General features: G+C 41.6%; 1 protein-coding gene, 4 non-coding genes and 1 pseudogene across 5 annotated transcripts; 2 read left to right on the plus strand and 4 right to left on the minus strand.

Annotated features, from left to right (window-relative positions):
• Positions 1–3663: 3663 nt before the first annotated feature.
• On the plus strand, positions 3664–12200 carry PRSS16 (serine protease 16). Its single transcript, XM_045551970.1, has 12 exons — positions 3664–3782; positions 3857–4023; positions 4836–4935; positions 5085–5214; positions 6590–6713; positions 6944–7021; positions 7116–7163; positions 7604–7894; positions 8650–8791; positions 10725–10904; positions 10986–11131; positions 11214–12200. Exons 1-12 carry the CDS (start codon positions 3713–3715, stop codon positions 11280–11282), a joined length of 1545 nt encoding a protein of 514 aa, XP_045407926.1. The 5' UTR covers positions 3664–3712; the 3' UTR covers positions 11283–12200.
• Positions 12201–18783: 6583 nt separating this feature from the next.
• LOC123638406 lies at positions 18784–19126 on the minus strand (annotated as a pseudogene).
• Positions 19127–20941: 1815 nt separating this feature from the next.
• Positions 20942–21015, minus strand: TRNAI-AAU. The gene has a single exon. It is a non-coding gene; the product is annotated as a tRNA-Ile (tRNA).
• Positions 21016–26105: 5090 nt separating this feature from the next.
• Positions 26106–26178, minus strand: TRNAV-CAC. The gene has a single exon. It is a non-coding gene; the product is annotated as a tRNA-Val (tRNA).
• A 9749-nt stretch (positions 26179–35927) lies between these two features.
• On the plus strand, positions 35928–36000 carry TRNAV-UAC. The gene has a single exon. It is a non-coding gene; the product is annotated as a tRNA-Val (tRNA).
• Positions 36001–48481: 12481 nt separating this feature from the next.
• On the minus strand, positions 48482–48553 carry TRNAM-CAU. The gene has a single exon. It is a non-coding gene; the product is annotated as a tRNA-Met (tRNA).
• Positions 48554–52289: the final 3736 nt, after the last annotated feature.

The raw sequence follows: 52289 nt of genomic DNA on the forward strand, positions 1-52289 counted from the left end.
AGTATGTCTGGCCCACTGAACCACTAGCCACAGGCAGGGCCCACAGTAGAAAGATCCAATTTCATGCCTGAAGGACAATCTGGGCCCCCTCTGATTCTCCATTTGATAATTTTTTCTGGTGTCTCTCAGTTCTCATTTTTCCAGCATGTCCAAGTTTGGAGTTGGAGCCTTTCTATCTGTTCTCTTCAGGTTTCCGGAGTCTGAGAAATTACATGAACAAATGGTACAGCTACTTTGGAAAACAGCAATTTCTTTAAAAAATTAATTTTAATATGTGATCTAGCAATTCCACATTTAGATATCTACCCAAGAGAAATGAAGACATATCTCTACTCAAAGACTTGTACAGAAATGTTCATAATGACATTAGTCATAATAGCAAAAAGTGGAAATAATCCAAAGGCCCATAACATGATTAACAGAGAAATAAAATGTATTATATCCATACAATGTAATATTATACAATGTAATATTATTCAGCCAAAGAAAGGAATGAAGTATTAATACCTGCTACAGCTTGCTTGAACCTCAAAAACATCATGCTAAGTGAAAGAAGACAGACATAAAAGAGCACATGTTATAAGATTTCATTTATATGAAATGTCAAAAAAAGACAAATCCACTGAGAAAGAAAGATTAGTGATTGTCTGAGGCTAGAGATGGGAATGGGGATTGACTGCAAGTAGGCAAGAAGAGTCTTTTGGTAGTGATTGAAAATGTTCTAAAACTGAATTGTGGTAATAGTTGCACAAATCTGTACATTTACTAAAAAACATTGAATTGTACACTTAAAAACAGGTGAGTTTTATGATATGTAAATTATACCTAACTAAAGCTATTTTTAAAAATTAACAGGTGGCTGGAAGCATGGCTCATGTCCATCATCCCAGCACTTTGGGTGGGCAAGGCAGGAGGATTGCTTGAGGCCAGGATTTCAAGACCAACCTGGACAACGTAGTAAGATCCCCATCTCTACAAAATAAAAAAATTAGTTGGGTGTGGTGGTGTGCACTTGTAGTCCCAGCTACTCTGGGCTGAAGTAGGAAGATCACTTAAACCCAGGTGTTCAAGGCTGCAGTAAGCTATGGTCACACCACTGCAACCTGGGAGACAGCACAGAGTGAGACCCCATTTCTAAAAACAAAAGTAAAAAAATAATGAGTTTAAGAGTTTTCTAAAGTGGCTGTTTCCTTTTACATTCCCGATGCTTATCTGTCTTTACTATAGCCATTCCAGTGAGTGTGAAAAGGTATCTCATAGTTTTTATTTGTATTTCAGTAATGACTAATGATGTTGCACTAATGATGTTGTTGTGCTTATTGTCCATTGGTATATCTTCTTTGGTGAAATACCTATTCACATCCTTTGCCTTTTTTTAAATTTTTCTATTTGTCTCCTTATTATTGAGTTGGGATGAACACACCTGTATTTCCAGCTTAGCAATTAAAACAATTGAGTAAATTGATATTTACCCAAAAATTAACAAATGTACTAATATATTAATTTTTAAAAGGTCTTCTATGGCAACATATCAAACTTTAAATAAAAGCCAAAGCCCTTTCCACAGCTTGCCAGCAAGATTGACTCTCTAACTCTTCTCATCTGTTAATAATTTAAGTTTCCTCATTCTCTTCTCCATCCAACTGACTGTTGCTGTTCCTTGAAGGTGCCAACCAGGTTCATGACTCAGAGTCTTTGCACCTGCTATTGCTTGGGTCAGGAACCCTCTTACCCCAGATCACCTCATGCTTCCCACAGCTCCTCATTCTTGCCTCCACTGATTTTTTTCCCCCTGCCTCCCTCCCTCCTTCTTTTGCTGCTCACACCCTTGCCTCAACTCTTATGTCACATTCTTAGAGAATTCTTTCTTGAGCAGAAAACTAGCTGATGAATTAAGTAATTCATCCATATAGCCCTTTACTCACTACTTATTTACTGAGCACCTACCAAGTGCTATGAAATTTGGTGTTTATGTTTGGGTGTTATGGGTGTACCAGTGAACAAAATAGACAAAATTCCTTCACACAATAAACTTCTTTCCTGGGAAATGGCTTGGAAGAGTAATGCAATAAGATATGATCACTATCAGGAAGTTACAACAGTAGAGTTAGGGGACTGAGTGTCATGGATTGTGCTATTTTATATGGGTGGTCAGGTAAAACCTATCTGTTAATGTGAAATATGAATGGGAACCTATAGGAAGTGATAAAATAAGGATTGCAGATATTTGGAGGAAAAGAATTCCAATGAGAGCAAGGGTTCTAAAAAAGGAGTGTAACTGATACACTTAAGGAATATGAAGTAACCCCATGTGGTTGGAGCACTGATCCCAGGAGCAAGGGGTAGGAAATAAAATTATGAAGGTAGCAGGGGGCCAGGTCATATGGAATTTTGATGCAAAACTTTAGATTTTACTTTAAGTAATATGGGGACCGAGGGGAGTGTTTTGAACCAGAGAGTGAATGATTGAACTTATGTTTAATAGGATCTCTGTCCACTGAACAGAGAATAAATCATGTGGCAAAAACTGGGAGACCAGCTTAGAGGCTTGTGTGACATCCCAAGTCAGAGATGATGGTGGCTCAGAAGTGGTAGCACTGAAGGTGGAGAGAAGTCATCAGACTCTGGATATATTTTTTAAAGCAGAACCATCAACATTACTTAATGTATTATCCATTCACTTGACAAATATTTATTGATTCCCCACTATGTGCGCTGTTCTGGGAATTAAGCCTTTGGCAATGGACAAAAGAGATGAAAATCCCTGTTTTCATGGAGCTTTAGTTTCCAGTCAGAGAGACAGACTATGAACCACATATATTATATATTTTTAAGATATATAATATTTGTCATAATGGTAAGCGCTATGAAAAAGAATAATGAATAATGCTGGAAAAGGAATAGAAGAGGGCCCCAGGTTTGGCAATTTTTAAAAAGATCATGACCATTGAAGACCTTTCTGAAGAGATGACCTCTGAATAAAGATCTGATTGAGGTGAGAGGGCAAGCCACGTGGGTTTATGGAGAAATAGCAATCCACAGAGTGGAAACAACAAGGGTAGGAATTCTGAGGCAGGAGCAAGCTGGGATGTTGAGAGAACCATAAAGAGTCCAAGGAGAGCAGTGAGATTGTAGGGGGAGTGATAAGAACCAGAAAGGGGGACTAGAAAATAGAAAAGTCAAGACTGAGGGACAGAGAGAGGGACAAACAGGAAGACTGAAAAAGATATGTGAGGGCTGGAGAAAAGAGAGGGAGAGACTGACTGTTGGGACAACTAGGGGAAACTGAAGATATGCGAAGGGGCAGAGAGAGAAGACAGAGCATATGGGCAACAGAGGGTTCAAGAGGAGAGAGGCAGAGGCTGAAGGACAGGAAGGCATAGAAAGGGGGAGTCTGAGGTAAGTAGGGGAAGCCTGAAGGGTGGAGAGGAGAAGACTGAGGCACAGTGAGGGCTACTGAGGGGCCAAGAGAGAAGAAACTGGGTATTCAGGTGACACATCAGCAGCCTCAACATACAGACTCTGGCGTCTCTGTCCCGCTTTAGCGGTTCCTACAGACGCTTGACCTGCCATGAGAGGCATCTGAAAAGAAACCTGAGCTTCTGAAGAAAGAGGATGAATTTAAAGCCCAGCCCCTGGGGACAGGATGAAGGCCCTCAGTGAGTGGGGGAGAACAGAGCACCTGGAGTGCTTGGAAAGAGCACTGGGCAGCATGGCCATTGGGCCTGCCCTGTGGCTGGGCCCTCTGCTCCTGCTTTCCTTCTGGGGGCTCTCAGCTTCAGGTAAGAGGAGGCTGAGGGTCAAGCAGGGCATCATAAGGGGACTGGCCTGACTCCCTCCCCTCCATGTCCCACAGCCTCCCTTCTTAGGCGCCTGGGTGAGCACATTCAGCAGATTCAGGAAAGCTCTAGCCTGGGTCTGGGCCTGGGCCTGGGGCCAGGTGCTGTGGCCCTCCCAAAAGTGGGGTGGCTGGAGCAGCCACTGGACCCCTTCAATGCATCGGACAGAAGATCCTTCCTGCAGGTAAGGCCAGGAGAGGGGAGCCCACTGCCCTCCCTGCCCTCTCCTCTGTCTCTTCCTCTGTCCCTCAGTCTGCACTTTATTCTCTCTCTACACCTCAGGCTCGCCACCCCTCTGCATCTCATGCTATGCCTACTTCAGTATCCCCTTCCAGCCCTCTGTTTCTTAGACTCACCCTTAGTCTCCTCTCTCCTTCCTCAAGGCCCCATTCTTTCTGCCCCTCAGGTTCTGTCCTTCACCCTTTCCTTCTCTCTGTCATTCACTCCCACTCTCTCACTGCCACTCAGTGCACTCTTCTCCTTGTCCAGATTGGACATAAAACCCACCATCATGTCTCAGTATGTAGCAGAAATTTGAACAAGCTTTGAAATCAGACTCAGCTCAATAGGCACTCAAAAATAGCTATTCAATGAATGAACAAATCACCATTTTTCAGTGCCTCCTCTGTACAGTCTCCAAAGGTCATCCCTCGTGGGCCCTATTCCTATATCCACTTGCATTCATTATTTATTCTACAATTATTACTTTGAGAAATAGCAAGTGCCTTTCATGTGCCAGTCACTCCCCACTGGCATCAGTCCTGGAAGAAGAAAGGTAAAAGAGTGAAAAGGAAGACAAAAATATCTGTGTTTGTAGATCTTGCGTTCTAGATGAGGAGATGAACAGGAGAGAAGTGAACATATAAATAGGCTCATTTCAGATACTTCTAAGTACAGAAGGAAAGATTCATTAGGGAGAGAGACTGGAACAAATGGGGTCAAGAATAAGTCAGGACTCTCGAAATGCCATTTCTTCTTCCACATCGCACCTTGTAGCGTTACTGGGTGAATGACCAACATTGGGCTGACCAGGATGGACCTGTATTCCTGCATCTGGGGGGCGAGGGCAGTCTTGGGCCTGGCTCAGTGATGAGAGGTAAGAGGAAAGGGTGGGGTGGGGGGAGAGACATTGTTGGAAAGCTGTGGGAACCAGGGAGGGGAGCTGCATGTTGCAGGGCTGTGAGACCGGAGAGGTGCATGGGCTTAAACCTAACTCGAATTCCCCCCACTCCACATCTTCCACAGGGCACCCTGCAGCCCTAGCCCCAGCCTGGGGGGCCCTGGTGATAAGCCTGGAACACAGATTTTATGGCCTGAGTGTTCCTGCTGGGGGCCTGGACATGGCCCAGCTTCGCTTCCTGTCCAGCCACCACGCGTGAGTGAGGGTAGGGAAAGTGTGGTCAAAGGGCAGGAATGTTTGTGTTTTGGCATCTCTGCATCTGTGTCTTTCTTCTCCACTGCCCAAATCCAACCTCTGAATCTCTGGTTCCCTCTGTTTTCCTCTCTGTCTTTCATAATATCTTGTTCTTTCTTTCTCCATTTCTGGGTCTCTATCTCTTTCTATATCTTTCTCTTACCCTGTATTCTTGTGTCTGTTTCTGTCTCACTGTCTAAAGTAGATCACTCTCTCACTGTGGCCTACTGGCATAAACCACCAGCATTTCTTACCTGGATTGCTGCCATGGTATCCACCCCTGTCTCCCTGCTTCTACCCTTGACTTCCAGGTGGAAGCCGGAGTGATCCTGTTAGAACATGAACCAGATCATGACCATCCTTAGCTCAAATCCCTCACATTTCCCATATTGCCCAGAGTAAAGTCAACATCTTTACAATGGCCATGAGGTCCCAACAGGCTCTGGCTTCCAGTTAACTCTGACCTCAACTCTCTCACATTCACTGTGCTACAGCTATGTGGAGATCCTTGCTGTTCTCTAGACTTACGTGTACATTCCTGCCTCGAGGCTTCAAACTCTTCCCTCTTCACGGAGTGGCCTTCCCCCAGGTATTTGTATGGCTCCTTCCCCCACCTCCTTCAGTGCATCCCACTCATATTAACAACCCTCACCATCTATTTTCCCCCAGCTCTATTTCTCCTGCTTTATTCTTCTCCACAGGACTTCTCTCTTCCTCTCCTCCTTGGTGTCTGTCTCTGTCTCTGTCTCATTCTTGTCTCTATCTCTCTGTCTATGTCTCTTCTCTGCATTTCAATATTTACTTCAAGTCAAACTGGTTTCTAATAGCAGCAGGATGGCACTAACTGCTAACCATTTCAAAAAGGTTGGGTTAGAAAGATCCTGGGAGAACATTATACATACATCAACGTCTCTTTCCATTTCTCATGTGTCTTTGTGTCTTCCCCCTCCCCAATACCTTCTATCCCATCCAGCTAAGGACCCCTCCTCTGAGCAGCCCTCCTTGACTGCCCCCAACCCTTCCCTACATTTGTCAGATTTTCATCTAAAAACTGCCTCGGAAATGTATCTTCTCCTACCTAAAATGGGAAGAGATGGGGGGTGGAAGCTTTCTAGACTCCTAGGCCGGGTCTTCTTTGGCCTAGGCACACGTGCTTTCGAAAATGTGTGTGACTGTGGAGAGCCCTCATAAATACAACGTGAGAAAAGAGCCCTGGCTTCTGGCCAAACTCTTCTCCATTCATGTCTCTGGGTCCCGGTTTCCCGGCCTGTGCAGTGGGGAAATCTTCAGGGACACCCAGCGATGAGTACCGACTGAGCCTCCTCTCTGACTCCAGGCTGGCCGACATGGCCTCCGCACGTCTGGCATTCTCCCGCCTCTTCAACGTCTCCTCCTCTAGCCCCTGGATCTGCTTCGGAGGCTCCTACGCCGGTTCCTTGGCCGCCTGGGCCCGGCTAAAGGTCCCCGGGACTCTTCTGGACTAGGGGGAGGGAACATGGACTACGGAGTCCCAGTCTCAGATAATAGGAATACCCTCCCACCACGCCCACCCTTCCCCTCACCTACAAGATCCTTCCACAAGCTGTTTTCACAAGAGCCTGAGATCAGACAGCGGGTGAATGACACAGAGGCGGAAAGATAGGGAGTCCCAGTCCCGCAGCCCCCATGCTGACAGCTTCTTCTCCCTTAGTTCCCCCACCTCATTTTCGCCTCCATCGCTTCCTCCGCCCCGGTGCGGGCAGTGCTGGATTTCTCCGAGTATAATGACGTAAGGATGCGGGGCAACAGGTGCGGGAGGAGGGGAGTCTCCGCGGGCGGAGTCCGCAGACACCTCCCTGATACCTCCTGCGGTCCGACCACAGGTGGTGTCCAGAAGCCTAAAGAGCCCGGCGATTGGCGGGTCCCTGGAGGTAGGAGGTGGGGCCTAGCCCGAGAGGAATAGGGAGGCAGTGAAAGCATTGGAAGCCTGGGGGCTAGAGAAGGAAGTCCGCAACTTGTCGGGATCTGAAGGAGGTGGGATCCTCGCAACACACGCAGATTTTATAAGAAGGCGGGAACTGAAGATGGGCCGGGGCATCAAAAAGAGAGGAGCGTCCCCCAATAGGAAGCGGGGCTTGGGGAGGGACGATCCTATCCGGAGGGGGACGCTCAGTGTGGGGCGGGGCCATGCGAGAGGCGGGGCCTGGAGGAGTAGCCAGAAGAGGACCGGTCTAGGCCAAGTGCAGGGTTCCGCACGCGGGAGGAGTCTGGCTGCGGGAAAGTGGGGAACCCAGGGAGGACGCAGGTCCTGAGCAGGAAAAGCCGAGGCCCAGCCTGGGTCATGACCAACGCTGCCTCTCGCTTCTCACAGTGCCGGGCGGCGGTGGCCGCTGCCTTCGCGGAAGTGGAGCGGCGTCTGCGCGCCGGCGGGGCAGTTCAAGCAGCGCTGGGGGCGCATCTGGGCGCGTGTGGGTCTCTGGGCCGCGCTGAAGACCAGGCAGAGCTGCTGGGGGCTCTGCAGGCACTGGTGGGAGGCGCTGTGCAGTACGACGGGCAGGCGGGAGCGCCACTGAGCGTACGACAGCTCTGCGGACTCCTCCTCGGGGGTGGGGGCAACCGCAGCCGCTCCACGCCCTACCGTGGGCTTCGTCGGGCGGTGCAGGTGAGCACCCGTCGGCACGGCTGGGAGGAGTTAGAGGACAAGGGTTCCTGCTCCACCTCCGCAGTGTGATCTTGGACAAGCGAGAATCCTCTCTAAGCCTTAGTTTCCTCATCTGTAAAATGACACCTCACAGGGCCAATGAGAATGTGAAATGACATGGGACATGTAAAGCGATCAACTGGGAGCCTGGCAGGCAGTATGCAAATGTTAGAGAGTGTGATGATTATTATCTATTTTGCCTGTCTTGTTCTGTCCTCTTTTCTGAGTCTACAGCAGTGCCTGGCACATAGCAAGTGCTCAATTAGTATTCATAGAATGAAAAAATGTAGCCCTGCGGACAGAGTTCTCCTAGGGACCTGGGTCCTCCAACCTGTGAATCTACAAGACAGCTGTCACTTTTCTGACACTGTCTGGACCATGTGTTATACGAAGTGCTTTACATATATTATTTAACTGAATTCTCAGGAGAGATAGGAACTATTATTATCCCCACTTACAGAAGAGGAAACTGAGGTCAAAAGGTTATCACTTACCCAAGGTCTTACAGGTAATAAGGTCCCAGTCATCTAGTGCCTTGACCTCTAACTCACAGGGACCCAGGCGTCCACCCCCTCTGACTGCTGACTCCCAAGAGAACTCAGGAACTCACCCTTCTACTTCTTACTTTTGACCTGTGGGGACATAAGCATCTGGGCCTTGGCTTGCTGGGAGGAGAGGAGAAATTTATGTATGTATGTATGTGTGTTGTTCCCTAGATTGTCAGGCACAGCCTGGGTCAGAAGTGTCTAAGCTTCTCCCGGGCAGAGACAGTGGCACAGCTGAAGGCCACAGAACCCCAAGTGTCCGGCGTGGGTGACCGGCAGTGGTTGTACCAGACATGTACTGAGTTTGGCTTCTGTGAGTGACTGGCCTAACCCCTACCCACAAAATATGCATTCTGTGCTACGCCCAGAGAAGTCATTTTACAGGTGGTCTGAGCTCATTTTCATTTCCATGGGACAACTGACCTGATTCCTACACCTTGTGTAACCCACAGATGTTGGGCTGGAGAGGGTCGAAGCCATACTAGTGTGTGCATGTGCTTGGCCTTTACGTGCCTCCTCATGCACACACTCAGGCATCAACATGAGTGATCTTCCTTCCGACCTGCTCTTCTCCTATGTCCCTTTTCCAGTGATGACCTCACCATTTCCACAGTCACTAGACTAGAAACCTGAGTCTTGTTTTGGTTGCTTCCTTCCCACTATCCAGATAGCCTGTCAATTACTGAGTCCTGCCTACTCTGCAACCTGGACAACTCTCTAGTCCACTCCTGCCTCTTTCTATGCCTACCCCTGCTGTCCTTTCCTGCCTGGGTCTGTGCCCTAGCCTCCTCCCTGGTCTCCAGGCTTTCACTTCACCTGTATAATCAATCCCACTTCCACACAGCATTCAAACAGATCGTTCAAAATATGACCTGTTCCTTCTCTGCTCAAAACCATGGCTACTCAATAATCCCAGAGTAAGGTTGCCAGATAAAATATAGAATGTTCAATTAAATTTTAATTGCAGATAAACAACAGATTTTTTAAAATATAAGTGTGCCCCAAATATTACATATATTAAAAAAAAGTATTTTTCATTTACTGAAACTCAAATTTAACTGGACATCCTGTATTATTTTGTTAAATCTGGCCACCCTACCCCAAGGTTAAGTTCAAAATCCTTTCCATGTCCTCTAAAAGCAGTGAAAATAGTGGTTTAAAGTCAAATATTCAAACTCCAGCTCCATTTTCTACCTATGTGATCTTGGGCAAACTCAGGCCAGTGACTTAACTCTCTATGCCTCACTTTCCACATCTATAAAATGGGAATAATAGTAGTACTTCCTTCATGGGGTTGTTTCAAGCATTAAGGGAGTAATATATGTAACATGCTAAGAATAATGCCAGTATACTGTAAGTATTCCATAAATACCATTACAATATTATTATTACAAGGCTTTACATAATTTGACTCTCTTAATACACTAGTCTTCTTAGCACCTTAGGAACTTTGCACATGCTTGGAATACTCGTCTTCCCCTCTTCACAGAATTTACTCATCTTCAATTGCCAACACAAAATGTCTCCCCTCAGGAAGCCTTCCATGATCCGTCAGGATAAGTCAGCCTTCCCACCTCCCACTTCAATAGCTCTGTGTTCTTCTCTTACCACTTTCCATAAACTGTCATCATACATGTTTTATTGCCTATCTCCCCCTCTGGACTGAGTCCTGGGACAACAGAGCCTGGGGCTGTCTTGGTTGCCACTGTGTGCCCAATATTGTCCAACATCTATCTGAGTATATGGTAGGTTCTCAATAAATGGTAAAGGAAGGAAGGAATCCGTGTGAGGTTAAGGAAGTTAGATTTGCCCTGAAAGCACAGTGAGCTGTGGGTTTTAAGCAGGGTAGATGTGGTCCAATTTGAGTTTCAAGCACTCTAGGCTCCCTCTTACCTCCAGACCTTTGCATATGCTATTTCCTCTATTTGTTATGCCTTCTCTTCTCTGTCTTGGTTTGGCTCAGTCCTATTAATTTCTTAGGGTCTTATCCCTTGCAGGATGCTCTCCCTGAGCCCACCATGTTTTCTCTGGGATCCCCACCTCCTGACCTTTTTCCGTCACAGCCCTGGTTGCTCTGGGTTATCACTGTCTGGGAGGGTGTGGGTCTCCCTTCCAGGACTGTGAGCTCCTTGAAGGGTGGACAAGGAATGTCTTGATCATCACTGGGGAGAGCTCTGTAAGTGATTATTAAAGGAGAGTAGGGGGCTGGCTATATACCCCACACTTACAGGTATCTCCCTCCACAGATGTCACCTGTGAGGATCCTAGATGTCCTTTCTCCCAGCTCCCAGCGCTGCCCTCCCAGCTAGACCTATGTGAGCAGGTGTTCGGACTCTCAGCCTCTTCTGTAGCCCAGGCTGTGGCCCAGACGAACTCCTACTATGGTGGACAGACCCCTGGAGCAACCCAAGTGCTATTTGTTAATGGTGAGCATGCCATCAAAACCTGTCTTCTGAGCCTCCACCTAGCCCCAGCTTAACGTATCGTCCTCTCTTCCTTCTTTTCAGGGGATACAGACCCCTGGCATGTGCTCGGTGTAACACAGGCCTTGGGATCCTCGGAGTCAGCTCTTCTCATCCGTAGTGCCTCCCACTGCTTGGACATGGCACCCGAGAGGCCCTCAGATTCCCCAAGCCTCCGGCTAGGACGCCAGGTAAGAGAAAAAGCTCTGGGTAATTTGCATGCTCCTTCCTTCTGCTGGAGTCTGACTCACAGTTCTTCCCATCTCTCCACAGAGCATCTCCCAACAGCTGCAGACCTGGCTCAGGCTGGCAAAGGAGAGCCAGGTTAGGGATGGGGTCTGAGTCCCACACCCTCACTACTCCCTGCGTGGCCACCTCAGTTCTGGATGTATTCAATCACTGGACAAAAGAAAGCAGCTTGTTTTGAGGAGAAAATTCCCGGGAATTAGGATTCATAATCTATTCTACATATAACTGGCTTGTGTCTGTAAACATCCTCACTCTCAACTAAAAGTGCTTTGTTATAGACAAATAATTATGTAATATAAATGAATGATTATTCTCATTGTGAATATTGGTATTTTAAATGTTAAATGTCAAAGAAACGTGTCTCCTCATGCTGGTGCCCTCCCCCTGCTAATCAGATTCCAGCTCAAATTCTGCCACTTCAGCTCCTGGGCTGGGGACCTTGCTGCAAGTTCCTCTCTCTGGACCTCCGACCTTGACCCTGTCTATGCTTCTCTCACCTTTCTTACATGTCTAAAATGAGCTTTCAACAAATAACCTGGGCCTGGTTCCAACACATCAGAACTTGACTCCTGACTTGTAGCTCATTTCAGATAAAAATGCTTTGTGCCATTTGCTGACCCAATGTACTTTTACAAAGTCACAGTTTGAGCTTTTACTGGGTGGATGGAGAGAACATACTGAAAATGGCAAACTTCCTAACTCCCAGCATTCATTCCTTTTCTCAATTTCTGGCTTTATATTGCTCCATAGCATTTATCATCTTTTACTATATTATGTAATTTGTTTATTTCATATTTCTTGTAATTGTAAGCTTCATAAAGACAGAATTTTGTCTACTTATTAATAATTCTATATCCCATTGCCTAGAATAGTATAAAATAAGCACTCAAAAATGCTTATTTAATCAATGCATCAAGTAGACTTTCACAGTCTAGTTTAACTAGAATAATGAGATTTCAAGAAGTTTTTGAGCATCTCAAAGAAACAAAGGCAATAAAACTCATATTTATACCCAGTTGTCTAAATTTATGCTCAAAGTTTTTATTTCACTACCAGGATTATGATGAGTGTGTGTGTGTGTGTTAGCAGAGTGGTGGAGGAAGTTCTTGATACTAGATCAAGTACCCTCTGTCAAAAATTAAAATTGCTTAACTAATGCTGTAGTTAATAGTTTTCTGACAACCAGTTTCAAGAGCATGAAACTGTTTTTCTTTCTTTTTTCTTTAGAAAAATCTGCCTGGTGGTATATGCTATTGTTAACATTAAATGCTTTAAGGAAAATTACAACACACACACACACACACACACACACACACACACACCCTTCCTAAATTAACCATTTCCCCTTGCTGCAGCGACTCAGAGCCAAGGTCAACCACCATGGGGGTCGTTTTGAGGGTTACCTCCATGGCCAGTGAAAAAGGCCCGGCTGCTCCGCACCTAATAGGGGCAGGTGTCTCCTGCCTCCTTCCTCTGAAGTTGCCCAACTTGAGCCTCAACGCTGACACCCTTCTCAGATCTAGATGTTTCTCTCACGGTCTAAGTAAAGGCCCCTAACCCTGAATGTGCCCTGGCCTCGAGTTCCTCTTGGCATTGATTTGGAGATCTCATTTCTACCAGGAGGCGGGGAGGAGTCAGTTGTGGAGAGAGGCCGTCCTCCACGGGCTTTTCAATCCCACCCACGCAGGACCAGAGGCACTTCAGGGTCCTGGTGACCGCGGAACTCCCCTGAGGCCAGGCGGCAGGAGTGTGCAAGGTCCCTGGTTCCGACGCCGACGGGAGGAGCCCAGCTGTTTGGAATGGTCTGCAGGAGCGGAGAGGAATCCGCACCCGCACGCGGCAGCCGAGTCTTCCGAACCTGCGGCGGCTCCGTCGTAGGTCCTGTCATCCTCTCGCCGCGACCTCAAGCTTGGAGCTGCTTCGCGTCCGCCCGGGGCCTTCCCTGGGTGCGAAAAAAGAAGTCCCACTTCGGGACGTTGACCTGAATCTTTCGGGTCAGAATTGGCGGCTTGAAAAAAAAAAATACGTTTCCACGTGCGTCAAGGTTCCTTTGGGCCAAATGTTGAGCTTTTCTCTTTTTCTTTTTCCTATCTCCGCGATGGGAAGAGTGAAATAGAAAGAATGTGGGGCTTTTTAAAAATTGGTTTTGGTGGTTTTGAGGTTTTGTTTATTCCCAGGAAAGTAATGGGAGGGGGGGAAAAGTTTTAGTTTGGTGGTGGTTTATATCTTCCAAGAAAAGACTGAGGGCCTCCACGTGGTGGCCGGTTAGTTCAGTTGGTTAGAGCGTGGTGCTAATAACGGCGAAGTCGTGGGGTCCGGCAGCGTACGGGCCAGTATGGAGGTTACTTTTACAATTTGCCTCAATCACACCGCCTGTGAACTCTGTTTCCAGTACTTCCAAATGCAAACTTTAAGATCATCACCACTAAATTTAAGAACATTTAGAGGGCACTGCTTGTGCTGGGAGCCGGCTCACGCCTGTAATCCCAGCACTTTGAGTATGCCGAGGCTGGCGGGATGGCTTGAGGACAGGAGTTCAAGATCAGCTTGGGCATCACCCGCCCAACAAAAAAATTTAAAATTTAGCGGGACTTGGTGGCGGGCGCCTGAGGATCATCTGAGCCCAGGAATTTGAGGCTGCAGTGAGCTATGGATCGCACGACTGCACTCCAGCCGCGACAACAGAACCAGACTCTGTCTCCAAAAAATAAGAAAATAAATAAAAAGATTAGCTTCACTTGCTAGAGCAGATATAACTTAATATCTTGTTAAAGTAAAAGAAGAGTCAACATTCTATTTTGTTTTACAAAACAAGTTTTGAAACATTGTTTTGGCATAAATTAAGCTTTTAAAAGAAAAAGAAAAAAGGATACCACTTGCTGTGGTTGGTTAGCTCTACTGTTTAGGGTGCAGTACTAATGATGTCAAGATCATGGGTGTGATCCCCGTTTGGCCTGGCCCCTCAAGTTCATTCTAAGGTTTCAAACAATACCTACAGTAACTCTCAATGGGGAATTTAGAAGATTTGAACTGAGATAGTGATTTCAGACAGATTTCATCAGACATTTCTGTTAGCTGTTGTCTTGTGGTTTAGGTTCTTTATTTATTCCCATTATGCATAAAAAGCTGACCTATATGGATTGTCTCCATCTGAGAAAAAATTGTAAAACCATCCACACTTCCTACCAGTTCTACAATTAGGTTTTCATCATATTGGTAAAAGATGAAACAAGATTTTTTAAATGATGTGTGAACAATTTTCATTAACACCAACACAGTAGAAAAAAAGCCTAAGAGCTTCATTTTAAACCTTCTGAAGACTGAATCAACATGTAGAAGACATCTTTTTTCTATCATGTTTCTAGAATTTATGATAGAAGAAACCATTTTTTTAAATGTTTAAAGTTTAATTTTTGGGTAAGAAATATATTCGTATGTTTCAAAGTTAGAAAACATAAAACGAAAAATACAGCAAAAAGTCTCTTCTTATACCTCATCCACCCAAAAATCATTTCTAACATCTGTGCATAAACTCTATGCGTGGTTGCTTATGTATCCTTTCCAGTTTTCTTTACACAAGCAAATATTTATACAAATTCTTGTTTTCTTTTCATAAAAGAGTTAGCATATTTACACCTCATACTGCAATTTGGCTTCATCACTTAACAGTGTAACTTGGAATCACTATTTCATGAGTATTTGGATATCTATCAAATAGCACTTTCAATATTGTACACGTGACAGAATCAGAGCTTATTTTCAAACAATTTGGCACATTCAGCAGAAGTTGAACCTGAAATGTTCTGTTTGCTTCATTAAAGGAGGGAATGTATACAGGCAGAAGGATTTGTGAATATTGAAAGCAGGAGGGATGATGACACCCATAATGTTCTGCTACAAAGTGGGACAAACAAAGCACTTTCTACCTAAAGTCAAAAAATAGTACATGAATATGTATTAATTTAAAAATATTAATTTCTCCACTCTTTGGAATACAATAATTAATTAGTTGTTATTCTGTGTCTGGTAAATGCCGATGATATATTGCTATGTGGAAAAAGCAGAATCCAGAACAGTTTGTACAAGATTCTAATTTTTTAATTTTTGACTCAACTTTATTATGGAATGATTAACATACAATAAAATGCACCCATTTTAAGTGTACAATTTTATATATTTGACATATTTACACATACATGTAACCTCTGTTCCAAATAAAGTAGAGAACTTTCCTATAATCCCAGAAATTTCCCTTGTGCCCTGTGATAGTCAGAATAATGGTCCCCCAAAGATGTTCACATCCTAATCCCTGAAGTCTGTGAATATATTATCTTACATGACAAAGGGGGGGTTGCAGATATGATTAAGGATTATGAAATGAGCTGTTAGCCTTGATTACCTAGATTGGGCCCAATGTAATCACAAGGATCCTTATAAGATCACTTATAAGAAGGGTCAGAATCAGAGGAGGAGATATGACAATGGAAGCAAAAGTTGGAGTGATACACAGCCATGAGCCAACTAATGAAAGCCAGCAGCCTCTACAAGCTGGGAGAGGTAAGGAAACAGATTCTCCTCTGGAGCTCATAGAAGGAAAGCAGACCTGCTAACCCATTTTCAACTCCTGACCTCCAGAACTATGAGTGAATAAATCTGTATTATTTTAAACCACTAAATGTGTGGTAATTTGTTACAGCAGCAACAGGAAACTAATACTTGTCCTTTCCCAGTCAGTCACACCCTGACCACAGTTCCAGGTAACTGTAGGTCTGCTTTCCATCATAATGGTTTTGCCTTCTCTGGAATTTCATATAAATGGAATTATATGCCAGGTATTCTTTTGTTCCTAGTTTTTGCTTAGCACAACATTTTTGAGATTCATTCATGTTGTTGCATATATCAGTAATTTAATCCTTTTTTGTTTTGGTAAATTATATTCCATTGTACAGATATACCACTATTTGTTTTTCCATTCACCTGAGGAAGGACATTTGGATTATTTTCATTTTCTAACTATTATGAATACAGCTACTATGAAAATTCATGTAACAAATCTTTGTGTGGACTTATGTTGTACTAGCCAGAGTTCTCAAGAGAAAGAGAACGAATAGGATGAGTGTGCGTGCGCGTGTGTGTGTGTGTGTGTGTGTGTGTGTGTGTTTGTATACAGAAAGAAAAAGAGAGATTTTAAGGAATTGACTCATATGATTATGGAGGCTGGCAAGTCCAAAATCTGCAGGGTAAGTTGGCAGACTGGAGACCCAGGGAAGAGTTAATGTTGCAGCTCAAGCCCAAAAGCCAAAGGCTGTCTGCTGGCAGAATTCTCTCTTCCTGGGGGATTGGGAAGAAGGGAGTCAGTATTTTTTCTCTTAAGGCTCTTTCAACTGATTGGATTTAGGCAACATTATAGAATTTGCTTTACTCAAAGTCTACTGATTTAAATGTTAACCTCACCTTAAAAACACCTTCACAGCAACATCCATTCTAGTGTTTCACCAAATGTCTGGTACCATGACTTAGCCATATTGACACATAAAATTAACCATCACATATGTTTTCATTTCCTTTCAGGCAAATACCTAGGAGTGGAATTGCTGGGTTATGTGATAAATGAATGTTTTAACTTTATTAAAAACTATCAAATGTTTACCAAAGCGGTGGTACATTTTACATTCCAAAAAGCATTGTATGAAAGTCCCAGTTGTTCTAACCTCTTCAACATTTGTTATTGTCAGACTTAAAGCTCATGAAAAAATGTCCTAAGATAATTTTGCCTACTTCATATTCACAATTTTCTCCTACATTTTCTTCTCAGAGATTTATATTACAAATTAGTGCTTTTGTTTAGGTCTATGATCTATTTTCAGTTAAGTTTGTTGTGTACCCTGAAATAAGTATCAAAGTTAATTTCTCTCCCATATGGCTCTATTCCCTTGTTCTTGCACCATTTTTAAAAAAGACTATCCATTTCCCATAAATTACATTGGAATCTATGTTGAAAGTCAATTTATTATATGTATATACATCTATTGTTGGAGCCTTTATTTTATTCCATTAATCTATATGACTATCCTATGTACATTTTAAAGTAATTGGCAGACAAATTAGGATGGCTATTATCAAAAAACAGAAAATTACAAGTGTTGGTGAGGTTCTGGACAAATTGGAAGCCTTGTGTATTGCTGGTAGAAATGTAAAATGGTGCAGCTGCTGTGGAATCCAGTAGAGTAGTTCCTCAAAAAATTAAACATAGAATTATTACATGATACAGCAATTCCATTTCTGGTTTATATTCAAAAGAAATGTGCAATAGAACTATGAAGTACAAGGCTCTTTTACTTTATCAGGCTAAATGTAAGAAACCAGTTTTGGTCATCTGCTTTAAAGCATCCAGTACAAGCCATTTCCAACGGATTTCAAGATCCTTGATGTATACAACCTCCATTGCTCTATGCCACAAGTAATAATCTGCTCCAATTTCATATAGCATGTTTCTGGGTAAGGTAAACATCTAGAAAAACATTAACATAGCACTATTATGATAAAAATATCCTAAAAAGAGACAAGTATTGATATTACTCTTAGCCAGGGTACATTTGTGAAAGTTTCAAATGCAGACAAAATGACAGCAAATTTATTCAACATATGAAAAATATATTATCAATACTTTGATTAGGAATAATTTCACGGAAAGAACCAAAGCAACAAGTTCTCAAAATATATATTTTAAAGGTGGAGAGAAGCATGTACTCAGCACTCAACTCTTTTTCTTAACTACAGAAAAATCAAAATTTGCAGATGAACCCTTTCTTTCACATCATTAGCAGAAACAAAATTCTAGTCCTGCCACCTCCTCTAGCAGTTAAGAAAGTTGTTACAAATGGCAGTACAGAAGTAAATGGACCTGTTTTGCTCCATTCTTTTCTTTTCTTTTTTCTTTCTTTCTTTTTTTTTGATGCTTACAATAGACATTTATTTAAAGTAATACATCTGCAGATGAAATAATTATTAAATTTTATGTTTAAGGTCTAACCATCTTCATAAAAATACTTTGAAGACAGCTGCATCCACAGATTTCATCTATACAATTACTTCTTTTTTTTTACTGTTATACAAAACATTAACTTTCTAAATATGATCACATTGCTGCCTGTTGCTTTAGTCTCATCCTTTCCCCAGCTGTGTGTTATTGCGTGTGTGAATATACCGCAGGTTATGTAACCATTCAACCGGAGACCCTTTGGATTGTTAGCAGTTTTGTGTATTGCTCACAGGACTGCTATGGACATCCTGATAGCAATTCTTTTGTGTTAAGTAGAATGTTTATATGTTCACTTTTATAGAAGGCTGTAGTTTTCCCTAATGCTGTGTTATGAGTGACATTCCTACCAGTAGGGCATAACAGTTCCATTGCTCTGTGTCCTTACCAATACTTGACATTGTGAGATGTTTGATATTTTTGCTAATGTAATGGCTTTAAGGCTGTGAGTTCCTTTTGGTCTTATTTGTAATTTTTATTGCTATGGAAGTTGAGCATATTCTCATATCTTTATTGGATCTCTATTGTTTTCCAGTCTTGTATGAAGTTGTACAATTACTTCTTTGCCCATTCTTCTCTCTGTTTTCTTTCCCGAATAACCTCTTTCAGATATGGTTCAAGGTAGAATTTATCTTTTTCATATTTTGTCCACTGTTCTTTGGGCAAGATCTGCTGCCTCATGGTCAGGTCCAATGCTCTCTTAATGTGAAACATCCTGTCATTATAAAGGTTCTCAGGAAGCCTTCTTATGGCTTCTTTTACGTCTTCATCCTCATGTATTGTATCATCTCACGTTAACCCCAGTTTATTGAATCCTGCAGAATTGTAATACCATTTTCAAATACCATCCAGCCATCGGCCTGATGCTGCAACAGCCGGCCTGCCAGCCATTTTGGCCCGAGAGCGAAGCGTTGTTTTCTCTTGCTCCATTCTTAATGTGTAAAGAGGTTACTCAAAAAAGTCGTTAGCCACAAATCGGTTTTCTCTATGCCAAACTCCCACGAAAACGCAATCCCTTTTCTGGGGATTTGGAAGACAGTAAACGCAGACGGAGGAGTCGAGTCGCAGCCTGCCTTCTCCCATGAGTTCAATGTCTGGGGCGTTCAGTCCTTCGCAGGGCTTCACACCCCGGATTGGCAGCACGGGCAGCGGGGGTGCAGCCTCCTTGTGTCTCCACATCCACCCACCCCACCCTGACAATCTCCTCGCCTTTATTAATGTAACACCCTGAAGGTGAGCTTCATAGGCTGGGTCTCCAAAGTTTGCCTGGTCTCTGGTCAGCAGCCGCCCACTGGGCCAAGCCCTAGGTAAGGCTGAGTCCTGCCCTAGCCTCGGGATCCCTCAGCCCCCAGCTCTTCTTTTTGGGCCACGGTTACAGATCTAGGTTTACCTCCATGTATGTGCTCGTGGCAGAGGGAACAAAAAGAAAGTAACCTCCCGGATAATAAAACACCATCTTCGCCTAATTGGCAAACTGAGGAACCCCCAGGTCGGTCATCTCACGCGTCCCCACCTTTGAGCCCGAGGGCGGCCCCCAGTCTGAGGCAGAGTTCGTTACAGCCCGGAGAAGTCCTGGTTAAATTGCCCTGGGGGCGGCGGTGGGATACACCGAGAATCCTACCTGCCTCCCTACCCTGGCCGCCTGGGCAACGTGTTTCAGTTAAAACGAAAAAGGGCAGCGGTGGTGTTATCTCCCGGAGATGCAATTACCCCCTCAGAAAATTGCTGTGAGGGACTCGGCGAAGCCGTGGCGAACAAACAGGCAGGCGTGGAGCTCCGGAGGAACAAAGCGTCGAAGGCTGGGCGGGGCGCTGAGCTGGGCTCTACAGGGCTGTCTGTGAAGGCACCTTACACAAAACACTGCGGCCTGGGCCGGCGGCGCAAACTGCACAGCGAGGCGGGCTGTCCCGCCACCCGCCCACAGCCTGTCCTCGCAGTCTCCTCGTGCTCCCCAGCCCCGCTCCCCATCACTGGCTGCACGCCCCGGAGGCGGCGGCCTCGCCCGTCCTCCTTATCTGGCCCTCGCACCGCTGGCGGGTCGCTCCCGAAGCAGCTGGTTGAGAAGGTGAGCGGGACGCGCAGGGTAGCGATGCTGGAAGAACACTAGGCTCCTCCTGCAGGGCGGCCGACGCCCCAATCTCTCCGCCAGCGCCAGGCTCGGCACCCCTCTGTGAGCGCTATTCCCTGGGGCAGTTCCACCACCTGCTTCCCAGCTGGCCTCCGGGGCCGCCCCGCTCGAGACACGGGGAACCCTCCCCGCGCCTTACCTAGCTTCAGCCCCACACTACTCTCCCGTCTCGGTCCCTTGTTCAGAATAGTGGTAGCTCTCCTAAGGCAATCAGCTGTCAGTTAAAGCTGAAAGGGTCTTCAGAGACATCTAAAAGAACAAACTTCCAAGAATTTCTTCTCTTACGTTTTGTCTCTTGACGATTTGAGAAAGGAGGTTGGTTTCAGGACTACTTTGGATATACAATTTAAAATCAAATACGTTTTATTTAAAAACTTATCAGAAATCTTTCCCACTTTTCTTTATGCAGGCCTCCTACTCTTGGGCCCTCTGCCCTACACATCTCTCTGTCCCCCGGTATCACTCGTGGAGAAAAGGGTAGGAATTCTGCCTGGGGAAGTGTGAAACATTTGAGGACTCGGGAAGACAGTTGCGTTGTGAGTGGGTTATTCTCTGCTTTTTAAGGGGTAAAACAAAGAGAAACAATGGCCCGTACGGGGATCGAACCCGCGACCTTGGCGTTATTAGCACCACGCTCTAACCAACTGAGCTAACCGGCCACTTATGAAAAAAAAAAAAGGTGTTTTTTGTCATGTTCTGAAAAAGTCAAGTGTGTCCATAGAAATTCCTGGGGTATAAAGAATTTTTTTTTTACTGTTTTCTATCTTTAATAAAAAGAGTGAGAAACTTTCTCTTAAAAACAAAACAAAAGAAAAAACACTCATTTTTAAAACGTATTCCTACACTTCAAACAGTTCGACGCTTAAACTTTTCAAACTGGGGCTAACGGCCCTGGGAATCCATGGAAATACTTGCTGCTCTCTGAATGTCTGCTAAGTACTACGTGCATACCATCACACTTCGTGAACTGCTACTACCGAGTCCTTGCTTCGTAAGACCCACTCACTAACAGAACATACATATTGGTGCCTGAAGGATGTTCCCGACGGGTCGGAGTCTCCCAGGTTTCTTACGCCCGGCGCCTCCAGGCCCAGACTTGGTCGCCCTTCTGGAGTCTTCCTATCTACCTGTTGCCTCAGGTTTCCAGAGTGACCTCAAACTGAAGATCACTTCAGAGACCTTGATATTGGTAAGTTCTAGAAATATCACCATCCCAGAGGCCATTAAACCCAATCTTTCTGTGAGCCCAATCTTTCTACCTAGTCCTTGTTCCCCCTCAAATGTTACCGTTGTTTTTAGTATCTTGTTTATCGTTTCAGAAATTTTAAATGCCTAAACAAAGTTATACAAATGTTTTCTTTTTTCTTCACAGATTGTAGCATTTTATACACATTTCTTCTGTCCATTTTAATTTTTTTTAACCTGAAACATATTTTTGTGATCTTTCCACATCAAAACAGAAAAGTTATGTATTCTCTTTTAAATATGTATTCAATTATATGGTATTTACCATAGTTTAATGTGCAGTTACTTTAGTTTTCAACCTTGCTATTGCAAACACTATTTGTATCTGTGAACATACACCATATCCCCTCTGTGCCATGATACCTTGCACAAATCCTGCACTTATGTGGAAAAGCTGCATCAAATCATCAAATAATATGTGCACTGGCAATTTTGATGGACATTATCTGACTGTGCTTCAGGGGGCTGACTCCAGTGGGGCTTTTTGTTTGTTTGTATGTTTGTGTTAACCATATTGAGCACAAATAGGATCATGGCCAGATTCCTACTCCTTCTTCCTGAATTCCCTGGTACAAGTATGAGGCAAAACTAGACAATCCATGAAATGTAGAGGAATTCACACTGGGGCATGCTAGATTCTGCAATATTGCTTTTGGGGTGCAGTTCATGGTGTTTGGCAAAGGGAATGTGGTAGAATCAGGTGGGAGAAGGAAGGGCCAATGGAGAGCAGGGTGAAGGAGCCAGCAGTAGCTTTCTTTTATGCACCTCAGAACAACATGGGCAAAAATACCTGAGGGCAGGGGAGCTAAGACATGTCAGTCTGTCTGGAGATTAAGACTGAGCTGCAGAGTGGTGCAGGGGTGAATAGTAGGAGATGAGGCCAGAAGAGGAGGGAACATGTACATGATGCAGAACCCTCTAGCAGATACAATCTCTAAATCTGGATACTTTACTTGATGGTTAAGGGGGTGGGGCACTAAAAGCAATTAACAGACATTAATTGATCTACATCATGTTGAAACTAAGAAGTATGATCACTATTTATAGGCCAAGTTAAGGATTTTTGACTTGGTTCTACCAACAATGGGAATTCATGGAAGAATTTTAGGCATAGAAGTTACATAAGCAGGTTCATATTTTAAAAATATCTCTTTAACTTCATGTAACATACAGACAGGCCCAGGTCCAGGCACTTGAAAGGCATCAGGGAACTGCAGCAACAACATATCATTACTAGCTACCAACAACAGCAAAATACCTGCTTTCATAGAAGGTGGAAATAGATATAAATATAATGAAAATGTGAATTATAAAATGTATAAGGAAGTGTTATCTGTGATTGAAAAATAGAGATGGGTAGGGGGCATTGGAGTGATAGAAGTAGGTTGGAATTCTAAATAGAGTTGTTAGTCTAGGCTTAATTAAGATTGCGGTACAATATTTGACTGGAAGAACGTGAGCCATCAAATTATCTGACATGTGAAGTATTACAGGCAGAATGCAACCAGTATAAAAGTCCAAAGGTAAGTATTTCCATGTGATGTTTGAGGAATAGCGAGAGGTTCAAATGATCTCCCTCCCTTGAGGGAGAGAGTAATAGAGAAGAGATCAGAGGGAAATGGAGGATCAGAGTGTACACAACCTTGTAGGAGATCTTAGGAATTTCACTTTACTTCAAGTAAAATGGGGGACTATTGTATAATTCTGATTTTAGGAGAAACAAATCTGACTTATGCTTTAAAATGATGTGTTTGCACCTTATTTGTAGAAATAGAGCTGGTAGCTCTTTTGTAAATAGACCATAGGGGACTGTATTAGGTTGAGTTCTATGGGAAACAGACTCTGGGATGCCATTTTCACAAAGGAAGTTCACTGAGAAGTGTTTCCAGGAAGAATACACACAAGGAATTCAGAGGGTAGAGAGAAAATATGAGCTGTGATATAGTTGCCACAGAGAACTCAGCCAGTCCCATGGAGAGCTCTAGAGCTGCAGTGACCCTTTAAAATTATTCTGAATTGAGGCAAAGGAACTGGGTCACTGTATCCACTCCTATACTGGTCTTTAGATGTAGACTGCTTGCAGAGAGAGAGTGTAACCTTAGATAAGGTAGCTTCTTTTAGCTTACAGCAATTCCAGGGAAGAACTCAGCTCTGAGCTATCAGCAAACAGCACTCCAGGCTGCTGAGTGTCCAAGTACCTTGCCTCATAGAATATTGGGCAAGGGAGAATCACTGGGTTGTAAATAGAACACTGTCACATTCTCTTGTGTCTACCATTTGTGCTATTCAGAGCCACTTTCTTCATATAATAAATTAATCCCATCTGGAAATAACTTCTCTAGCATTCTGATTAATATCTTTTCCTGGGTAAACTAACAAGAGGAAGTGGCTGCTTTGTCTCCTCCAGAAAGGTATTGTATCATAGACTCAGCATTGGTTTGTACTATTGGCAGGTTCAACATTTGGCAGTAGCAGTAGCTAGATCAACCTTGGTGAATGAACACCCTCCTTATTGGTCCCATGCATAATGTCCATTCCTGTCACCAGGCTACTTCATTCATGTGAGCAACTTGCCAGCAGCACTGGAGTGGCTAATTACTAAGGTAGGCTGACAAAAACTGTCAAAATCATTCTGGTTACTTAGGTGTTTAGTACTTCTGTGGTGGGTGCAATCTGGGGAATGTTAACATGTGATACAAAGGTCTTTACACTTGGTGCCCACTCCTACCTCACATTTGCTTCCCAATCTTTTTCCTTTTAGGTCTCTGACCAACCAGTCAAACCATTAGTCACTGAGCTTGAGTTCATGTGTATACTGACATCCACACCAAGGGGATAACCACCAGCTCCACTGTCCAAAGCTCTGACCATTGGGAAGATCCCCCCCCTCCCGACTGCTGTTTTTTTGAGATATTATAGGATGGGATGTAGTGCATAAGCATCCCATGTTCATCAAGCACCTTATCCTAAGTGAAGATTTGGGTGTTACTTTGTCCAACCATCTGGAAACAATGAGTCACCAGCACAGGATAGGTCACATTTACTTCCTTTTTCTTGCCTAGGAGATGGAGGGAACTAGATGCCAAAAGACCAAAAGGCCACAATGTTTCCTTTCCTATTGGAGAATTGAAATTTTTTAAGGCAAAACATTGATTTGGGTAGCTTTTCTCACATTGGTAGCCTAGTAGAACTGTGTTAGAGAGATTCATTAGAGGATGCAGTCAACGCTCCCAACTGAGGCATTTTTTTTAGGCTTGAAAACAAAAGACAGGGTTGTTTTTAGGACTAAGAGGCAGAATAATAAACAAATAGCCTGAATCATGTTTTCTAAAGTCTTAAGTCAATTCACTTTCTTACTAAGTCCTGATTCATGCACAAACAAGAGGAACTTTTTTGTTAAGTTGAACACAAGCTAAATGTGAGTTCCTTAATGTGAGCTTTGAAGCTACATGAAAACACACCTTTACTGTTCAGCCATTTGAAAAGAAAGACTATCATGCATGGTTCGGGATCTTGGGTAAAATATGAGACACACACACCAAGCTAATAATCATTAAACCTTTTCTCCTCTCCTTCTGCACCTCTAAAAAAATCCAGCAAAGTTCCACATATCTAGAGCCAGGAAGCTCCATTTATCCATGGGGACTGACCTTGGTCTGAACACTATGATCTCTGAGCTGACACTGAATCCCGGGAAAATGTCTGGCAAGAACATCTGCCATCTGCCAGTCTAGATTCCTTTAGAGGACTCCCGGGCACATGCCTGCAGGGAAACACTAACCCCACCCCAATTCCACCTAGAGCCTCTTTAATCTAAGTGGAACTTCGTGGTGATCCCATGGAAGCAAGGCTCCCAGCAAAGAGTGAGTGACCACAGCCCAGCCTGGACCTGGACATTCCAGGTGTGGCCCAGCGTAACCAGCAACTCTGGCTTTTCGCAAAGGCGCCACTTGACATTGACCCTGCAGTAGAAATGCCTCTGAGAGGAAAGATCATTCAGCGAAGGTGGCTGCAAACCGAGTCTCTGAGGTCTTCGTGGGAACCAGGTGGGGAGGTCATCGAGGGAACGGGTCGTCACGACAAGCTGGTTATGCAGTGGCTCCGCCTGATTGAGATTTCCCTCAAGAATCTTATTTTATCCATCTTCCCACCCCGGAGTACCGCCATACTTCTCTTTCCTCTTCTTCCCCCAAAGCCATGTGATATCTGAAAATTTTTGTCTGGAAATGAATTGCTGGAGACCGGTGACGGTGATGTCCAATCGAGTGGCCACAGATTCTCGGCTTTGAAGTGGGGACCGAGTCCCAAGATTGTGAATAAACTAGAGACCCCGTAACCCCCACGTGAGGATGACACCTCTTATATCCAGACGGAGACCTAGCAGAACAACCTTAACTTCTCGAGCATCCTAAGCCAGAGGGAGCTGACAGGATCGCGCGATGGTGCAATTCTAGAGACGTCTATAAACAAGCTCAAGTAAGAGATGCTCAAAATTCAAAAACCCTGTTCCCGCCCGGTTTCGAACCGGGGACCTTTCGCGTGTGAGGCGAACGTGATAACCACTACACTACAGAAACTTATGCCCTTTTTGGTCGTCTGTCCTTGAGAGGAGAAGAAAAATTTTCTGTTTATGCCAACTTCAGTAACATTGAACTGATCTTTTCTTTCAGGAAATTATCAACGTTAATGCACTTTTCTACTTATTAAAATCAATAATTTCGGAGTCCAGGAGTCACACCAAAACTATGCTTTGGGAAAAAATTCCTTTTCAAACACAGTGCAGAAAGTTTAGGCAGCCTCCAAATAGGGTACATTTCAAAAAAAGTCCTTCATTTTGTCCTATTCTGGTTTATCTGACCATAGTAGACTCTGTGATCTCCATCTCTTGGGAGCCAGAAAATGATCTCAAGAACATAACCGGGAGCCGGTGGAATGAACTCTGGAAACTGCTCACTCTTTGTGCCAGTAAGTGCCCGTCGGGTAGAAACTGAGGGGCCACGTGTACCCAGTTGTCTGCCAGGCAGGGTGAGGACTGGGAATCAGGAAGGGAGGGTCGGACTTTGTATGACTGGGCTCAGTGTCTAGAACATCGAAAAGACCCCAAACGACCAACCGATGTGGAATATGCATGCGCAGTTTCTGATGTCCGTTATTGTTTTACAACACGGGAGGACCACTGGGATAAAGAAAGACAGGTCTTGCCTGCTGTCAGTAGAATGGTAACTGGAATAGCATTTTCAGACTTCATCTGTGTCCAGAACTCGGATGCAGGTTAAGGCAACAATTCGCACAAAGGCGATTTGAGGTCCGGAAAGCTGAGGCCAAAAGGCAAGAAGGCTACTTACTGAATGTATCCAAGCCTAGCCCTGGGCGCGATGGGCAAGAGAGATTGAAGGCTCTCAGGAAATCATCGCAAAGAATATGAGACCCTTCAGAAATCCTTATGGTACAAAATTGGATCTTCAAATTGTGGAGTGCCTGTTCATCCAAGACTGAAAAGAGAAACAAGAGAATCACAACCAGACTGTGTAGATCCCAGGAACTAGACCAGTGTGCCTTGTGATTAATTTGCATAATGCACATTTGCTTACAATTTTACAGTAAAGTGACAACAAAAAAGAACAAATTTTCTATCTTGAATATTATATATATTATGCAAGGATTGTGCTTTCCTTAACAGTTTCACGTTTGTTTGGGAGTGTCATTTTATAAATTAGTGAGTTTTTTAATGAAAGCTTACAGTCAGGACCACTTCTCACATCTCCACCTAAAATTTATTTTCTTTACATATTTATAGTGGAGAGCAATAATGTGGGTGGATCAATAAATTAACATCTACATTCTTTCTGAATTTACATTAGAAAAATAACTTGCATATTTTAGTCTGTTCTCTATTACTTATAACAGAATACCTGAAACTGAGTATTTATAAAGAAAAGGAATTTATTTCTTACAGTTATGGAGGCTGAAAAGTCCCATGTTGAGGGGCCACATCTTGCTGGTGTTCCCAAGTGGTGCAGGGTATGGGGAGGAGGGGGAGGGATGGGGAGGGAAGGACTGAGAGTTCAGTCTTTCTTCCTCTTCTTACATAAGCCACCAATTCCACTCCCAGGATAACCCATTAATCCATTAATCAATGAATGGATTAATCTGTTCTTGAGGACTCTGCCCTCCATTATCCAATTACCTTTTAAAGGCCCTGCCTCTCAATACTGCAACATTGAGAATTAAATTTCAACATGAGCTTTGGAGGAGACAAACCATAGCAACCTGGAACATACTTTTAAATAAATCATAATTTTTTTTTTGTCATCACCCTCTGACAGTCATCACTTCCTGACAGTCAACTGGCATAGCTCACTGGCCTACCTCCACTCAGCAGTCTCTTCTAGACAAGCATTGACTTCACAGAAATTTAAGTGGACTCCAGATCTCAGTATTTTGGGACCTTCTAGCTCCTCAAGATCAGGAAGAGAGATGGAAATCAAAGCCATAGGATAACGTCGAAGAGTTCCTTGAAATCAAATCACCTAGGAGCTTAAGGTTACCCTGCCTTGCATTGGGGAAAGAATTTGAACACTAGTTGTGAGTTATATTTGGTTATGAGTAATGGAGTTTCTATATGATTAATTTTAAGAAATAAAAAGCATGAGGGAAAGAAATGCACTGTGGATAAAAATATAAATAGAAAAACATATTAAAAGTTATTAGGTTTGAATATACCCCAAAAATCACCATTTCATTTTGCTTTGAATTGGCTGATTGCAGTAGGGAGTTTCTGCACTGTAGTGATTAGGCTTCTGCCTGCCTTTGCCTAGCATGCCAGGGGGCTCTGGGTTAAAAACAGGTGGAAACAATGGGTTTTCAAAAAAATTTTGTCTCACCAATACCTTCTTCCAATCTGAGGCTGGTGTTTTCTCTCTCAACAGTCTTTTGATGAAATTAATGTTTAATTTTGACGAGGTCCATAGTTTCAATCTTTTTTTTTTAATGCTTAGTGCTTGTTATGTCCGGTCTACACAATATTTGCCTATGTCAAAGGTAAGTACATTTTCTAAATTTTCTTCAACAGTTTGTTTTCACTTACACTTTTAGGTGTAGGAGCAAAAGATTTGAACAGGCTCTTCAGGAAAAACAACCAAATAGCCACTAAGCAACTGACAATCAAAACAAACAAACAACAACAAAAACAAAAAGGAAAAAAAAAGAAAGCAAGCAAGAAAAAGAAAAAAAGACCAAACAAACAAAAAATGAGGGTCAACGCTACCAGGTGTTATCCATCTATGGCAAACTCTTTTTTCCTCTTGCCAGAATTATTTTCAGAAACCTTCCACACGGGATTTGTGTGAGGAGGAGGTGGGATGAAATGTAGTAGGGGATGGAGGGGATAACTAAGAAAAGTTTCCTAATCCAGGAACTGCACGAAGATCTCTTTTGGGCAGAGACGACTGCTCTTAACCTCACTCTTCTTCGCTGCTGTTGCCGCCGCCCTGATCACTACCGGCACCCGATCCCCTCCAGGGACTTAGTCCGCAGCCCGCCCTAATCTGCGTCTTTCTGCTCAAGTGTTTCCTCAGTGGGGTCAACTCTGAGCCTCACCTTTCCAAGGAAGCCCGTCGGCGCTCAGGGATCTGAAGTCCAACTCGCATTTTCCGACCTAGTTTTCTTTGTATCGCGCAACCACTCGCTGCCAGAGTTGTCAGTTGACCAACTGTCACTAAAGCCGTTGCTTCCGTGAGTTTCATTTTAGGCACAGAACAGTCCTGGCTGGGTTGGGTAGGCTTAGGGCGAGTTTGCGCGCGCGCGTGTGTGTGTGTGTGTGTGTGGTGATTTAGAAACAGGTCTATGGGACAGACAGACACGGAATCTGGCACTGGAGCCCTGGCAGACAGAGTATCTAGAGCTGCTCGTGCAGGACATTTCCGAGGACTCAGCTCAAGGTGCCGGCCCATCCGGCAGGGATGTCCGGGTTGCAAGGAGGGAGCCCTACTCTTCTCAAGTCAGAACTGTGCACAGCGCGCTCTGAATTTGCGGGCTGTTTGAGGGATTTTTCTGAAATGAGAAAGAGGAGGAGAAAATGGTTTAACGGTATACTGAATTAGTGGGGTCATTTTTAGTCACAGATTTTTATTTTAAAAAACGCACGAAATATGGAATGCAGTAATTCTACTTGATTGAGCACAAGGCTAGAAAATGAGTGCTGCCACCTCCCTAGTTCACGTGCAGGGAAATTACTCTAGACTTCAATGTCTTAACTCCTAGGGCATCTGCAGAGCCCAACACTAGGGAGGCAGCAGAGAACTGGAATTCCAGCTGGGGGAGCCAAATTTGCTGGGATCTCCACCTTAGCAGATCAAGGGGATTCACACCATCCAAATTCTTGTGAATATTCTCAAGTTGTTTGGGGAAAATTTAGCTGGTTTTTACTTAGAGATTAGATCACATTAGATCTAAAGTCTGTGTACTTTGAGAAGACAAAGGGATAAAGGGCGGAAACTGGCACTTTAAGAGCTGATTATTACCTACAAATTTTATTGCTATTTTATGATATAACCCTTAATATTATCGTCTGAAATCCTCTCCATGGCAAAGTCCTATGTCTTTAGCCTCATTTCATACCTCACTGCCCCTTTCTGTCCAACCACATTGTCTTACTTGCCAATCAGTCTTCTTCATTTACCATGGGCTTGAGTATATATGATTTCTTCTACTTTAAACACTGCTCTGTGCCTGGTTAACATCTCTTTAACCTTTAAACCTGAGCTGAATCCTACTCCCTGAGAAAGAACTTCCCCTAAATTTTCTATTGAAAATTAACCCTTAATATTATCGTCTGAAATCCTCTCCATGGCAAAGTCCTATGTCTTTAGCCTCATTTCATACCTCACTGCCCCTTTCTGTCCAACCACATTGTCTTACTTGCCAATCAGTCTTCTTCATTTACCATGGGCTTGAGTATATATGATTTCTTCTACTTTAAACACTGCTCTGTGCCTGGTTAACATCTCTTTAACCTTTAAACCTGAGCTGAATCCTACTCCCTGAGAAAGAACTTCCCCTAAATTTTCTATTGATAATAGAATAGAATAAATAAATTTTCATATTTGTCTTAGTGCTATATGCCTCTCTTTTCTTGCAACTATTAATTTGGGTGATAACTTGATCACTGTCTCTCTCATTAGAATATAATTTCCAAGAGGACAGATGCAGTGTCTGGTTTTGTTCACTAATAAAACCCTCCTGTCTATTGCAATGCCCAGTATACATAATGAGTACACAATAAATGTTAGTACACAAAAATGTTAGTCAAACAATGTGTGAATCCTTATCATCCTACAAAGTAAATGTAAACCTCATTTTGAGATGAGGAATTGAGGTTCATAATGAGTAGTTAATTTTCCAAGTTGTAGAGCTAGTAAAAAAGTTATTATTCCCTGCTTTTCTTGAACTTGAGGCTCATCAATTGCAGAAACTAATGTGTAATTCAGAAGGGAAAGAGGAATTGAATTCTTCCCTTTAAAGGAATGGATAATAACAATGATATTCATGATCAGTGTCTTTAAGGAAAAAAGCATAGACTGGTGTCTTTGAACATGGTTTTCACAATCATAATTGAGAGACCTACACTATTTATTAAGCAAATTAAATGATGTGTAAGAAGGTAATGGATAGACAATAGAAATGTTCCACTTTCCTAATAGTCTTTTCCTCTTCCCAAATTCTGTAAACATGCTTACCCTCCTGATATATTCAGAACAATACAAAGAACTCTAGATAGGAAATGCAGACATCTGATCATCAAGATAGAAGATACACTCACTTTAAGCCTCAACTTAGTTATCAATTAAGTTATCTTTAAACAACTCAATGGTCCCAATGCTCTGAACACCATCTTTCCTTTTTACACTCTAGAATCTTGTCCACTGTATTGTCTCTTCAAGTATTTTTTTCCCAAAAACATCAACAACTACAAAATCACACTCTTCTTAATCCTTGCCTCTCCCCCATGAGAAGGAAAAGAAACAACAGAGAGAAATCTCAGCATCCACAGTAGTAAACCACACCTCTCAAGGGAAACTTTCTTAAATTCTCTGATTACAACCCATGAAAAAAAATGTTTCAAAGGGGAGCCTTCTTTCCTCTTTTCTGAGAAATCTCAGAGCAAAAGAGAAGCTGTTCAAAACCATAAAATCAGTGAAACTGGCCCAAGGATCTGCTAAGAGGGCTTGGAAGGCTCAGCTTCCCTCTCAGTGTGCAGATATTTTTCTACTCTGAGGAAATTCTGGTCAGATTTCTTTTCTTTTTCTTTCACTTTCTTTCTTTCCCCTTCCTTCCTTCCTTCCTTCCTTCCTCCCTCCCTCCCTCCCTCCCTCTTTCCTTCCTTTCTTTCATTCTTTCTTTCTTTTCCCTTCCTTCCTTCCTTCCTTCCTTCCTTCCTTCCTTCCTTCCTTCCTTCCTTCCTTCCTTCCTTTCTTTCTTTCTTCTTTCTTTCTTTTTTAATTTCTCTGAACAATGTTTTCCAATTTTTGGTGTACAGATGTTTTACCTCCTTAGAGATCTTCTTTCTTATGTCTGATTTTCTGGTGACCTCAGGGCCTAGGAGCTTTAACACAATGACTGCCACAGTAGAAAAAAAATTTTTTTCCCTTGGGGCCATGGTGTTTTATTATGAAAATAGAGTAAAAACTTCAAAAACAAAACAATCCTTTCTAATTTAATGAAAAATTGGTTATTTTTTATTGTTTTCTGTGTCTAAGTTACATACAATTAAATTGTCAATACTAATTCTAACAGTAAGAACATCAACAAGTAAGATTTTCATGAACCAACTGCAGTTACATATGCTTCACAAAGCCCTGGGCTCAAAACTAGCATGAATTAAATACAACTCACATGGCAGTTAATGTGTTAAGAAGTTGCTTTTCAGGCATCAAGGTTTTTGTACTTCTTACTATTCCTTTTCTGGTTGAGAATAAAGGACAAGCAGGTGTTTGGAGCTGCATCTCCAAACACACTTAATTCTTTCTCCATCTCAGAATCTTCACATACTTGGAATATAGGTAATGCTCAATACATTGTGAGAATGAATGACCAGCCAATTTATTATTTCTCCAATTCTAGGGAACTTAGTAGAATGGGATGCTATATCCAGTATGGTGGCCTTGATAAATGGCTCATAGGACCTCTAGTCTTCCTGTAAGTGTTTTCAAGTGTTGCAGGTTAGACGTGGAGGAAGCATGTGAATCTTTTCCCAATGAGTAATCCAGAAAGTCGTGTTGTTGAAATGCCTGGAGACAAAAGGTTGTCTCACTATTAAAAGACATGCAAAGCAGAGTACCGTGGCTCACCCATGTAATCCCAGCACTTTGGGAGGCTAAGACAGGAGGATCACTTGAGGCCAGGAGTTCAAGACCAGCTGGGGCAACACAGTGAAACAACCCCCCCCCATCTCTACAAAAAAATACAAAAATTAGCTGGACATCATGGCATGAGCATGTAGTCCTAGCTACTGGGGAAGCTGAGGCAGGAAGATCTCTTGAGCCCAGGAGTTTGAGGCTGCAGTGAGGTATGGTCACACCCCTGTACTCCAACCTGGGTGACAGAGTGAGATTCTGTCTCTAAAAAGAAAAGAAAGGAAGGAGATGCAGGCATATTTCTTAGAGCAAAAGCTGTCAGCAATAGAAGAATTACTGTTTGTACTGACTACCATGCAGGAGGAGGTCATTCAAATTTGGGATCAAAGACATTTAGATCTGGGATCACAGTCAGCTTCATGGATGAGACCAGTGCAGCTGTATAGGAACCTACTCTCAGAAGGACCCCATGTTTGGGGCTAATGCTCTGAGGTTGCCATCTTGAAATTCTTAATAATTTTATCTTTGAATTTGTGTTTTGTAAGTTAAGCCTGCTGGGGCAGTGGAGCATGCTCTGGGGAGTTTTGCCTGTGGTCCGTCTCGTACTGGCTTCCTTCCTCCCTGGGATATGTTTTCAACTACCTGCTCCTGCTGCCTGATCCCAGGAACCACCTGGCCTCCCCTTCCCTTCCTAGCCTTATGACTGCTCCCACCCTTCACCCCTGGTGGAGCCTGCACTCTGGAGACTCCGACCTCAGAGTGAAGTGAGGCAGCACTACTGCTCCTTAGGTGAGTTAAATAAGTGAGGCCCCTTGCCTACTCTTGCCTATCTCTGCCCTCTTCCTATCCAAGTAGTCTTTGAGTCCCTGCACAGAGGTTGCAATCCCTGCAATAGATTGAGATCTAGCCCCAGTTGGAGCTCCTCTATGTTTATTCTGGACTAGGTCCAACAAATTATGTAGTCATCCCTTTCTAGGGTAATAATCCATACTATGTGGCAAGCACTGTTCAAAGGACTTCTTCCAAATGTGGGCTCCAAAGCATAAGCAGGCTAAACAATTTGCTTAAAATTACAAAGTAAATAAATGGCAGAATTGATATAAAGTATCATTGACATCTGGCCTCAAAATTATTGCTGTTAACAGACATTCCATATTGCCTCTAACTGTTAAAGAAGACCACATTCTTATAAGGATTTTCACTTCTTTTGAACACTTACATAAATTTTCAAGCCAACTTGTCACTTATCTGTTTTAATTTTATAATTTTTAATATATAGTTGTCTAAGTTTCTTTGTCAAATATAATTTTAAAAATAAATACCTTTATTAAATTTCTGCTTCCCATTTTACTTTTCTTGTGTTTGTGCCTTTATCTTCTGCATGATCTTATCCTACAAAATAGCAAGGATTTTACCCATTTAATGAGTTATTCTTTGACAGGGTGAAAATAAACTTGTGTTCCTGTATGCCCAAGTTATTTTTCTTATGCAAAATCTAAACTAATGCTGAAGTTAATTATTTATCTATCCACATCAGTGGTCTCCAATCAAAGTATGTAAAGAAAACAAAATTCAGGTGGAAATGTGAGAAGTGGAACTGACAGCAAACTTTCACTACAAAACTCAGGAAAGTATAATTGTTGGAATAAAAATTTTTAATAAGACTATTAATAAGACTTTAATTAAACTATTAATAACCATCAAAGATTAAATTAATATTATGTAGTAATCAATATTTAATTATATAATATCAATTGTTATAATTATTAATTATATAATATTAAAATTACCATTATATAGTTATTAACATAAACTAACACTCCCACACAAATGGGAAACTGTTGAGGGAAGGAAGCACAATCTTTTCATAACACATATATAGTATTCAAGAGAAAAAATTTGCTCTTTTTTGTTGCAGCCTTACTATAAAATTGTAAGAAAATAAGAATTATGCAAATTAATCACAAGGTGCACTGGTCTGGTTCTTGGGATCTACACAATCTGGTTGTGATTCTCTTGTTTCTCTTTTCAGTCTTGGGTGAACAGGCACCCCACAACTTGGAGATCCAATTTTGCATCATAAGGATTTCTGAAGGGTCTCATATTTTTTGCAATGGTTCCCTAACAGTCTTCCAATCTCCCTTGCCCTGCGTGCCCAGGGCCAGGCGTGGATACATTCAGTAGCCTTCCTGTCTTTTGGCCTCAGCTTTCCTGACCTCAAATCGCGACCTCAAATTGCCTTTGTGTGAATCGCTGTCTTCCCCTGCATCCGAGTTCTGGACACAGATGAAGTCTGAAAACGTGATTCCAGTTACCATTCTACTGACAGCAGGCAAGACCTCGTGAGCCGCTGTCTGCCTTTCTTTATCCCAGTGATCCTCCCGTGTTGTAAAACAATAACGGACATCAGAAACTGCGCATGCATATTCCACATCGGTAGGTCGTTTGGGGTCTTTTCGATGTTCTCGACACTGAGCCCAGTCATACAAAGTCCGACCCTCCCTTCCTGATTCCCAGTCCTCACCCTGCCTGGCGGACATCTGGATACACCCGGCTCCCTGTTCCTCAGTTTCTGTCAAACAGTGCCAGGGACCAAGAGAGGGCAGTTTCCTAGAGTTCAGTCCATCAATTTCCGATTATTTTCTGGGGATCATTTTCTGGCTCCCAAGATATGGAGATCACAGAGCCTTCTACGGTCAGATAAAGTAGAATGGACAAGATGGAGGATTTTTAGAAATGTTCCCTATTTGGAGCCTGCCTGAAATTTCTGTATTATTTGGAAAAGAGTTTTTCCTCAAGGTGTATTTTCTTGATATGACTCGTGGACTTCGATATTATTGATTTTAACAAATAGAGAATCGCACTAACCTTGACAATTTCTTGATAAGAAAAATCAATTTGACGGTATCAAAGCTGAAGCAGTCAGAAAAATTGAATACTCTCTTAGAGAGGGTAATTAAGTGCCCATTCAGGTTTCCATAGTGTAGTGGTAATCACGTTCGCTTTACACGCAAAAGGTCCTCGGTTCGAAGCCGAGCGGAAGCAGCCTTTTGCACTTTGAAGTTTCCTTAGATGAACTTTGTAGTGGAAATCTTTAGAACTGCAACGTCGCAGAATCCTTCATGCTCTCTCAAGCCTCAAGTATCTTACCCCCTGCATGTTAGCTGTGGTATGAATAGAAGACGACGACCACCTCAAGGTGGATGAGAGGTAGGAATGGGTTTGGAAGTCTCTGCAGTCTTCCAGATCCGAAGTATTCACTGCAGGCTTTCCCCAGAGGCCCTTCGGGATTTCTACAATGAAAAGGTCTTTGCTTGTAGACCCAGGTTTGCATGGCCACTCTGGTGGACATTACCAGTCCCCAGCAATTTGCTTATTGCCAGACAATGCTTTCAGACATCACATGGCTTTTGGGAAAGAAGAGAGAGAAGTATAAGGGGATGGTAGGGAGGGGAGATGCATAAGACAAGATTCTTCAGGGAGAGCTCAGTGGGCCTAAGCCTACAGAGTAACCTGCCTCACTTGACATTTCTCACCTCCTGATCCCATCAAGACCTCAGGTTCTCAGTTCGCAGCCACCTTGTTGAATGGTCTTTCCTCTTAAGGTCATTCCCACTGCGAGATCAACGCAAAGCCACGGCTTTGAGTAAAGCCAGGGGTTCGCAGAGCTCTGGGATGTACCCATCCCTCTAGGTCCAATCTGGGCTCCAGTAGCTGACTTACTGCTGAAAGCCTCACTTCCATGGAATGATTGCAAAATTCCACTTAGACTCGGGATGCTCTAGGTGGAATTGAGGTGAGGTTAGAGTGCTTCCCTGCATGTATGTGCCCTGGGATCCTTGCAAGAAACCTGGATGGGCAGATGAGGGGGACACAAAATGTGAAAATCTTTGTATTACATGTTAAGGTTCACCAGTGCGTACACCACAGAAGTTCTAAACAACTACGTAACCATAATGATTCTGCCAGTTTTTGTCAGCCAGCCTTAGTAATTAGACACTTCAGTGCCAGCAAATTGGTCAGAGGAACCAAGTAGCCTGATGGCAGGGATGGAAACTATCTATGTACGGGCCCAGTAACAATCAACCTGTTTAGCTGTCACACAAAGTTAGAGATCTTTTTAAAATGTAAATCTGTTCTTTAACTTCTCTGCCTAAAATTCTTCCATGGATTCCCATTGTTTTGCAGACCAATTCAAAAATCCTTAACTTGTCCTATAAATAGTGATCATACTTCTTAGTTTAGACTTGATGTTGATCAATTGATGGCTGTTAATTACTTTTAGCCCCCCACCTCCTTTACCATCAAGTAAAACATCCTGATTTAGAGACTGTATTCTACTAGAGGGTCCTGCATTATGCACAATCTGTGAGGAAAAAAAGAAAACATTTGTATAACTTTTTTAGACATTTAAAATTTCTGAAACGATGAACAAGAAACTAAAAACAACGGTAACATTTGAGGGGGAACAAGGACTAGGTAGAAAGATTGGGCTCACAGAAAGATTGGGTTTAATGGCCTCTGGGATGGTGATATTTCTAGAACTTACCAATATCAAGGTCTCTGAAGTGATCTTCAGTTTGAGGTCACTCTGGAAACCTGAGGCAACAGGTAGATAGGAAGACTCCAAAAGGGCGACCAAGTCTGGGCCTGGAGGCGCCGGGCGTAAGAAACCTGGGAGACTCCGACCCGTCGGGAACATCCTTCAGGCACCAATATGTATGTTCTGTTAGTGAGTGGGTCTTACAAAGCAAGGACTCGGTAGTAGCAGTTCACGAAGTGTGATGGTATGCACGTAGTACTTAGCAGACATTCAGAGAGCAGCAAGTATTTCCATGGATTCCCAGGGCCGTTAGCCCCAGTTTGAAAAGTTTAAGCGTCGAACTGTTTGAAGTGTAGGAATACGGCTTAAAAATCAGTGTTTTTTGTTTTGTTTTTAAGAGAAAGTTTCTTACTCTTTTTATTAAAGATAGAAAACAGTAAAAAAAAAAATTCTTTATACCCCAGGAATTTCTATGGACACACTTGACTTTTTCAGAACATGACAAAAAAAAGGTCCATTGTGAGTGGTCAGTTAGTTCAGTTTGTTAGAGTGTGGCACTAATATCACGAAGGTTGTAGGTTTGATCCCATATGGGCCACTAGCTTCATGATCTTGCTCCTTAAAATTGAGGGAATAGCATACAATGCTCTATGACAGTGGTCCCCAGTCTTCAGCACCAGGGACTGTCTTCAGGGAAGACAATCTTTCCATAGACTGGAAATCCCAGTGAGGGTTTCGGAATGATTCAAGTGCATTACGTTTACTGTGCACTTTATTTCTATTGTTATTACATTATAATATGTAATGAAATTATTACACAACTCACCATAGGTTGGGGACTCCTGCTCTATAAAGTTCCAAATCCCTTGCCCTCATTGTTTCTTAACCCACTGATTATTGGTATGTTCAGATTTTCTATTTCTTCATGATTCGGTCCTGGTAGGTTGTATGTGTCTCCAATTTTATCTATTTCTTCTATGTTATTCAATTTGACAGCATAGAATTATTCATAGTAGTCTCTCATGGTCCTTCCTATTTATATGGTATCAGTTGTGATGTTTCCTCTTTCACTTCTGATTTTATTTTTTTGAGTTTTCTCTTTTAGTCTAGAAAAAGGTTTGTTGACTTTGTTTACCTTTTCAAGAAACCAATTCTTAGTTTTGTTGATCTTTTCTATTGTTTTTCTACTCTCTAATTCATTTATTTCTGCCTGATCTTTATCATTTCCTTACTTCTGCTAACTTAGCCTTTAGTTTGCTTTTGTTTTTCCAGTTTCTTGAGGTGCAAAGTTAGGTTGTTTATTTGTTTTTTTTTTTTTTTTTTTGATGTTCTTATTGCTATAAACTTCCCCCTTAAACTTCTTTTGCTGTATCCCATAAACTTTGGTGTACGTGTTTTCCTTTTTGTTTCATTCTATATGTTTTTAAATTACCCTTTTAATTTCTTCCCTAACCCATTTGTTGTTCAGGAGCATGTTTTTTAATTCTCTATATTTGTAAATTTTCCAAAATCCCTCCATTATTGATTTCTAGTTTTATACCATTGTGGTTGGAAAAGATATTTGCTATGACTTTAATCTTCTTGAATTTGTTAACACTTGTTTTGTAGCCAAACATATGATCTATCCTGGAGAATGTTTCATGGCACTTGAGAAAAATGTCCATTCTGTTGTTGTCAGATGGTATGTACTGTATATGTCTGTTAAGTCAATTTAGTCTTAAGCTTGATGTTTTATTATTGATTTTCTGTCTGGATAATCTGTCTGTTACTAAAAGTGGGGCATTGAAGTCCCCTACTATTATTGTATTACAACCTATCTCTCTCTTCAGATCTAGAAATATTTGCTTTACATAGTTAGGTGCCTTGATGTTGGGTGCATATATATTTATAATTGTTACATCTTCTTGATGAATTAATTGATGCCTTTATCTTCATATAATGCTTTATTTATCTCATTTTACAGGTTTTGACTTAAAATCTAATATGATTATATAACTATATTTACTACTGTTCTCTTTTGGTTTCTATTTGCATAGAATATTTTTTGTATATCCCTTCACTTTCAGTTTATGTGTGTGATTATAGATGAATGAGTCTCTTGTAGGCAACATAAAGTTGGGCCTTGGTTTTTTATCCATTCAGCCACTCTATATCTTCTGATTGGACAATTTAATCCATTTTCATTCAACGTAATTATTGATATATAAGATCTTACTACCACTATTTTAGATGAGATCGGGCGCATTCAAGGTAGTATGGCTGTAGACAACTACTACTGCTATTTAAAAAATTGTTTTCTAGTTGTTTTGTAGATCCTTTGTTCCTTTGCTCCTCTGTTACTATATGGTTAGATCCTTTGTGATTAATTGATTTTTTTTTCTAGTGGTATGCTTTGATTCCTTACTTTTTATCTTTTGTGTATCTACTATAGATTTTTGCTTTTTGGTTACCATGAGGCTTACAAAAAAATCTTATAGTTATAATATCTTATAACAGGTTATTTTAAACTGATAACATCTTAATTTTGAACACATTAAAAATTCTGCACTTTTTCTCCACCTCATCTCCCATTTTAAATTTTTGATGTCACAATTTATACCTTTTTATATTGTGTACCATCCCTTACCAAATTATTGCAGCTATATAATCATTTTATCTTTTAATATTCATACTAAAAATATAAGTTGTTTACATACCACCATTACAGTATTGAGGTATTCTGAATTTGACTGTGTGTTTATTTTTACCAGTGAGTTTATACCTTCATATATTTTCATGTTACTAATTGGCATCCTTTTTTTTAAGTTTGGAGAACTCCCTCTAGCAATTTTTATAAGACAGGTCTGGTGATGATGAACTGTCTCAGCTTTTGTTTATCTGGGAATTCTCTATCTTTCCTTCATTTCTGAAGGACAGTTTGCCAAGGCTGGAATTATTACTTACTATGAGCTACTGAACAAGTCTCTAGGAAGGATATTATACCTTTATCATTTTAAAAATGGGGCTGAAATATGCATATCATAGGTCTCTGGTGTGTAATTATTTTATTGTTTATTCAAGCAAAACATTCAAGAAAGTCTGGCAATTTCTGGGAATTTTTATTCCACACAGTTAACAGGAGGCAACTGATACAGCTTAACTTTCCTCTTTACTCTTTCAGAAAAACCTGGTCTCCATCAGTGTTTGTGGTTTCAGACCCTAGATTAGGCTCCATTTGGCTCTGAGAAAATGGTCCAGCTTCTCTGCTTGGTCAAGCTGACTCCTGAGTGTGGGTTCTGCTCTAGGGTCTGTTCTCTGGAGAGAAGGACTGGCTGACCCAGAGCTGAGGGAGAAGGAAGTTCTCGGGTGTTGTGAGGGAGAACAAACATTGAGGTCACAGGCTTGTTCCTCTCAATGCATTTTTAGTAAAGCCATTGAGTTTGCAATGCAAAGACATCTTATTCTGATCATTTGTGGTTAAATGTGTAAAAGAAGAGTTTTTAAATCTTCATGACTTTTTCACTGTTTAAAAAAAATTTAAATGTTGATGACACTTTTAACAGGAACAAAGACATAAATAATTTTCTGAGCCTAGACATAGAAGTACTTACTTCCAACAATATTTCATGAAGCAAAATATGGCAGACCATATCACACAATGGTTTTTAGCTCTTAGAATTCTTAGTTCACTTTGGAGCCAGACTGTCTGGGTTGGGTCCCCAGCTCTATTATTTACTAACTTGGGGAAATATTTTGTCCTATGTAAAATATATAAGAATATGATAATGATGATAATAACAATGGTTACCACATGGGGTTTTGTATAATTCAATGACAGTGCTCCTCAAGTTCTTAGAACAATACCTGGCTGTGTTTGTGCTTTACTGTCTGTTCCCAAGAGGGGGGCACTGTCATATGCAAATGTCTTGCTTGCCCCATAAAGAGACATCTGTGAGAGACAGCTCAAGACCAGGTAAATATTAATATCTTCCTTGTCCCACGAAAAGCCATCCGTGGAAGACAGCTTAAGCCCGGACAAATATCTTGCTTGCCCCATGAAGAGACATCTTTAGGAGACAACTTGAAACCAGGCAAAAGTCTTGCCTCTCCCACAAAGAGACATCTTTTAGAGACAGCTTAAGACCATGCAAATATCTTGTTGCTCCATGAGGAGGCATCTGTGGCAGATAGCTTAAGACCAGACAAATATCCGCTCATAGATAGCTTAAGCTATCTCCCACAGATTCATCTGGGGGCAGGTGAGATATCTATCTGGTCTTATGATACCTCCCACAAATTTCTCTGGGGGCAAGTCAGATATCTGTCTGGTCTTAAGATGCTTCCCACAGACTTCTCTGATAGGAAAGCAAGATATATGTCTGGCCTTGCGCTGTCTTCCACAGATTTCTCTGGAGGCAAGCAATATACCATTCTGGGTTTGCACTGTCTTCCACAAATTCCTTGGGGGCAAGCAAGAAATCTGTTTGGCCTTATGCTGTCTACCACTGATTTCTCTGGGGGCAAACAAGATATATGTCTGGCCTTAAACTATCTCCCAAAAATTTCTCTGGAGGCAAGCATGATATCTGGCCTTAAGCTATCTTCCACAGATTTCTCTGGGTGCAAGCAAGAAATCTGTCTGGCCTTAAGCTATCTTGCACAGATTTCTCTGGGGTCAACGAAGAAATATGTGGGAGACAGCACAAGACCAGATAGATATCTTCCTTGCCCCCAGAAATATCTGTGGAAGATAGCTTAAGGCCACACAGAGTTGCCTGGCCATGTGCTATCTCCCACAGATGACTCTTCGTGGGGCAAGCAAGATATTTGCCTTTAGGCTGTATCTCACAGATGTCTCTTCATGGCACAAGCAAGATATTTGCCTGGCCTTGAGCTGTCTCCCATAGATTTCTCTTTGTGGGGCAAGCAAGATGTTTGACTGGTCTTAAGCTGTCTCCCACACATGTCTCTTCATATTTTCCTGGTCTCAAACTGTTTCCCACAGTTGTCTCTTCGTGGAGCAAGCATAAATATTTACCTTGTCTTAAGCAGTGTCTACAGATATCTCTTTGTGGGAAAAGCCATATATTTGCTGGGGTTAAGCTCTCTACCACAGATGTCTCTTCCTGAGGCAAGTATGATGTTTGCCTGGTCTCTCAAAGATGTCTCTTTGTGAAAGAGGCATGTACCTTCATAGCTCAAGCAAGATATTTTACTGGTCTTAAGCTGCATCCCAGGTATGTCTCCATTGGGCAAGGAACATTTTCACCTGGCCTTAAGCTGTCTTCCACAGATATCTCTTGGTGGGGCAAGCAAGATACTTGCCTGGTCATCAACTGTCTCCCAAAGATGTCTCTTCGTGGGGCATGCAAGATATTTCCCTGGTCATTAGCTATCTCCCACTCATATCTCTTCATGGGCAAGCAAGATATTTGGCTGGTCATAAACTGTCTCTCAAAGATGTCTTTTTATGGAGCAAGATATCTCTCTGGCCTTAAGCTATATTCCACATATTTCTTGGGGGCAAGCTGATACCTGTCTGGTATTATGCTGTCTCCCACCAATTTCTCTGGGGTCAAGCAAGACATCTTTTGGGCCTTATGCTGTCTCCCACAGATTTCTCTGGGGTGAGCAAGATATCTGTCTGGCCTTAAGCTATCTTCCACAGATTTCTCTGCAGGAAAGCAAGAAATCTGTGACAGACAGTGCAAGTCCAGACTAACCTCATGCTTTCCTGAAGAGAAATCTGGGGAGACAGCTTAAGACCAGAAAGATATTGTGCTTGCACCCAGAGATATCTGTGGGAGATGAGTTAAGATCAGGCAAATGCCTTGCTTGCCCCACAAAGAGAAATCTGTGGGATACAGCAAAAGACCAGGCAAATGTCTTGCTTGGCCTACAAAGAGACAATTGAGAGACAGTATAAGACCTTTCAAATGTCTTGCTTGCCCCTCACAGAGACATCTGTGTGAGATCTTGTTTGCTCAGCAAAGACATTTGCGGGACATAACTGAAGACAAGAAAAATAACTTGCTTGCCCCTAAAGAGACATCTTTGGGAGACAGCTTAAGAACAAGACAGTAATTTCATTGTCCCACAATCAGACACATGTGGGAGAGTGCATAAGACCATGTAAATATTTTGCTTGCACCAGGAATAGCCATCTGTAGGAGTCAGCTTAAGTACAGACAAATATCTTGCTTGTGCCATGAAGAGATATCTATGGGATACAGCGTAAAACCAGGCAATTATCTTGCTTCACCATGAAGAGATGTGTGGAAGACAGCTTAAGACCAGGCAAATATCTTGTTTGGCTTATGAAGAGACATATGTGCTAGAGTGCTTAAGACCAGGCAAATATTTGCTTGCACCATGAATGGACATTGTGGGAAACAGCTTAAGAACAGGCAAATATTTTGCTTACCACATGAAGCAGCATCTGTGGTAGACAGCTCAAGGCCAGGTATATGCCTTGCTTGCCCCATGCAGAGACATCTGTGGGAGATAGCTTAAGACCAGGCAAATATCTTGCTTGGTCCATGAAGAGACATCTGTGGTAAACATTCTAAGACCAAGGAAATATTTTGCTTGGCCCAGTGAGGGATATCTGTGGGAGAGAGTTAAGACCAGGAAAATATCTTCCTTGCCCTAAAAGAGATATCTGTGTTAGACATCTTAAGAATAGGCAATATCTTGCTTGCCCCATGAATAGACATTTCTGGGAAACAGCTTAAGACCAGGCAAATGTCTTGTTAGCACCACGATGTGACATCTGTGGGAGACAGCCTAAGACCTGGCAAATTTCTTGCTTGCCCCATGAAGAGACCTTTGTGGCAGACAGTGTAAGACAAGATAAATACATCTTCTTTGCCCCAGTAAGAGACCTCTGTGGCAGACAGAGTAAAACCAGGCAAACATATCTTCTTTGTTCCTGTATGAGTCCTCTGTTGCAGACAGCATAAGACCAGGCAAATATATCTTCCTTGTCTCTGGAAAAAACCTCTTTGGGAGACAGAATAAGACTGGGCAAATATATCTTGCTTGCCAACACAAGGGACACCTGTGGGAGCCAGTGTAAAACTGGGCAAGTATATCTTGCTTGCAACAGGAAGAGACCTCTGTGGCAGACAGCCTAAAACCAGGCAAATATATCTTGCTTGCCCGAGGGAGAGACCTCTGTGGAAGACAGCATAAGACCAGGAAAATACATCTTGCTTGACCCAGGAAGAGAGCTCTGTGGCAGACAGCGTAACACAAGGCAGTATGTCTTGCTTGACCCATGAAGAGAGCTCTGTGCCAGACAGCCTAAGACCAGGCAGATATATATTGCTTTCTCCAGGAAAAGATCTCTGTGGCAGACCGCATAATACCAGGCATATGTATCTTTCTTACCCCAGGAAGAGACCTCTGTGGCAGACAGTGTAAGACCAGGCAAATATATCTTGCTTGCCCCCAAGAGACCTCTGTGGTAGACAGGGTTAATCCAGGAGAATATATCTTGCTTGCCGCCAGAAGAGACCTTAGTGGCAGACAGCATAAGAGCAGGCAAATATGTCTTGCTTGCCCCAGGAACAGACCTCTTTGAGAGACATTGTAAGACCTGGCAAATATATCCTGCTTTAGCCAGGAGGAGAGCTCTGTGGCAGACACCACAAGATGAGGCAAATATATCTTGCTCACCCCCGAAAGAGATCTTAGTGGCAGACAGCCTAAGACCAGGCACATATATCTTTCTTGCCCCAAGAAGAAATCTCTGTGGCAGAGAGCATAAGACCAGGCAATATATCTTGCTTTAGCCAGGAAGAGAGCTCTGTGGCAGTCAGCATAGGAGAAAGCAAATATATCTTGCTTGCCCCCATTAGAGACCTTAGTGGCAGAGAGCATAAGTCCAAGCAAATATCTTGCTTGCCCCAGGAAGAGACATCTATGGGAGATATTTTAGTGGGCTTTTTTTTTCCAGATTTATCATCTGTTGATAATTCCTACTGGAACCATTTTTACTATGATGGTTCTGAAGTGATGATTTTTCAACTCTAGCATTCTCTTCATATTTACCAGACTGCATTATGTAAGCAAGAGTCCTCCCTTAACCTCTAGTTATTTATGTATTTATTTTGAGTATAGACTTATGAAATCCTATTTTTCAGTGTTTTACAATTCATTATTTTCTTTATTTTGGTACTCAAATTAACCAATATTTGGTTAGTGGGAGACCTTCAAGCTGATTATTGTGTCCTTGTGATGTTCTGCCATAACAGCTTTTAGGACTTCCTTAATTTCTGCCATAATAAGTTGTTCCTGGCTTGATTACATCTACCTTATCCCAGTCCTGAAGTCAGTTATTTTTCAGAGGTGACCTTTTAGTGAAGAATAGCATTAGAGTCCAATATTCAAGGTCTAGGTGTGCCTATGGCTTCTGTAATATCTTTGCTTCTAGGACCTTTTATCTAGGAAATACATCAATGCACATACACATACGTAACATATACATAGACACACAAATATATGTACACACATACATGAGTATATATGTACATGTGCATATTTTAATAATCATGTATTTACAATGATATTTCCAATTTTAATCTATCCCCACTGGGTGCTTTTTTGCTTTCCTCCACCTCATCTCCTATTTTTATGTCCCTTCTTCTACAATGAGAACACTTGCTGAAATGACATCAACACATTTACTCATGCCCCTATCCCATAATACACCCAAAATAGCTTCAGAATTGCTTTGTCCATATAATCAGGCAAAACAAATCAATTAAAGAGTCCAGGATTTGTTTATACTTCTCATGCTTCCCCAGATATTGTTTTAAAAATAACTTGGTTTGGATCTTTTTGTCCCTTTGGTGTGGTATGGTATTCACTAGAAATATAGTTGGGTTCATTTGTTTCACTTTGCTTTCAGTTTTAGTCATTGTTGTTTTTTTTTACAGCTTCCCATACAAAAAAAAAAAAAAGATATACTCAGAGCAGTGTCATTCCTTCCCAATCTCTTCCACTGAACTCCACCCACCCTCCCTACCCTTTTATAGAACTTCATTGCTTTCTGATTTATCCTTCTATATGTATGTCTACTCGTTTCCCCTTTTTTTCTTGCACCACAAAAAGTAATATAGTACTATATATATTGTTTTGCACTTCGCTTTTTCTTTACTTAACAGTGTCTTCAGAAAATACTCCATATCAGTTAATATGTATCCTCCCTATCTGTTCTGCTTCACAGTACTCCAGTGTGTACCTGTACTGTAGGTATACAACCAGTCTCCTATTCCTGGACATTAAATGTCGTCAAAATGCTTTTGAGGATAAGTAGGTAAAATAAGTTGAAGACCATTGGCCTAGGGGACCTCCAGATAATAACATCTTCAAAGCAGTAAAGTAAAGAAACAAAACATGTTTCCCTTATCATCTTATTTCTATTTTTCCATTTGAATTTTTTGAGTATGAATTCTCATCACTTAGGGTGCTGGCTGTTTAGCAGAACTTACATTTTCTTGCCATATGTAGGGACTCACATAGACTGCTTTAATTTAAAACTTTTCTTCCCATTTTTGCAACCCGGGTTAAAAGGACAAATAAAATAAGACTTTTCCTCAAAAACTTTTGGAAATACCTTACTAAGACTTCCTTTCTCCCACCCGCTGACTGTCCATGGAATCCTGATGAATAAACTTAAAAATTTTTTAATGCATTTCATTTTTCTACCATTTCATACTTAACTTCTTTCCTTCAGTTTTTCTCATAAAGTCTGCAGGAATCTAATTCATGTATGTGGGGATAAAAATAGTATCTTCATGATTTTTGCAACATGTATTGCTTGGGAGAATTCACAAGGCATTCCCATTAACTTCATCTAAATTATACAAGTCATGCATACATAAAGGACTTACAATAAACAGGAGACTCCTACCAAATTACAAATGCTATGTAGTCTGCCCTCCCTATCCATGCGTTCTGCATTCCTAGATTCAATCATACTCAGAAAGAAAATATTGAAAAAAAATTGCATCTATATGGAACGTGTAGACTTTTTTCCTTGTCATTATTCCTTAAATAATACAGTATAACTATTGACATAGCATTTACATTGTATTAGGTATTATAAGTAGTATAGAGATGATTTAAAGTATGCAGGAGATGGTGCACGTCTATACTCCCAGCTACTCGGGAGGCTGACACGGAAGGATAGCTTTGAGCCCAGGTGTTTGAAGTTACAGTGAGCTTTGTTCATGCCACTGCACTCCAGCCTGGGCAACAGAGCATGACCCTGTCTGGAAAAAGGGAAGGAAGGAAGGAAGGGAGGGAGAAGGGAGGAAGGAGGGGGAGGAAGGAGGAAAGGAAGAAAGAGAGGGAGGGAGGGAGGCAGGGAGGGAACGGAAAGACATGTGTAGGTTATATGCAAATGCTATGCCATTTTATATCAGGAACTTGAGCATCTGTAGATGTTGGTGTCCGCAGGAGGTCCTGGACCAATCCTCCATAGATACCGAGGACGACTGTGTATAGTCATTAGGGAGAAGTCAAAAATACTTTTCCTTGGAGTGTAAAAAAACATATAAAAACCATAGCATACCAGAGATAGGTGTGTCTTCTATTCACTGGAAAATACAATGCTAATCCATGGGAAATTAATGGTAAATTTGTCACTTCTTCCTAAGTAAGGAGAGAGAATCGCCTCCTTTCTTTCTTTCTTTTTTTTTTATTTCAGCTCATCATGGGGGTACATAAGTTCAGGTCATATACATTGTCCATGTCCCGCCTATCCCCCCCGAGTCAGAGTCCCAAGGCCTCCTTTCGAAATGAGTGAGAAGAGCAGGTATTGCAAGAAAAAAATGGGAAAAGAAAATGCTTAATGCGTTTATAAAGATTAGGTGAGAGAGTGGTAATAAATTTTAAGAGAGGTCAAATAAGAAGACACTGAGCACCTGGAAGTGATTTTCTTTTCTTTTGTCTGTGATCCTGGAAAAAGAATGGGAGGTGTTGAAAAAGCTGGACTAGCAGAGGATGGTTTCGATCCATCGACCTCTGGGTTATGGGCCCAGCACGCTTCCGCTGCGCCACTCTGCTCCCTTATTATCAATTTTTCCTGCTTTATCTTATTATGAACATCATCTACTATCTTGTTTTCCTCGTTATCAATGAATTCTGGCTTATTCATAAAATGAAATTTTATTTAGCTCTAAGAAGAATGACCTTCTGTGAATTAATGATACAAATAAATCTCCAAATGACACAAGTAAATCTCAAAACCACCATTGTGAACAAAAAATGCCATACTATAGGATATACTATATAATTTCACTTATATCAAGTTCAAGAGCAAGCAAAATTAACATCTGGTGATAGAAGTCCAAACAGTGACTAGTTTGCAAGATGCAGTATTGACTGTAAGGGAGCACAAGGCAATTTTTAGGAGTAATGGGAATTTTCTCAATCTTGATCTGGATAGTAGTTACATGGAATTACACATATATAATATTCATTGAGCTCTATCAACAGTTAAGATCTTTACATTTTATTGTATGTAAAGTATACTTCAATAAAGTACTGAAAAAAGGCAGGCAAGAAAGAAGAGGGAGGGAGGCAGGAAGGAAGTAAAGTACATTCTATGTGTACTTGAGGGAGCTAAGGCACAAGTGATCAGAGAACAACTTCCAAAATTAAGTTGTAGAGCCATGAAGTGTTCCTTAGGAGCAGAAGGAAATTTCCTGCACCATTCGGAAAAACAGCCTAAGCTGCGCCTTGCACAGATAACACCCTATCAATATAAAACACTGTTTTGTCAAGCCTTGCTCTCCTTCCAGGAAGGCAGGATTGCTTATAACCTCTAATGGATGACAGAATGATAGACTTAATGGAGGTACTGACTCTGATAGATCTTGAAAACCTTGTACCAAAGAAGAAGAAAGTTGGCTTTTAATGTATTACTTCTAAAAAAAAATCCATTTTCTCTCATATCGAGTATGGGAGGTGAATTAAGAGAGACAAAACTAAAACATGGATATTTGTTTTTTGGAAGCACATTCTCAGACAACTGAAGACCATGTCCTTTCATTCAGCTAACCATTTTTTATAGGCCTATGTATGCAAAAAACAGACAGGTTTTCTCTATGTTGTCCATGAGCTAAGAGATCCACAGATTAGGAAATATGAAAGCTTCATGTTGTTAAGTGCTAAATTAGGAAGGTGATCTTTCACTCCTTTGAGAGAAAATGCTATCCACAGACACATGCTCAGAAACTCTGTAATGTCACCTCTAAGAGCTTAGGGGCTCTCTTGAATGTAGTTTAATGGTTTCTATGAAGAGGTCACGAAGAGTAGAGCTAAAGCAAAGGAAAAAAATATGTGTGGTACTTTGTAGTTGGGACTTTTTGGGGTACAGAGAAAATACTGAGAAGTAGTGAAGTGGCCAATTCTCTTACAGTCCCTTCACCCACTTTCATCCCTAACTTAACCCAATGCCATGTGAGCAGAATGCTTACACATGCCAAAAGAAAATGCTTTAATTAATAAAATAGCAAAACTGTGCTGTCTACCTCATCTCTGATCACAACCCTAAAGAGAATATAACCTTGGTTAGAATCTCCTTTCTCCCTAGTATGACACCTATTTGTATTTTTTATTGTACAGTCTAGACTGATTTAAAATGAAATCTCTAAAATACAAAAAATCATGTTCCTATAGTTGATAGACACATGTCACAACTCTATTAGGACATTCTGGTTGAGCAGAAATCCCATTTATGTTGTAGAAGAAGAAGAAAAAAGAGAAATCATAACCACAATGGAAACTTATATTTCTGAAGAACATAATAATGATAATACTGAAGTATAAGTTTTATGTGGTATAGGCTTATGTGGTTTAAAATTTTTTTGAGTCCCTAAAGGTACATTGTTTGCCAAAGGCTACCTTCCTGCTTGTGACAATCTAGACACGAGGATGCTATTTTTTTAATTGGACTTACCAGCTCTGTACTTAAAAGCTAATGGTGATATAGCCAGGTGCACGTCTGTCATCCCAGCTACTCGGAAGGCTGAGTCAGGAGGATCACCTGAGCCCAGAACTGGAGGCTCTATACAGTGAGCTATAATTGCACTTATGAATAGCCACTGCACTCCAGCCTGGGCAACATAGAGAGATCCTGTCTCCTAAAAAAAAAAAAAAAAAAAAAAGTAATAGTGATACAAAGTTGATCAGAAAACCTTTTAGGTTGTTTAAAAGGACTTGTCTGGTAGGTCATCAGGGGGGTTCAAATGCATTATCATTGACATTATATTACTAATCTCTTTGTCTTTTCTGGGGCTTGCTGATAAAACAGTGTCTGCAAATCCAATTAATCCAACTAGTAAGAAAGGTCTCAAATTAATTACCTAACTTTATACCTTGAGGAATTCAAAAGAAGAGCAAATGAAGTCCAAAGTTAGCAGAAGGAAGAAAATAGTGAAGGTTAGAGCAGAGATGAATAAAATAGAGAATAGAAAAACAATAGAATCAACAAAACCAAAGTTTGTTCTCTGAAAAGATTAAAACTTGACATACCTTTACTGGATCCACAAAGAATAAAGAGAGAAGATGAAAATAACCAAAATGAGAAACAAGAGTGGAGGTAGTACTACCAATTTTACAAAATAGAAAGAATTATAAAAGAATACTATGAACAATTGCATACCAACAAATTAGATAACCTAGATAAATTAGACAAATTCCTAGAAACATACAAATTGCTGAAAATAACTAAAAAAGAAATAGAACATCAGAACAGATCCATAAAAAGTAAAGAGATTGAATTATTAAGCAAAAGCTTCCTAAGAAAGAAAATTCTGAGACCAGATGGTTTCACTAGTGAATTCTACCAAACATTTATAGAATTAACACTAATCCTTCTCAAACATTTCTAAAAAGTAAAAGTGGAAGGTACACTTTCTAATTCATTTTCTGAGGCCAATATTACCCTCAGATCAAAGGCAGAAAAGACACCACAAGAAAACTACATACTAATATCCCTAAGGAATATAGATGCAAAAATCTTCAACAAACTACTAGCAAATCAATTCTAACAGCATACAGAAAGGATTGTTCCCCATGACCCGTGAGATTTATCTCGGGAATGTAAGGGTGGTTCAACATAAGAAAATTAATCAATGCTATATACCACATTAACAGAAAAAAGACAAAACCCACATGAGTACTTCAATTGATGAAGAAAAAGCATTTGACAAAATCCAACACCCTTTCATGATAAAGCCACTCAGAAAACTAGGAATAAAAAGGAATTTTCTCAATATGATAAAGGACATTTATGCAAAACCCATAGCTAGCAATCATAGTCCATGGTTAAAGACTGAAGTCTTTCCTCCTAAGATCAGGAACAAGGTAAGGATATCTACATTCACCATTGCTATTCAACATTATACTGGAAGTTCTAGCTAGAGCAATTAAGCAAGAACAAAAATAAAAGGCATTCCAGATAGGTACAAAAAAGTAATACAATATCTATTCACAGATGACATGATCCTATATTTAGAAAATCCCAAAGAATACACACACACACACACACACACACACACACACACACACACACACACAAATATTAGAGCTCATAAATGAATTCTGCAAAGTTTCAGGGTATAACATTAACACACAAAAATCAGTTGTGTTTATCTATAAATTTGCAATGAACAATCCAGAAAGGAAATTGTAATGAACTCAATGTTTATGTTCTCCCAAAGTTCATATGTTGAAATCCTAATCCCCAAGGTGATGGCATTAGGACGTGAGGCCTGTGGGAAGTGATTAGGCCATG

The sequence above is a fragment of the Lemur catta genome, chromosome 5, assembly GCF_020740605.2.
Source record: "Lemur catta isolate mLemCat1 chromosome 5, mLemCat1.pri, whole genome shotgun sequence".
Lineage (NCBI taxonomy): Eukaryota > Metazoa > Chordata > Mammalia > Primates > Lemuridae > Lemur > Lemur catta.

What these genes read in the sequence shown, in the direction of transcription:
- PRSS16 (XM_045551970.1), top strand. Translation starts at nt 3,713, where the DNA reads ATGGCCATTGGGCCTGCCCTGTGGCTGGGCCCTCTGCTCCTGCTTTCC. An exon ending in ACAGAAGATCCTTCCTGCAG is followed by an intron (nt 4,024 to 4,835) that starts GTAAGGCCAGGA and finishes CGCACCTTGTAG; the next exon opens with CGTTACTGGGTGAATGACCA. An exon ending in GGCTTCGTCGGGCGGTGCAG is followed by an intron (nt 7,895 to 8,649) that starts GTGAGCACCCGT and finishes GTTGTTCCCTAG; the next exon opens with ATTGTCAGGCACAGCCTGGG.